Source organism: Ornithodoros turicata, chromosome 8, assembly GCF_037126465.1.
Source record: "Ornithodoros turicata isolate Travis chromosome 8, ASM3712646v1, whole genome shotgun sequence".
Classification (NCBI taxonomy): domain Eukaryota; kingdom Metazoa; phylum Arthropoda; class Arachnida; order Ixodida; family Argasidae; genus Ornithodoros; species Ornithodoros turicata.
The window spans coordinates 7,262,508-7,334,596 of NC_088208.1; the positions used below are offsets into that span (position 1 = coordinate 7,262,508).

Here is a 72,089-nt window from a genome sequence, read left to right on the forward strand (position 1 = left end):
TGGGTGAGGATTGCATAGTGCCGTTTAAGTCTGCGGTTTACGTCCGGGGCATAACCGTTGAAGCTAATAGTGAGGTTTACTGAAGAATTCTTATCGGCTCGGGGTAGAGCCCTGCACCATCCGCGGATGGAAGCGGATATCCGCGGATATCCGCAATATACTTGCGGATTCGGATGAAAATTTAGCACTTTCTGCGGTGTGCGGATCGGATGCGGATGGCTCGAGGTTGGATGCGGATCGGATGCGTATCGAAGGCAGCGGATCGGTAGCGGATCGGATGCGGATATACCGCGTGCTGTCATTTTTTCACCCGCAATTTATTTGTATTGCGCACCGACAGCGAGCGCATGCTCTGGTTCACCTTTGACCATGCACGGCGCCCAGACTTGTACGTATTTTGAGTATTGTATTTAAAATACTGTATTTTAAATACAATTTGCGGTATTTTGGTACTCTACTCAATACTTTTTGTTTTGTGTATTTGTACTCTATTTAAAATACATTTTATGGCATTTTCTACTCAATACTCTAATTACATATTTTGGATTTCCCTCTCAAACTTTCTGTGTCTCGTCTTTCCGTTATCTTTCTTGTTCAGTGGAAATTTCCTGAATCCCTCGGACTTGACCCGGATAGTGACTCTAGACCCGGACGTTGGCCCTTCCTGGAAGTCTCCATTTAGAGATCTTGGCCCGTGTGTAGTAATCCTTGGCCAGTGAGGGTTCTATTATGTGTGCCCTGACGCGGTGACGCCGGATTCTGACCTGGCCGAGCAGGGACATGCTAAAAGTTTGCTTTGTTCTGGGTCACATAAACTTAGTGAAGTTATGTGGTATCTCTTTGTCATCTTTTTGGGATTTGTGTTTAGATAACCACAGCGGCGGCTAGCGCAGTGCGCGGGGTTTAGGTGACCCATGTGCCATAACGTCGACTTGCCGCATTGACCAGTGACCGGTGACTTTTTGTGTTCAAGGATGAATAGTATCTTAATCGTATTTCAAATACTTTTTGAAGTATTTTGTACTCTATCTTAATTACTTTAATTTTCATGCATTTATACTCTATCTTAATTACATTCTAACGTTAGTATTTATTATCTTATCTTAAATACATTTTTGAGTGTCTTGTACATGTCTGACGGCGCCAAGACGGGAGAGGAGGCATTCAGGCGTCTCGAACCGCGCGAGCGCGGACGAGGTAGCGTTCCACGCGTTCCAGAAGTCGCTCCATATCGCATTTGTTGAAAGGTTTACCTTTGCTTGTCGTCATGACTGAGTCCTTCCGTGACAGCATGGAGGCATCCGAAATTATACCAACATGCTTCCGGCGGTCTTTACGCGTCTTTCGAAACGTGCGGATTTTTGCGGATCGGATGCGGATGGTGCGTTTTGCTCAGCGGATCGGATGCGGATGTAAACTGTTGTGTATGGTGCGGATGCGGATCGGATGCGGATAACGTGTGCGCGGATGCGGATCGGATGCGGATGCCAAAAACCTCATCCGCGCAGGGCTCTAGCTCGGGGCTGTGTTTGGAATAGGTTCTCTCGATCGGTTGATCTAGCACTGGCTATGGCATCTTTTACGACCTGATTAGGATATTTTCTATCTGCGAAAGTTTCTCCAAGGCTCTTAGGATGATTGTCTAGTTCATCATCGTTAGAACATATTCTCCGGTAATGCAGCGCTTGACTATAAGAGATAGCTACCTTAGTGTGTCTGGGGTGGCAACTCTGGAACGATAGATACTGTTGGGAGTCGGTAGGCTTTCGATACAGACTGGTGGTTATGATGCCATTATGTAGTTTAACTTCCACATCCAGAAAATTAACAGCTGAGGAACAGTAATTGAATGTAAATTTAATACTGGGATGTACTTGGTTAAAGTCGTTAACAAACAACTGAAGGTTGCATTCGGAGTGGGGCCAAATAATGAATATATCATCTAGGAATCGCTTATATAGGAGTGGCTTCAGTGCATAATTTCTGAGGAACGGTTCTTCCAAGGATGCCATGAAGATATTTGCATAGTTAGGGGCCATTTTTGTTCCCATTGCTGTACCATTGACCTGCATGTAGTGTTTGTCGTCGAATTCAAAGTTATTGCATGTTAGAATCAGATTCAGGAGTTCCGTGAGGACGGACGTATCATAACTTTGATCGGATTGATTCTTAAATGCACACTCTGCTGCTGCTATTCCATCTGAGTGAGGAATGTTAGTATACAGGGAAGTGACATCTAGGGTTGCTAACAGACAGTTAGGGGGAACGTTTATTTTACGTATATCTTGAAGGAAATGGTTGGTATCCTTAACGTATGAGTCGAATTTAGACGGGATGGGCTTGAGGAGATGATCCACGAATGATGAAAGATTCTCAGTGGCTGTACCATTACAGGAAACAATCGGCCTTCCGGGGTTACCCGGCTTATGTATCTTGGGGAGCATGTAAAATCTACCAGGCCTAGGGTCCTTTGGGAGTAAATACTGGTACAAGCTCTCGTCAATCTTTTTAGCGGTTTTTAACCCTGTTAGGGCTTTGGTTACATTGGCCCTAATGGACGAGTTCAGAAAATCCCAGTGCTCTTTACGCACGCATTGCATCCTGGGAGCTGACTGAGTGGGGGAACGAAGAATAATCCTTCACATTTCGCTTTCGCTGACCTTGACACGTCGTGGACAATGGACCGGTATAGGGGAGAAATCGGTACAGGTTGGAGGCCACCCATTTCTTTCGGATTAGTAAACTCCCACAGTTCAAAGTGACGTTAAGCACTCTGGGATTTTCTGAACTCGTCTATTTCGGGAGTAGGGTCAGTTTCGAGAGGTCTGTAAAATTCCGCGCACTGAAGTTGGCGGAGGCCTTCTGTAACGTATGATTGTTTATCCATTACAACTATCGCGCCTCCTTTATCTGCCCTCTTAACTACGATATCCTTGTCGTTCTCTAATGCCGACAAGCTTTCTTGCTCCTGCTTAGTGAGGTTATACCTGAGTTTGCGTTTGGCGCTGTCCTGATACGCACGGAAGATATCCTTCTGAACTGCTTTAATGTACAAATCAAGCGTTTTATCTCGGTTAGGTTCTGGAGTGAACTCTGATTTTATACGAAACGGATTACTGTTCGACTCTGTCTTTTCATGAAAATATTCTGCAAGCCGTAGCCTCCGGGCAAAGTTATCACGATCTAAATGTAACTGGTATGCATCATTAGGGCAGAACGATAATCCTTTACCAAGTAGGGAAAGATCGGAGTTCGTAAGTTCACGGGAAGAAAGGTCGATAACGTTACGATCTTTTGGTAGTCGGTCGGCATCACGCATTGGAGGGGAATTATTATTTAGATGGCGTTTCAGGGGCGTGCTGCAGATTAGGGTTTGAGGCTACGGCAGAAGGGGACAAGAAATTGGGCGCGTTTGAGGCTGTGTTATCGGCGGTACAATGTTGTATCTTATCCCGAGTGAGCTTTTTTTCTTTCTGTAGTTTTAGGCTCACTCGTTTCTTTTGAAAGAACTCGTCTAGTTCTGCTCTATGAGACTCAGATAAGGTGGTTGCGTTTGAGACGGTGTTTGCCTCCTCTGACAGGGAATTGATTGTATCTTGACACTGCATAATTAGTATTTTGGTTAGGGCTAGGGACGTATTGTGCAGAGTTGATAGCCACTCTTTTTCCAGGCTTTGGTTAAGAGGAAACGTAGATATTTATAGAGTAGAGATTTTTATATATAATATATATATAATTATATATATATATATTATATTTTTACTTATATATATTTATTATATTACGTGTGCTGCCACACAATCCGCGGTGCATGTCCACTAGTGATGTCACCAACTTGTCGCGAACCTAACGTTCACAGTCGAACCCGCTGGTTTGAACGTTTGAAATTCAAATACTCGCGGAGTTTAGCTTTCTAATCAAAGGTTAGAAATTACTGATATGGATATAAATTTTGTGATTCACAGAGGTCAGTGTGCGATCGAATGTTAGGAATGTACAGCACGCGCAGGAAAATTTAAAATACCTTTGTTCATGCAGGGTGTTCGTTCTTTCGCACCATGAGTGACCACTAGGTGGCGCCTATAATAATTATTGTTCTTGCTATCTTTGCCAACACAAGCCCAAATAAACACAAAGCATCATTAATAGGACTAATTACTTGAACTAGAATACTACTTACTAAATAGGACTCGTCATATTGCAGGCATATCAGACACCGATACGTGGCACCTACTCGAGGCCGAAAATGAGCGCCCCCAGATTCCGGAGAGACAGATGCTCTCTGTCGGTAGGCGAGAAAGCGTGCCTCTATCGTGATGTTTACGAATGCACCACGAGCGCTGTATACTATTCGCTCCGAGATCGAACGGTGTCGGCGCGCTGCGGAGAAACGATGAACTACCGTAGTGTGGGTAGCTTCCTCGCGTCGTCTGCTTTCATTCGTTTACTTTCCGCGTTCAGTACAGTAGGTGGAGCATAGCGGAACTGAACAGTACCATCGCGGAACAAGTGAACTTCCGATGAATATACACAAGAATTACAGAAAAGAACCATCAACTCCGAACATCGGCCGGCGTGTTATCCACGCTAGAAAGGTGACGGCGTCGCCCCCTAGAGGTCGATCTCGCAGCACTCTTGCGTGTGTCCCTTACCTTCCGCTACGCCCGTGTGTGAACCTGCGGAGGAACACGTGCGCTCGCAGCCGCCAATCACATGAGTTGTTTTGATGATTGTTTCCGATGATGGATGTCATTGCACGAAGGAGATACGAAGGAAAACTTGATGTGCGAGGCAGACACTGCCCTAACCTCACGTCACGAAACGCGAAAACCACGAAGTTACACGACGGCAACAACCACGTGTGCTTGCTGGGTGGTCTATTGGCTGCACAATGTACTGAAAGTCGAGTGCAATAGGGGTGGACGTAGAGTCACTAAATAGATGTACAGAGTATCGCATTCCTTTTCCGCGCCGGAGCAGCCATTCGGTGTCCGCGATTGGGCCGAGCGTGTCACGTGTTTTCTTCTTCCAAGAACGCGTCGTCCATGTTGAGTCCCCTACGTCCAAAACCGGTTCCTCTGTTGCGAGCTGGCTCGCCTGCGCGCTGTTCTCCGGCGGAGAAGGGGGAGATTGGCGTCCATTGCTAGGCGACGCAGCCGCGCCGGAACCAAGATGGCGGGCTCGCTCGCCGGCATGGCTCAGTTTCGCTCCCTATTTAGTGACTCCAGGTGGACGGTATGTGTTTTATCAATGTTCTTCAGTTTCAAGAGTCTGTTCAAGGTCTTCCACCTACCCGTCCACCCCTATTGTACTAGACTTTCAGTACATCGTTTGTTGTTTGGGGTCTATTGATAGCCGGATTGCTGCTCCGCGCAAGGAACGTGTAAACCGAAACCAATTGGTTACGCCTTCTCGTGGCCATTATCATATATCGAAACTGCCACATAAAGGCGTATGCATCGCCCCCCCCCCCCCCGCCCTCTTTCCCGAATCACAAGCGATAACCCTATCATTCCTGGCAATGGTTGGCGCACAGCGCTCTATCCGGTGAAGCTCTGTTTTTACAGCTTAGAGCGTCCTCGTGTAATATATCTTTAATAGTGACACAAAGAATGCAAGTGGAAAAAAATAGCTCTATCTACACCCTGTTTCTCTTTCAGTGTATATGTAAAGAAATTTTGAACGCGTGATTGATTTGCAAACTAATTGCAACAAAGACCTGTCGATAACGACAGGAGATACGTGTATCTACACCTATCCGGAAAGTCTGCTTCAACTTCTACTTCGTCCTCGGAGCAGTGGATCCGGAAAGTCTCCCCAGACAAAATTTCTTCTTTTTCTTTTTACTTTGTTTTCCTTGGCATCTTAATGGCGCTAGTTCGATTTGTTTCCAGCTTCAGATTTTTGGTACATTTTTACATTTTTGGTACATGGCTCTAGGTGATGCATACTGCCAAGGAGCCACAGTCGACGGGAAACGTCATGTGTAATGCATGCGCGCCATTCGACGAGCATCTGATGCTGAAATAAAAATGGAGTGACATCTTCGCACACGATTTGCCTTGTAGCGAGGTGGTCCGCTTTCTCGTTCCCTCAGATGCCACTGTAACTAGGCATCCACTGGAATACAACCTCATGACAACGCTGGACAATAGTCGCGGATGAAACAGGCGTATAGGCACCGAGCAACCGTATAGGTGGCGCTGCGGCTCCTTGCGTTCTGCGCCCTCTGCGGGATGTTTTTTTCGTCAGCGGTAGGACGCGGTGACGAGGTCAGCTGTGTGATGTACGAACGCGTGATATTGAGAATCATATATCGGTGCGCTTATTACATCAAACCTATCCAGTCTGTCAGAAGTGGAGGTATAGAAGCACCATTGTGTGGCGGAGAATAGTATTTTGGAAGAATTAGTTATTTTTGGAAGTAAGAAAAGAAGAATGTTGCGACTAGCTTTGATCGATCTATGACAAAATTATTACATGTTGAATACGGTTTTTGGTGCTTGAATTTTCTTATAAATATCTCATAAATGAAATCGTTGGTGCTTGAATTTTCTTATAAATCTCTCATAAATGAAATCGTTCCATTTTCTACGTTTTCAGTTCAATTGTTTCGGCAATTGTAGGCGCAATTGGTATACCACTCTTACTAAAAATCCTGTCAACCATGCTCAAGACATTGTCGCAGGCATTTTGGAAACACGATTACGAGACGATACCTCACTCACGTGGGAGCTGGCTTCGTCAACGTGCAACGTATCTTCAGCTCTCCTTTCAACGAACGTAAGAGGTGGAGGGAGGCAAATGGGAGCCGGTCCCTCACATACTGGAGAGGGATTCCTCGATGACGCGGTCCGCCCCCGGCTAGACCGGGTCTTTGAACGCGCGGCCTATCAAACGCGGTCGTCGGGGCAGCATAGCTTCCGGTGCTGTTTCCGGGAAGAACTGGGAGGATTCCGGGAAGATTTTTCCTAAAATCTGCAGAAGGTTGTTGGTGGTATTTCCACTACTACCACTGCCAACTAGAGGCAGGCGACCGTTCAGTGTACAGCTAGCCGATCCGGATTCCAATTCTATCTATTTATTTCCGCTGCTCGTATTCAGAACCCTTCTTTTACTAAACAATCCTCATAATGCATGTGTACCAAGGACAAGAAATAGGGTAGCCTATTGGATCAACAAGCGTTCAGTCACGTGGTTAAAATATTTTAAAGTATTTGTATTTTCACTGAGGGTCCGAAGTTGGGGAAGTCGGTACATGACAAGTTCACACCGCCGCAGCCAGAAACACAGACAAAAGGCACACACAAAACAGGACGAACTGCAACTCACGACTACTTTACTGTTGAACACACATACACTCTTAAATACCAGAGCAGGCACCTGTTCCCCTATGTATCTGACCTATTTTTTTAGATAACAAAATTCCTCCTGTATGAGGGCATGTGTGTAACACCAAACACAAAAACAGATGGGTTGATTGCCGCCAGTGTGTGGTTTATTGTATTCCGCTATCCTGTGGAAGGGTGTACATCGGCCAGACGGGCAGGTGTATCAATACTAGGTTACGTGAGCACGCGACGTTGTTGAAAGGGATGCCACCGTCGGGCCACTTGGCATTCCACTGCGATAGATGTGGATGCTCGCCTGCCTTTGATAAAACTTCAATAGAAATTAATCTCCGATCACAGCAGGATCGAGAGATATACGAAGCATTCTTGATTGAGGAAAAAGGTGAAAAATGTGTCAGCGCTCCCTCTATCGCCCTCATACAGGAGGAATTTTGTTATCTAAAAAAATAGGTCAGATACATAGGGGAACAGGTGCCTGCTCTGGTATTTAAGAGTGTATGTGTGTTCAACAGTAAAGTAGTCGTGAGTTGCAGTTCGTCCTGTTTTGTGTGTGCCTTTTGTCTGTGTTTCTGGCTGCGGCGGTGTGAACTTGTTATTTGTATTTTATCACGTCAATACTCATCCACATCAATGTTACCCGAAGAATGGATATCCCCTAGTGACATTAAGTTCGTGCTTTCCTGTATAGTCAATTCCACAGTTAAAGAATTCTAAGTTTTTTTTTTTTCTTATCTTTGGTCAGCCTTCGTGGTGACCGACAGCAACTATTTTGCAGCCGTATTCTGTATGTTGAAGACGTGATGTTATCTGATGTTACGAATCTACTAGAAATGTAGTTTTATTATTTCAAATACTGTTGTCATTACTGGCTGTGCGAGGGACGATGAAGTTGAGAGGCCGCGAGTCAGCGTCCAACAGTAATTCATTTTTATGTTATGCACTATACTATGCGTACGCAACAGACAGTTGGGAGGGGGACTATGCGCTTATTCGAAGAAAACGAGCAAAGATCGGTGAAACGCAAGGTGGACTCGATAATTGGGGAGGGGGGGAAGTACACGTATAGGGAAAAGAGAAATGAAGAGGAGTATGCAAAGAATATGCAAAACACAGCTCGAGACTTGCTGATATACTGCAGTCAGTGTAGGCTCGTTGGGGAAGAGCAAAGGATTTAGGCAGGGTGTCTCTGCTCGTCACACTTTGCACTAGAAACGAAATTTTTATTGGTCCCCTACAGCTATGAAACAGCCTGGTTGCCTAATCACAGTAAATGATGTGAAGAAATACGATGTAACCGCGTCACCTAGAGAATGAGTTGAGTCCCGCGTAGCGCTCCGCTTTTCGTTTTCTTTTTGCGAACTTTTTCACGAAAAACGGAAAAGTTTGCTCCATATAGGAGTTTCTACAATTGCATTCCACCCAACTATGTAGCACTTGACGTTGTTTGGTATCTAGCCGTTTGCACTACAAGCGCAATGCGAAGAAACCGCAGCCGCCAAAGTGTACTACGTGACCCGCTCTCCTACCACGGACGACGGGCGTTCCGCAAGGTGGCGCTTCGTTCGAAGAGAAACACGTTGACTCGGCCCCCATATATAATACTTACGAAGCGAAGACAAGAGCGACTTTGCTGTCGCAGTTGAGAGCCTAGCGATGATGTACCGTAGAGACTTGAGAGCAGACTTGTACGTATTTGGAGTATTGTATTTCAAGTACTGTATTTTCAATACAATGTGCGGTATTTTGGTACTCTACTCAATAATTTTTGTTTTGTGTCTATGTACTCTATTTAAAATACATTTTATGGTACTCAATGCTCTAATTACATATTTTGGATCTCCCTCTCAAACTTTGTGTCTCATCTTTCCATTATCTTGCTTGTTCAGTGGAAATTTCCTGGGTCCCTCGGACTTGACCCGGACATTGGCCCTTCTTGGAAGTCCCCATGTAGAGATCTTGCCCCGTGTGTACTAGCCCTTGGCCAATGAGGGTTCTATTATGTGCGCCCTGACGCGGTGACGCCGAATTCTGACCTCGCCGAGCAGGGACTCGCTAGAAGTTTGCTTTGTTCTGGGTCACATATACTTAGTGGAGTTATGTGATATCTCTTTGCCATCTTTTTTGGGACTTGTGTTTAGATGTCTCCTATCAGACAGCGGCGGCTAGCGCAGTGCGCGGGGCTTAGGTGATTCGTGTCACATAGCGGCGACTTGCCGCACTGACCAGTGACCGCTGACTTTTTGCGTTCAAGGATAAATAGCATCTTAATTGTATTTCAAATACTTTTTGAAGTATTTTGTACTCTATCTTAATTGCTTTAATTTTCATGTATTTACACTCTATCTTAATTACATTCGAACGTTAGTATTTATTATCTTATCTTAAATACATTTCTGAGTATCTTGTCTTGAGAGTTGCGTGGAGCATGTGGTGACGCAGTCTGGGGAACACGAATGGAATCGTCCCGTGACCCCTTCGTGACCTCGACCTAGGCTCTTTCCACTGGCCAGTTTCACCACGAGACCTGATTTGGCGCTTCAAAGTGGGTCAGCGGAAGGTGTCGTGGGATGGGACCCTTGGGAGGAAAAGGTCACTGATGGCCGGGAGTTTGAGGACGTTGCAGGAATATAGTCGTCAATGTAAGTCATTCCAAACCAGTGTCACAGTCATTCTTGGCTGGCGACAGGGAACGTACCGGTTATTTAGACCACAGCCCGGTGGGAAGACTGCCTGCAGGAGCATTTCCCACTAGCTGCACTGCAGCGCATCATCACAGTGGGATACCCATAAACGGTCTTCAATGCTGGCGTCGTGTATCACAAAAGAAGACGGAGGTGTGTCATGTGTACATGATCCATCCGTGCGGATATGAACGTGGTCTAAACGCTCCTAAACGGTAGCTAAACGCCCGTGGCCTAAACGTGACCGCTGTGGAACGCTGCCACCATGCAACTTTGGGACAAATATCGGCACAGTCGGCCAAGGTTCGCTTTCTGGGCACAGCGAGGTATACTACAGGGGAACGTAATACCTATGGCGCAACCGCCATAAGTAGCAGCATATAATGGAATCTACGATTTGCATCGAGCTTATGAAACGTGGAATTATGCCGGTTTCTAAGCGAACCAGCGGACCCGGACATGGACGGATGTGCCTATTGAAGGCCCCAGTCGACTAATCGCCATGATCGACTGTCGACGGCGTGCCTGACTGTTGACTAGGACGCCATGGAGTTCAGCAGGATTCAGTAGACTGATCCTCGACTGGAGCGCCACCCTCCTCTTTGAATTATAACCTTGAAATTTAGATGCGTTGCACACAACTTTGTCATCGCGTGAATTCTTTTACTTCTCGTGTTTCTTCGTGTGTTGTCTATAGTGTGTGCCTCACTTTCCAGCTTTAGATATCGGCGTTGTCATGCTCGGTTCTTCTTCTTCTTCTTCTCCCCCGGAAGATGGCCGCGATCCGCAAGGGAGATTGGCCAGGGTTCTTCTCTATTGCTTTTTTTGTTATTCTTTTTCTTTGTAGATATCCTGCCCATTGTCAGACAGCATCTGTTTCGTCTGCGTGACTCCGCACAATTCGAACTATATAGAAAATAAAATAAGGATAATTACTTTGATCGTTCCTCACACCACCTACAAAACTTCGTCTTGATGACGATGACTGGGGCGTTTTCATCGCGACAGGCGATACTTTATCCCGAAAAATCGATCCACGTTGAAACGTTGAATACGCTTTCGGGACGGTAAGCGACTATGTGTCGTTCTCAAAGTAAACCTCTTACTGGGTCGATGTGGTGGGTGTGATACTTGTACGCGTTTGTGTCCGGAAATCCGATGCAAGGTACATGCTACGACTGGCTTATAAGACCAGTTTGTGGTTAAGCGAAGACGTGCAGCGTTCCCGGCGCAAATCGACCCCGAATGCACACGTCGTCTTCCCACTGAGATGGCACGGTTCCCTGAGTGCACACTGTGATTCGCAATTCACAGTGTATATACAGGGTGTTGCACCTAAGGTGATAAAAAATTCTAACTGGCGACGTGCCGATTGCCACCGACGTGCCGACGTGCCACCAGAGGATTGTGGGACTTTGGGAAATTACCTTCTGGATACTTTTGCCGCCATTTAGGAAGGCTTTGGACAATTTTTTTTAATTGAGGGATTTTTTTTTTTTTCAATTGAACTTTGAAAATTGCCAAGCGAACCTCACTTTTTTTTTTTACAGAAATATGAAGTCCTTCATGGATAACCACTGACCCAACAAAAACTTTGCACAGTATCGCAACACAAATAGTCGACAAAAAGTAGTAAAAAATCGGCCCCGCCTGCTTGATTGTCGCAAAGAAGAGCGCAGTAGAGATGCGGGGAGAGGAGGAAGTGTACCTGCCTCTTGTTTTACCTTTCTTTCCCCCGCTTTGACCTTGACGCTGGTGACAGCCGTCTTATCACAGAAGAAACCAAAACAACCGTCTTATCACAAAGAAGGCAAAACAAGTGAAGGCGGGGACACTTCCTCCTCTCGATTCTATTTCGCGCGCACTTTGCGAAAATCAAGCAGGCGGGGCGAAAGGGCAATTTTTACTAATTGTTTTCGACTATTTCTGTTGCGATACTGCGCATAGTTTTTGTTGGGTCTGCGGTTATCCGTGGATGACTTCATATTTATATAAAAAACTGAGGTTCGCTTGGCAATTTTCAAAAAAATAAATTTGTCGTAATTAAAAATTTCCAAAGCCTTCCTCAATGGTGGCAAAAGTATCCAGAAGGTAATTGCCGAAAGTTCCACAATCCTCCGGCGACTACGTCTGCAGTTAGAATTTTTCATCACTTAAACACCCTGTATGTCCTGGTGCAGCGCATGTAAAGCAATTAGTGGGTGTTAGTAAACCAGTTTGCAACGTCCGAGTACTGTACACGATACGATAATTCGAAACGGCATCACGATACGCGAGACTGACGTGAGTTGAAGTTTTAGTACACCGTGGAAGGAGACGAGACGGTACGGTTCTTTACCGTCGTAGTCCTCCCGTATGGCAAATCCCGAACCGTGATCCGTGAAGCTTTTCGATGTTACGCTGCTGATGAGTTCTGTGATTGCAATCCATTTCGTAGCATCCACGAACTCGCAACCACCTTGCGCAGCATAAACACGCTACGGTAGGGTGCCTGAATAGTAGCTCCCTCTGTGGAGGGTGGAGTCTCCCTTTGTAGAAGCGAATGTCGCGAAGCCGCTATATTGAATCCCACGCTTACCACGCATGAATGTGGTGTACCGATTTCGCCAACCTTTTCAAACCTCATTTGCTACGAATTTACTCAGCTCTAAGACGCAGAGTGTCGCTAAGCGTATCCCTACACTTTTGCGAGCGTATCCGGAGCTGTGCGTTGAAGTCAATATGGCGGAAATTCGTAGCAGACGACACGGTTGTCTTCACCCTATGCAGAGGAAGCTAGTATTGAGGCACCTATGTTACGGGAATCCGCACCGCCATCTTGCTTGATGGACTAACGTTATGCCGCATGAATCTGTAAAGGTAGGGAGGGAGCTACTATTGAGCACGACCTATTAGATTATAACGACCATGTCGTAGGCACCCCTTCCCAGCGCCGCATTTGGAAGTTAGCGGTGGCGCCACTCACCGGCCCGGTTGTTGCTTCCTCAATTTCTGCAATACTTTGTACTTCGGCTTTCCTTAGTATTTTTGTACAAGCGGTGGATGCCCCACGAGAGATGCTTCTTTCTGAAGTTTATTACCATCATCATTCCACACGTTTTCATAACAGCCGTCGCTGTCGTCTGCTACAGTAGGCGTACGTGCGCTTCTGCGCGTTCAAAATTCAAATTTACATCGTCCAATCATGACGTAGATCTCGCGGGCCGATGAGTAGCGCCCCTAGCGGATCGTGCGGACCGGCTCCTCAGAGGGTTTGCCGATTATGACATGGTCGTTATAATCTAGTAGGTGGTGGTATTGAGGCATCATAACCAGAGTCTTCTTCCTCTTCTCGCGGGGCTCCACAACCCGCGTGACACCTCCGATATACTAGTCAAACGCGGTACGCTATTACTCGGAGAGATACGTACCGGCCATGCGCTAGGTGAGCTCCGATAGCGTCGCGCATGCGTCATGAGACCAACGCCGTACCGGGTATTGTATCGAAGATGCAAAGACGGTGTACTAAAGCTCTCTAATAGCGAGTTTTATTCGACCGTTTTTGCAGCTCCTTTCCGGTTTCCTGTTGACAGATTGATTGAACTTTACTTACCTATCCTCCTTACCTTTAACATTGAAACCTCGGGTTAGTACTAGAGAATGCATAGCTTTGATGTGCGTTAGTCAAGTATAGGCCTCTCCCTGTTTGTAAACAAATGACGTCATAGTGTTCGACAGCGCCACCAATTTGGTAGAGTTGAACTACGCTCGAAGCTAGGGGCGAACGGGGTCGCGCCCGAAAGCCACAGTTTTGAGGGGATTACGTTGGTCCCAGAAACGGACGCGACCTTCGGACCTACTTTTTCTTTACTTTTTTTCTTTACTTTTTACTTTTTTCTTTACTTTCTAGACAGCGAACAAGTGCCCATTCGTGGAACCCAGCCTTCCCCTTCCGATTTGTTTCCGTTTCAGTCTGTCTACCAACGTTATGATGACGTTTCTCGGGTAGAGGTCTATTGAATAGAATACCCCGCACGTTCGCTGCGCTTTCATTTCAGTTTCGCCAACAGCGTGCCGCATTCCAATGCACTTTCACCTTACCGGCTACGGCACGGGCTTCCGTTTATTTTCTTTGCCACGGGTAATGCGGGGCTGTGAACAAGAACGCGTGATTGCAACTTGAGCGGGCTGGCATCGATTGGTGTCTCCCGTCCTGTCAGTGTAGCGTAAATGGGAAGCGACAAAGGGTCAATTTGCCTGACCAGACACTCGGTCAGAGTTAAAAAGCTCAGGCGCGAATCGAGTTTGGCTCCACAATGCGCCACCTGATTCCCGGCGCGCCACGCACAATGGCGGCCAATCAGGGAACCCCGATCTGCGTCGCAACTCTGTACGTTCATAATACTTCTGCACATAGGTGGAGCTGAATGCCGCCCTCTGTTCACACTAATTCGACTCCAACTAAATAACTCTGGGAAACGAACACCATTTACACGGTGAGATTGGTGAAAGTGATTTCATTTTCGAGTCAAAGCGCAGCAAGCGTACCCTTCTTGTAGCTCCCGTGGTCGGGTGGTTATATGGGATAACCACATCGCTATGTGTCGTGTGTCTTGTTGGTGTGTCCCGTTTTCCCCTTTTTCTTGCTTTTTTGTCTTTCTCTCTCTCTCTGGCAACTTGCCGCCCGTCTCGGCAGGCCTTCTCCTTTCTTCTTTTTTTTTCTTTCTTTCCATAAACGATACCCCCCCCCCCCTCGCCCACACGCACACATACAAACACGCAGAGTTCTAATGTCGGCACTGGATCTGGTGTCTGATTGTTTTGATTGGGTTTGTTGACATGCTGTATGGGAAAGTTGGCGGAGCATTCGAGCTGTAACGTGGACTGTCGCACAAAATGAAAATTCCAAATACCGGTCTGTCTGCCAGGAGGGGGACAAGGTGTCCTTCGAAAAAAGATATAGATAGGGGAACAAAGGAACATCAAAACAAAACCACATACTGTTTTAACGAACCTCGATCCATGAATTTTCGTCTAATGAGCTTAGTGAACTTCCCCCTTTTGCCGTTAAAGGACATTATGAGTATCGATCGGTATGATTTTCATGCAAATGCATGTTTTTTTTTCTCGATATGGTTTCATGGACAATGAAAAAAAAAAACTTTTGGTCTTGGTTTGGGACCGCTCAGCAGATGGTGCATATAAGTGCATGAGTTGCACGTTGTGGCATATATACCGCGCGCGAAAGTGAATGAAAAGTGCATATTTTGCCGTATTTTCAGGTGCGAGGGTATACTTCTTCTCCTTTCATGAATCGTTTTGCCGGTGTCGGGACGGCGTTTGGTCGGCATCGAATATTTTCCATGTTTCGGTGGGGAGAGATTCGGTGTTCAGCCCGTCACCCTGGCTGCTCCATCCTGCACGGCGTGCATGCCCGATGAGCCGTATACTTCACCTTTGTCACATAACCGTTACGAAGACGGCAGGCGTTCGCAATTTTAGTCGGCACGATGTTGTTCTTTCGTTGTGGGTTTCGTCCACCATCTATAGCCTGCGTTTACGCTATCTTATCATTTGCGAACGCAAAGCCTTCGTCTTCGCGATTAAAATCTGTAGCGCAGGTATTCTTTGTTGTGCGCTGCAGAACGAAGGTAGCTTTGCTTTACCGTGTTATCCCTAATAAAATACTAAAGTCTTTATAAAAAATAGGCATTAATACCAAGAACACTGAACCACATAGTACCAAGAACAATGAAAAATATTGCATATATTGAGGATTTTTACAGCATATTTCGAAGATTTTCGGTGCATAGTTGCATGCATATTTCGGGAGTTTTTAGTACTTATTTATCCGCGCTCTACTCGTGAGGTTGCTTTGTCACTGATGATTTCTTTTTTTTTTTTTTTTTACGTCTCGGCGCTGTTCCGCTGCTTGAAATTAGTGAGTGCAGGAGGGGCCTTGATGGCCACAGGGCTCCGTAGACGAAAGCGTGCACTCTTAAAAATGAACTTCGCCGCACAGCACGCTCCTAGCCAACCATAATCTCGAATGATATCGTTATCTGCCCTGATTCGTTGAAAACGGGAGGCGTACGCCTTTTCTGTGACAATTATGAACAGCATAAGTGTCACAGAAAAGGCGTACGCCTCCCGTTTTCAACAAATCAGGGCAGATAACGATATCATTTGAGATGATGGTTGGCTACGGACGTGCTATGCGGTGAAGTTCATTTTTAAGAGTGTGCTGGGCGAACGCAATGCATTCTGGACAGGTCATGATCACACGTCACAGCAAACGTCACCGCACACGTGACCTTAAACATGGTCACGCCCTTGATCGGCGGCCAAAGCGTTTGCAAACAACGCGTTTGCTCTTTCCGTGCGCCGTTTCGGACGTTTTTCGATCCCGGCAATTATTTTTATCCCATATAATCTCGACAGCAAAACGTGCAGTTTAGTAGTTGAGGGCTCGTACTGCTGGCCACTTCCAAAGATGTGATGACGACCCCACGTTAAGACAGACTGAGCCGATGTGATGTGCTCAAACTAAGGAGAAATGGGGTACCCTGATGCGCCGCATAGTGTACGTTGGCAGAATACGTTCATCTCTCGACTTTATGCCAACTGGAATACGTCGGAGAGTGCTAAAACTTCACGTAGACAAAGTCACATGACCTCAAAATGACGTTGCAGGTGACGTGTGACAACAAGATGGCGGTTTTGCAAGAAGCACCCGCTTGAGGGTAGCTACAACAATAGCGTGCTTGTGTGTCACCCCTGCGTGGGCGGCTCAAGCTCTTAATGTTTTTCGCCACGTTCCACATGCAAGGAGGGAGAAGTGGTCCTTCTCAACTCAGCTTCACTGAAATTTTTGTTTCGGTCCAGCCGTTTGAGATGGACGCCAAAAGAGTGCCAGCGCAGCCTGGAGGGACCACGTCTTCCTCTTTACATAGGGACTTACACCCCGTACTTTTGTTGTTGTTGTTGTTGTTCCCGTGTTAGCGCCGCGAAGCAACTGTGGCTATGAGCGGCGTGCAGATGTACACAGATGGAGAGAGGACAGCAGGAAGGAGCGCGGGACAGGGGGTTAGTATGCGCCCTGGGCCGACTTCAGGGGGGAACTGTGCCGACATTCGTCTGGAAAGCTTCGGAAAACCCAGGGAAAACCTCGGACAGCACAGCCGGTGACAGGATTCAAACCCAATGTCACCTCCCAGACTCTGCGTGGAAGGCGATCATCCTTAACCACTACGCCATGGGAGCTGGTCCCCTCTTGTGTGACAGGAACATTTCAAATGAAAGAGAGAAAATGCCAACTGAACTCGGTGTGAAAAAAAAATTCGCAGTTTTCTTTCACCGTTGTTTCGGTCAAACACTGCCTCACAAATTTTAGTGCCAATGACAACAACTTCCACTTCGCGACACCGGAGCTGCCGTGGTGTGTTGCTTATAGCGCACCCGTCCACCCCTCCGGAGCAGTGACCTCGCCCGCTTCCGCCCGCCGCTAGGGTGTCGCGCCGCAGAGCCACCGAAGGAAAGTGCGCCGCTCGCGTGTTCCTTTTAAACTTTTCTCCAGACTTGTACCTTGTACAACACCAACAACTACATTGTTTGGCATTATACAACAAATGACTTGAGTATATCTCACATCTGGTTCATTCTGGTCTTTTTTGAAGGAAGAAAAATAGTCGCAATATTGTTGAATATGTTTTAAAAAGCGGAAAATCGCTCGGTGCGAAGCAGTCGGAGCCCTTTCGCCAGTTAGCAGATCCAATAATGTAGCGTCATCTACGAAGCAGACAACCGCTCACACTTCACGTATGTTACACACTATTGAAGATAATTGAAAAACGGTAATGACGGCTTCATTGGCGTTTTTTCAGTTGTCTGCTCTACTACTGGACCTGACTCTTCCCACTCTACCGGAGCATACCTCATATGTTACACACTCCAAGACCAGAACCTCCCCTTTTCACGCTGTGCGTCATCCATCCAGACGAATCATACCCAGGCTGTCACGCAGGCGGTCTTCAATTATCGTTGGAACCGATGGCCATTGAACATACGCGTAGCGCCATCTGGGGTTTAATGTGTCAACCTGTCAGGGAGCATTGGATCCAACGCTGTTTGAGAAGTTGACACGTTACACGCTTGGTGTCGCTACTCGCATGTTCCATGACCATTATTTCAAATCGTAATTGAAGACGGTTATAGTGCGTTCTTGTTTGAAGAGAGGGCGAGTCGTTCTTTCTTGTGACAGTTAGCGTAACACCGAAATTTCCAGAAAAGGGGCGTACGCCGTTCATTTTCAACAAATCAGAACAGAGAACGATATGATTCTCAGTGACCGGTTGGTTAAGAGTCTGTTCTCACGTGAACTTACCTGGGAGGTACCCGAGTTCGAATTCCGGTGCCGGCTGTGCCGTCTGGGGTTTTTCCTGAGTTTTCCTCAGACGCTGCTATCGGCACAGTTCCCATAGAAGTCTGCCCAGGACGCACATTCCCCCAGAACATTATTCGTGACGTTGCCCACCTCGGTGAGGCCGACAGCGGCGCGCTCTTTCGCTAGCGCCACCGTCACCAACCACCACCTTTGTTTTCTACACCGCAGTTGTGCCTTTGAGGCGCATTACATTGCAAACGAGAGTTACGGATAAATAGAACAGCCGAAAAAAAGAAATCACGGCGATGTTCAAAAGCGTTGCATCAGTAGAGCGTACGGAACGTTTTTGACCTTTATTTCATCTTATGAAGTTTCCCATAAACTGCATATAGCCTACTTAAATGGTGAAACAAAAAAGCGCGGAAAGAAAAAGTTTAAATGGACATTTCAGTGCATAATGAAAACAAACAAAAAGTTTTTGCTTTCTCTCTCTCCTTTTTGTCTTTGAGGCGACATCTTCTTGCGTTCCGTTTATAATTACACTTGTGGTGTTACGTATGGCCTGGAAGTATTTCCGTCAGCTATTGTGGCCTGGATCAGCTTTGTTTATGCATTGTGTCCCAAATAACATGCACCAACATAAAAAAGAAACATAGACAACGGGCCGCCCTAGGCGAATGAAACCGACTGAATGTTGTTAGCAGTATCGTATCGTAGTCGCCAGTATTTTTCATTGTGTCTTACCGATTAATGCTAAGGTAAGACTACTTTAACTGATTTTTAAAATATCGGCTTAAGGACCGGAGGTTGGTAATTCCAAAATGCGACGCTTTCTGCTGCTTTGTTTTCCTTTCATCTACGTAGTTTTCGTTTTGAATCGAATCTTTAAAAAAAAATCACGTAGGCACTGCAATAACTGCACGTGGTCCGCGCGCACGGTTTCACGTGGCGGTATCTGTATTTCGGGGTTTCTCTCTTGTACACTTATATATGAGCAATATGCATACAATTATGAAGCGAAAACTGCAAAATTATTACCTACGATTTTTTTCATCAACATCAACATCAAAACTGCAAAAATAAGAACATGCAGTGAAATATGCAGCATCAGCTTCGAAACACGTCAATTTTCGCGTGAGTGCGTCGTGTCCTCATGCTACTCGCCCTTCGACGCGAAAAAGAAATGGCTAGGAAATCTGAGGCGACACACTGTCAGTTCGTACTTGTGGTTCCGGATGGGATACGCCGCGTTATAGTGATTCGTGATCCCGTGACCGAAGCTTCGATGTTTGTCTGGCAGGCTAAGCTTGTAATCGGAGAAGCTCCTCTTAACATTGCTCGTGGTTACAGGAGCTTAGCGGAATTGCCACAACCCGCGGAGAAGACAACTACCATCCGTCCTGTAGAATTCGGCAATAACGGTCACATGGAAATGGCAGACTCACTTCTTAAGAAAGTGCATGGGGAATTTTCGTTCGCAGGGTTCTCGTAAACCTCGTCACATTTATAAACGAAACAGGTACAGGCATGTTCCCCTCGAGTTTATCGAGGGAATGACATATTTTTGAAGGCCTGACGCGATCGACTGATTTTTGGCGAATTAAAGTTTGTCAAATTTTCAATACATGGGAGTCTATGGGAGATGCAACAAAATCGCTTCTCTCGGCACGCCCGCGCGCGATATTTGGGCCAAAATGATGTCACTCCCTAGAGTAACAGTCGGGGAATTGATTGCAATCAACAAATTCGACAAGCTTACTGCAGTTTTTCAGATCTCTGCGAATGAAAAATAATGTCTTTGTCGTTTTCTAGCATGTCCTGCACGCTGGCACCGATTACATTACTTCCTTAAAGTGCAGGAGGAAAGCAAAGCGAATATTTTGACGCTGCAGCCAACTGTCTCCGGATGCGAACTTTAACTGGACCGCATGAATCCCCCTTAACTCACGCGTATCTCATTTACATTTGTATCCGGACGTACCCAGAGCACGCATGCCTGCCCGAGGTTTCGATCAGTCCCTGTGATCTCGCTGTGGTGCACATAGTCTCCGGCGTAGATCAACTGATTTCGTGAGGGCGGGGTGCTGCAATTTCCTACGGCCACCTCCACGGAAATACGTCACGATGCGTTAAAGCTGTCCCACTCTCTCCGAATACTGTCTCCGTATTTCAGTCCTCATCTGTGTAGTGTTGTGTACTCAGTGGTCTGTTGATTTATGTGCTCTGTGGTTCCGTTTACTGTGCCTGTGGTCGCTGTCCTCTTTCTGTATACCACCCGTCACAATACGTGAGCCTCAGATAAACCGCCGGACTAACAAGTACAGTTTTTGTAAAACTTTTCGTGCGTCTTGGCATTCGAAGTACGCATTCATGCTGAACATGCAACACAACACCAAACATGCAATAAAGCGAAAACGCAAAGTGGCGTTTTTTCCCCCTTTGTTTTGTTTCTTTTTTTCTTCGGGGGGGGGGGGGTTCCCTGGGGAGGTTTTCCCTGGGTTTTCCGAAGACTTTCCGGACGAATGTCGGCACAGTTCTCCTTGGACTCGGTCCAGGACGCATACTAACCCCCCTGTCCCCAACTCCTTCCTGCTGTCCTCTCTCCATCTGTCCACATCTGTACGCCGCTCATAGCCACAGTTGCTTCGCGGCGCTAACACGGAATTTAATTTTTAAAAAACCTATAAACGTTTACTCATGCCGGCGCGCCGTACTCACCAATTATTCAATGCGGGTGGAAAATTCCCGTGTCCGCGGGGAACTCTAATTGGTACGTTCTATCGTGGTATATTTCAAAATCATTCCAACATCGCAATCAACAGACGTGTGTGCTCTCATGATCTTCGTTCTGACTTCAGTTAGACTTCACATCTGAATCCTTTGCTTGCGGCGAACACACTAGGGCGAGTACGACACGAGGAATACACCGCTACTTTCATACAAAGTTGCAGTTCCAATTCTGCGAATAGCCTCGTTGTAGAATTGTAGAATAGAATTGTAATTAGTGGGTCTAATTTAATTACAATAACACTTCTGCTACATAGAGGCTTCTATACGCCTGTTGAGCTTTGGAGACGTTATGCGCCTCCAACTGTCTACGTGGCTGTTACGCATTATAGTGTAAACCTAAATGCCATATTCACATAGAAGCAACACTCATGGACTTCCCTACACCTCGCGACTACCAATGCATATACTCACCAATACTGTAAACGTATTTTTATGCGTGATGTATTAATTTTCGCGAATTCCGCGACCGCTAAAACATCGCGAAAAATTGTACTCGCGAACACAGCATGATGTTTATCCCGCGATAGGAAACCGCCCTGGAATCGCGAAATTAAGCACTCGCGAATAACTTCCCAAATGACTGAATGCGCGATTTGCGAATACGTTTACATACGTATCCATAAACATATACCCCCGCCCTAGACGTTGGGGAAATTACTGCCAATACTTATATCGTCTTTTGCACTTATCCAACGTAACTAGGTTCAAACTGTAGCGACTGTATCAACTGTGTGACACAGAACCTTCAACACTATCAACAGCTTCAACTGTTTCAACTGTGTGACACAAACGATTCGCGAACGGTATCGTGGAGGGCCAATGAGAAGAGGGAATGACTGAAATCGATTCACTAATATTCACGAAGTTCACAGTAACGCTGTCCATATTGTCCAATATTCATTTCATTGTCATATTGTCATCATATTGTATTTCATTGTCATCTGTCATTGTCATATTCAGGTATCGTAGAACTCCAGTGAAGGGAATGTCTCCGGCTGGACCCGAAGTCTCCCTACCCTCGGCGGGCGGACGTGAGCCTCTGTGTCGTGTCTGCGGAGACAGGGCATCGGGACGCCACTATGGGGTAGCGTCGTGCGACGGATGTCGGGGCTTCTTCAAGCGGAGCGTGCGAAGGAACCTCCAGTACGTGTGCAAGGAAGGTGGCGCGTGCATCGTGGATGTTGCTCGGAGGAACCAATGCCAAGCGTGTCGGCTGGCCAAGTGTCTCAGGGCGTCCATGAGACCCGAAGGTAAGCTTTCAACAGGAAATAGCTCTCATTGACAATGCTCGCCGTAATGTACTTCCGTTATGTTTCCTTTAAAAAAAAGAAAAGAAAAGCTAATGCAGTACTGTAAGGGGCTTCGGAAGGGGAGAGCAAGAAGGCGGGTTCCCCTTCAACTGACGCAGAGGGTATCCACCCATTCATGCGTGCAGCTCTAGCAATATGTTTGTTATTCTGTGTTACATGGCAGAGTATCAAATAATTTATATATTATTTTGTATGAATTTTGTGTACCTTACTCTCTCAGGAAAAAAAAAAGATTATTTTTTTGCGTTTTTTTTCAGCGTTGGAACCACAAGTGTAAGGATAGAACCTTTCTACTCACACAGATAGAACAATTTTGCTGCAACAGCTGAAAATCTATACTGTATCGGGTGTAAGGTGGAGGTGGCGCAATGACGTAACCGGAGTGGGTATCTCGGGTGTTCAAACCTTTGAAATCGTACCTTTGGTATTGCGTTTGGGAGAGGTACACGAGGGGAATCCCTGTCCCCCACGTCAAGTCCCCATAAAACCCCTCCCAAAATATTTTTCTGGCTTCGCCACTCTGGTGGCGTATAAGGTAGTGTAAATGTAGAAAAGTTGTACCATTTGCTGCTTCAATGTGCTGCCAAGCTCAACCGGTTCCACTCCACACAGTACAAAAAAAAAATACCACAAACCCAGTACATCAGGTAAGGTATTGTATGTAGAGGACATGGTGTTCCTCTGCATGAATCCAGCACCATAATGGGCTGGACAAGTGCACTGCGAGCCGTAGGAGGAGATGAAACTGAAACACTGAGGAGGTGAAACGGAGTGGTCTCCAGGAAGAGAGGGCGACAGTACCGCGACCGGCGCATCAGCGGCGAGCTCCAAGGGTTATCGCCAAAGAGGTGCCACTGAGGACCATCGCGAAGTAGGTGGACGACGGAACTGGGGTTCATGCATTGCTATCTTCATGCGAGTTCCCGGTGGAACAATGGTCCCGGTGCACATTGTCTGCCAATGGGTGGATGGCTGCTGACTTTGCTGAAGATGAGGACCTTTGGGGAAAGCCAAGCGGGGAGGTTGCGCACGCTTAGTTCGTTGACCGTGTGTGTGATATCATGCTCTCGATAGCGGCTTACCGCAACCGGTACTGGTGCGTGTGGTTTGAAAAGGTGCCGCCTGTGGGTGCCCGATTGGTGGGTGACCGTCGCGAAGCATGAGGCGGCGTGACGCAGTGAAGGAGATCATGGCGCGCGGAAAATCGTGCGATGCGGGAGCGGAGCTGCGAAATGCCAGGTTATTGATTAAGCCGGTTAGCGACTCCGCCGAGGAAAGTGGCACCGTACCTCGAGCGGTGGTTTTCAGGGTGGTCCTTCGATGATCTTGAAGCCGTTGTAAAACTTGACATGGTAAAGAGCCGAACTGATCACCGTGTTGAGGTGCTCATCACGTTCGGGCCACGGAATGTAATAATAATAATTATTAATAATGATAATTGTCACCAAATGTAGAGGAGATGGTGTTCCCCTAGAATCCACGAGGGCGCGGAAGGAATATGCCGCCGAGGGCCGGATATGTTGGGGAGCTTCTCAACCCGTGGCTTCACTCCAATACTTTGTTGTTCTACCAATCAAGAGATGGCCGTGAGCCACTAAGGAACACTGGCCAGTACAAAAGGGCGTAATTACGTTAGTGTGGCAGTGATGAGATGTAAGACCAGGTTAGGCGCGGTTGTTAACTTACATATATATGATGTATGACGACTATGCATGGACAAGTGAGTATGTATGTAGGAATGTGCGTACGTGAAAATGTGGCATGTTGCTCGTTTTGATAATGCCAGGGATAGTGGTGCATGCTGGAGCTGGCACCGGCTCTCTCCAAGGAGGCGTGTATGGCTGCCTGTCTTTCTCGTATCCAGTTGGGATGTGTTGCTGGAGGTTTCTGACTACTGTGCCGAAGCCAGAGTTAGGTCGGCTTACATTTAAGTATGCCAGGGGGTGAGCCGTGTGACGCGCTTGGTGATGCAGGTGTACTTTGATGACCTCCTTTGTTTGGAGCACATGCAGTGTAGGTTGATTGCCTTCCTCTAGTGCAGCAGCTTCCGGAGTACTCCTTGGGACGCCGAGTATGATTTTAATCGCGCGGGCGTGAAGGCATTCCAGCTTGTTTCTGTTAGTGTTGCAGAGGTTGTGGAGGACCGGGAGGCTGTACAGGATATGTGGTAGTACCAAAGACGTGTAGAGTTGCTTCAGGATCTTGGTCTGGGGCCCCCAGGTAAGTCCGGCCGATGCACGCATTGCATTGACAAGCAAACATACCTTTCGTACGATAGCTTCCACCTGCTTGGACCAAGTCAACTGCCTGTCCAGGTGCACACCCAGGAACTCGTGGTCGCGCAAAATAGGAACTGGTTGGTCGTTAATCAGGAGAGCAAAGTTCTCGTAAGACCGTCTGATGAACGGGAGAAACACCGTCTTTGTTGGGGAGAGGGACAAGCCACGCTCGCGGAGTTAGTCTGCGATTGTGGTCACAGCAGTCTGGAGGCCCCACATCCAATGTGACGCACGCTCTTCACAACTTTTCCTACTGTCTTCAATAGTAGAAGGAGGAAACCTACCCGTGACACTACCCGGAGCAAGTGTCACGGAGAACGCTAAAGGTCGGCTAGCCGTAAGTCAGAGGCGGCTCAACTGCCGACGGTATACGCATTACAGGCCTCACATTGTAAGGCCGCACTAAGAAAACACACAGGAAATGAACACGAACAAACGAATACTTACCCAAGCAAAGCAAAGAGTACACAAAATTACCGGTCAAGGCAGGAACGAGCCGAGACCACGTCGTCTTCAGTCGTCGTCGTCGTTGTTGTATTGTTGACTGGTTCTTCTTCCCACGAAGAATGGCCATTAGCCACAAGGGAGATCGGCTAGGGCTATGAGACTGTCAACCTGCACTATGACTTGACGATGACAGTCTGGATGGAGAATGTGAGGACAGAAGCGGTGGTGGTGAGGAATGTCGACTAAAGTTCGCTTGACTTGGTTCTATGCAACAAGGGCAATCATTGTCCATGCCCCGATTATTTGCTTAATTCACATGTAGAGTCATTGTAGATATATGTCTGTGGGTTTGATCGAAGCTTTATATTCTAGAGCTAAGTAAGAGCTCGCGGAGTTGGATATTCTACGATGAGTCACAAACTTAGTGAGCCCATCTTCCTCATCGTTTTAGCCTACCACTCGCTATATCCTTAATTTACTGATGTACTTTATATCGTCGTTGTCCCAACCTGTCCCAATCCTGTACAGAAAGATCTTTAGAAAAAATCTTCCCGGAAACAACACCGCAAGCGATGTTGCCCCGACGACCGTTTTACGGGCCGCGCATTCCAAGACACGGCCCACCCGGGGGCGGACCGCGTTATCAAGGGGCCCTTCTCGAAATATGAAGGACCGGCTCCCTTTCGCCTCCCTCCAGGTACAGAAAGATATTTACAAAAAATCTTCCCGGAAACAACACCGCAAGCGATGCTGCCCCGACGACCGTTTTACGGGCCGCGCATTCCAAGACACGGCCCACCCGGGGGCGGACCGCGTTATCAAGGGGCCCTTCTCGAAATATGAAGGACCGGCTCCCTTTCGCCTCCCTCCACCGCGAAAGATCGAAAGATCAATACGCGGATTTGAAGGGAGACCAGAGCATACAGAAAGAATGAATCGATTGCTTAACGCCAGCATGCGACCTACGCACTTGATCTGCAAGAGGGCCTTGGCTGCTTGTAGAGTGCCAACTGTGATGGTGAGACCACCGTCTCTAGAAAAGCGGTGGTCTTTTATTTTTTCCTGTGTAGCGCGCACCACTTCAGCGGCGACAATGTCTGGGTGGACGTTTACCAGGGTCTCGTCGGGATTCACGGGTTGCAGAATCGCAGGAATATCCGCTTCGCGTGACGTTTTGTAGATGACTGTGATGAAGCGTCGTCGTCAGCGTCCTTCATTTGTTGCTCGGTATTTTGCAGTTCGAATGGCTGGGTGGGCAAAACCGTCGTTGGTTCGTTGAAATGGTGACACACTTCGGTCTCACTGGTCGAGACCAGGGTCTCGTCTCTTTGGGGGACAGGACAGTTGTCTGTGGACAGTTGGCACAACTCGGTCTCGCTAGTCGAGCCAAAGGTCTCAACCCTATGGACAGGAGGGCTTCGGGGGCTCCGTGAGCGTTCTCGCATTGATGAGAAATCGCGCACATCTTCGTCGGAGGAAAATCTTCCTACGCGAACAGCGTCCTGGCCATTTGTTTGCCATCGCTGGGACCACAACAGCAGAGCCAGCTGAGCAGCCGTACCGGCTGGTGGAATTACCCAGCCAGAAAGGCACTCAGCTACAAGAGGATCGTAGAAAAACGTCACCTAAATGTAGAAAATAAGTGATAATCTTAGAGCGATAGTATTCCACGTCTGGAACGTCTGTATATATCGCCCGGTGGGAAAAGTATGAACTGGGCTTGACATTTATTGGTGTCATCCATTAAAATCACCATAATAATGATGCGTTGCCGAATATAATATAGTAAAATGTAAGTTTTAGGGTTTCAGCGAAAGTGCTTATTCAAAAACAAAATCATTCGCTTATAAAGCGTTGGAGCATTTCGTTACTGGTTATGGTTCAATCCTGCGGTTTCCCGAAGCAATCATCAGAGTGAAGGAAACAGAAGTGGAGCAGGTAAAAGCAATCTGCTCTGGTCCTCCGTTTCAGGTGTTGGAATTCTCGAAAATGATTTACTCGAAACCGTAACAGGTCGCCATTGTCTCTTTGGCGTTATTTTCCAAAACGAGGGCCGCTAATTTAGAAACTCCGAGAATGAGCTTCGCACTACTGAGAACTACCCACATGAGAACTACCCACCACAGAAAACATACAGGCATCCCTCAGTAGTCCATTGGGATGCTCCCTGCATCACGGTAACCACCAGGATTATTTCCTATTACCACTGATGAACATGAACTACGCCCAGGGACACTATGATTATGGCGAGCTAGAAGGAGCGTAGATGGTGAGCTAGCTCTTTAGAAAAAATCTTCCCGGAAACAACACCGCAAGCGATGTTGCCCCGACGACCGTTTTACGGGCCGCGCATTCCAAGACACGGCCCACCCGTGGGCGGACCGCGTTATCAAGGGGCCCTTCTCGAAATATGAAGGACCGGCTCCCTTTCGCCTCCCTCCACCGCGATAGATCGAAAGATCAATACGCGGATTTGAAGGGAGACCAGAGCACCATACTACGATGCATGCAGCGATGACGACAACGATGTGATGACACGTGTAACATGTCACGTGTGGCATAACGACAGTGTATAGAGATGACGTAGCGACACCAGAGAATGCATTCTGCATACGAATAGTTTGGTCCGTAAGACCATTTTCACATCATGCAACACCATACAAGTTCCGTTGTGCAGGTAGCTTACGATTCGTGTAGCAGGCCTCTATAGCCTGACGGATGTTGAGTGGGGCACAGTTCGTGGTCTGTATCCCCTCCCTGTCTCGCAGCGGGATAGGCGGCATTTTGTGCTCTTGGTGGTCGAAATCAACTACCAAGTGTGGATTTCACGCTGTCGACGAGTGCACACGCAGGAGAGCCGCAGTGTGCAGGAGGTGATTCGGCTAGTTAAGGCCGGTATTCGCAAAGTTCTTTGCAGGGAGCGTGCGGTGCTTGGAGCAGTTGAGTTTCACCATCGCTGGATGACCTCTGACATCCTCTTCAGGGTGGACAATGGCAAGTTCCATGTTAACCTATGAGGTGTCCACATCAGGGTGTCGAACCGAACCCAAACCCGAACCGAAAACCGTACCCGAACCGTTATTTTTGCCGGAACCGAACCCGAACCCGAACCGAAATTTTCATAACACTGCTGAACCCGAACCGGAGCAGAACCATAAAAAATAATAGCGGTAACCGGTTCGCAACAAAACGGTTCGGACATAGAAGTCAGCACAAGAGTTCCTCTCTATCCACGAACGAAGACACGTCGGTATCATCATCACGCGCCTATCTCATGGATTTCAGAAATTTTCACCTAGCAGTCAGACGACGACGTATAGTAAGTATACTTTCAGCATCTTTTTAACATGTTGAAGCGCAGTTGTCCTTGTGAGCGCCGCGGCTGGCGCCCCACGCACGCAGTGATGCGGCGTCTACTCTTCAGAGACGAGGTGCCACGAGGTGGACGAATGCAACAGGAATGGAGTAGGCCAGTTATGTAGCTCTACACGACGAATAAGTGTTCATATAAGCGCCCAAGATTTCTTTTTACACGTGAGCAGTAAAAATTAAACAAGTCAGAAACATGAGAAGTGGAGAAGGAGCGTACGCAGAACGGTGCCTGTTTGATTGGTCGTGGTTTGAAAAGTAAATGTGGTTGTGCTTTTTGGTAGTGCAGTTGTGTCGTGATACATTGCCTTTGTGAGGTGGATTAACTAGTACACTGCTGTGAGCTCGGACAGAGTAAGGCTGGCAGGCTTATTTACGACATGGTTCAGTACAGTTTCAGATCGATTCACGCTGCGAAGGCGGTGTGCCGGCAAGTACTGTCGTCTATCTTACGCTGCCCACCCTATTAGGCTTCCTTTAAGTTTATCTTGCTGGCACTGTGCGTGTGAAAAAGAGATTTTGGGAACAGAAAGTAGCGGGACAACACCGCTTCATCAGCGTGGACTCTATTTGCAATAAGTGTTCATCCATTTTTTATTTCTGTCGCTAAAGAGCTACCTCACCGCTAAAGACGTCAATGCAGACAACAGCAGTAAACTATTAGCCACGCATTTCCTCATAAAAGCAGTTTTATGGAACATATAAAACGGACGCGTTGAACCGGTTTGCGAACCGGTTCCGTTTTTGTCGTGGCCGAACCGGAACTGAACCGGAACGAAATCAAAACAACGCGAACCCGAACCCGAACCGAACCCGTATTTTTTGCGGTTCGACACCCTGGTCCACATCCTCGTGTTGTTCTCCCACTTGCAGCTTTCCAGTCTCATGGACTGTTGCATGGCGAAACGGACACGTATAGCAATCTCTGAACAGCCTTAGTCGCTGGGCGAGAGTTGGTATTCAGAATGTTGTTTGAGTCTATTTGAGATGTTCCAGGAAGCCTGCCCCTGTGGCCGGCCTTCCATTTGATGCCAATACACTCTCTCTACGATTGTCCCTTTGGAGCGTTGTTATCTGGTATGTAAGATAGAGTTTGTGTAAAAGAGGCTACCTCCATAGGTAGTTATCTTGCTTGATGACAATACACACGATTGTCCCTGCTCTCCTGCTTGATGACAATACACACGATTGTCCCATCCTACAGTTGGTAATACAAAAAGGTAATAGAAATGCCATGAACCCTTGCATGCCATAGGTGGCGCTTTATTTTTGAAGCGTGGTGTGGGCATGCCTACGCTTCTCCCATGCTACAGTCAGCAATGCAATACATGGTAGCTCTCCTGCCTGATAACAATACAAGGTAGTCTACCTCTATAGGTAGATCTCCTGCTTGATGAGAGTACACACGTTTGTGTCGTTCTGTTGCGGTTTCACCTCTTTTGGAGAAGGTGTTACATCCTTGCAAAGCATGTTCTATCCACGGCAGGTCCCTTGATTAACAGTGGCCATGCCCCCGCTGTACTGGCATCCTTCGATCAATCCAAGGCATTTGATCGTGTGCAACACGCATTCCTGTTCTCTCGGCTGGGGGCATATACGGGTTCGCCATTGTTTGGGTCAGGAATGTAGAAACGTTGTATAGGGCGCTAGAAGCGTTGTCTCTGTCGCTGGCAGTATGTCGTCCCCCTTTGATGTCACTTGTGGGGTCCGTCAAGGATGTCCTCTCTCTCCCGCCTTGTACGCCATCGCCATCAAACCTCTACTCGAGAGACTGCGCTCGCTTCCTGTTACATTGACACTGCCCAATGGATGCCCTCCACCTGTTTTTGCGTTCGCGGACGACATCTCAGTGATCTTTTCTCGCGAGTGTTCCCTAGGGCCTGTTTTGAAGGCGTTTGAAGGGGGAAGACTGAATAGATCAAAAAGTGCAGCACGGTTTTTGAACCTCCAGCCTTCCTGCGGGGCCCTTTTCCGTGTTCCACTGAGGCCAGACGTCAAAATTCCATGTGTGACTTTTGATTGCACTGGCATATCTATCGTATATTGGCCACGTGTGTTTAATCGTTGCAGAGCTGTCCTGCGGCAGCTTAAGTTCGTTGATTTGCCCATCACTTTTCGCGCGCATCTGCTAGTTGCCTGGTACTACAGTCGCTTGTGGTTCCTAGGAGTCGTTGCCACGTCGCCACCACTCATTCGTACTGTCATCACTAGACACGTACGCCTTCCGTTTTCCCTGGGGTGGTTCGGTGCATTGGTTCGCGAGGTCCCGCTTGCACCGTACACGTGACCAGGGCGACTTAGCCTTGCCGGTGGTGCTCGACAAGTGCCTTGCACTTCAGTCGCGCGTTTATTTCGAGGCACTGCACACTCCCGAACACTCTCGGCTGACTCCTGGGCCACCGTACGGTTCCTAGAGCTTTGCCGGTTCCGCGAACTCAGCGCAACAATTGGCTTTGTTAATTACGAGGATAAACTTTCAAATCTGGATCCGTCTTTGCCGGCTGGCTTTCGGTTGCCCAGACTTCGGAGACGCAGCTATAGTTCAGGCTGTCAGGGCAGGTCTTCATAGCCGCATCGCCCGTGAGGAAGCACTGTACGGCCTTCTGGAGTGCTCTCGTCGCTGGCTGACGTCTACTCGACTTTTCCGTCACGCTCAAGGTGAGTGACAAGTCATGTTCTAGCCAGCTTGCTAGGGCTGTACTGTCCTCCGTAGCAACTTTCCCGTGTTTGGATTGTTCGGATGGCATGGGGGGTGTCGTTTATTGAAAGAAAGGAAAAGAAAGAGTGCGGTCTGCCTGCTGAGACGGGCGGCAAGTTGCCACAGGGAGAGAGAGGAAAAAAAAGCAAACTCTCCTAGAGGGTGTTGTTATCTAGCTTGATTGTAACGGGCGCACTTAGTGTCACTGCAAAGGGGGCTACCTCCATAGGTAGTTGACCTGCTTGATGACAATACACACGTTTGTGTGAGTTTCTTTCCTTCTCTTTGATGTGCCTCCCCCTTTCGATGGTCTGTTTGACATCTGAGTGGTATGAGTGGTCTGGGTGCTGGGTTCACCTACCCCAACCAAACCATGGCTAGCAGGCCGCTAGATTTTTCGGTCACACTGCTCTCTAATGTGTCCCATGTCGGCTTCCTGATCCCGTTAGCGAAGAAAGTCGACAAGGTCGTGAAAAGTATGCGTCATTTGTTAGGCGGCGCATGCACCGTTCGGTCACTGTGAAAGGGCAGGAGATTGAGATGGTTTCCATGGAATCTAACTTAATCACATTGACGGTAGTGTCCGTACCGGATCCGGTCCCAGATCAGGTTGTGGGGGCGCCGCTTTCTGGTTTTGGGTCTGTTACTAAGGTCACAAGGGAAACCTTACCGCAGAAAGAGTTAGAGGGCATTGAAACGGGCAACCGTCGAGTTTTGATGGAAATGAAACGCCCCGTTCCCAATTTCACCTACCTCCGCGGAAAGCGGGTTGCGTACAGCCATGATGGCCTCATGCGCGTGTGCCTACGCTGCAATCGCGAAGGGCATGTTGCACTAGTGTATGCCCGTTGTTCCGAGATTGGTCATGAGTCTTGTGATGCTCTGTGCAAGTGCTGCGGCGATGACCACGCCATAGCTCCTTGCACAGTCAAGACATGGGCTTCACGTGTAGTCGGTCATAATGTGTAGCAGGACGTTCCCCTGGTGCCTGTTCCGGCGGTTGTGGGGGAGCCTGTGTGCTCCATAGAGTTGGAGTGTACCTCTGTAGCTGGAACCGCTGGAGCTAATGGAGCAGACGCAGCAACTCTCGGTGTGGCAGTTCAGGAGGGTCCCAGCGGTTGTTCCGCAGCAGCTGCTCTTGCATCTGTTCGGGGTACGGAGTGCAGCAATTGTGATACCGCCCCCGTAGATGATTCCTTCGCTCCTATTGTTGAGCACACACTAAGAATATTTACCCCCATTTAGGTGTTGAAGGGGTGTATTTTGCAATTTACACTCTAGAGCCAAAAGCAGAACACCTATCCAGGTGCAAAGATGGTGTACTGTACAGTTTACACCCCACAGTCAAAATAGCAACATCTATCTTTGTGTAAAAATGGTGTACCGGCTGAGACAAAAGTTTGGGAAACGCACGAGCGGCGTCAACCCTCTACTCTACGGAGCGACATCCCGCGAAACAGGGACGTCCACTTGATCAGAGGGGGGCCAGTGGCTGTTATCACTTGCGATAAGGCTGTATATGCAAACTGCAATGCGGCATATCAACCGAACTGTGTTTAGCATATGCGTAACTGCACTTGCTGTTTTCCGTTTTATCAAGTGGATTTCTTTATCATATCCCAGCTGACTGCTGCGTTTAACTTTTAGCTCATGCAAAGTGATTTTTGATGAGAAAATCACCCATGGTTCCTGTACAAGCTGTGTCTAGTCAGATACTCAGTGTGATGTCTAGTCAGAAAGTATGTTCAAACTTTGTGTCCATGCCTGAATAGTCACGAATAAATTAATATATTCAAAATGCATGCCAGCATTTTACTTCCACCACACGCATGGTTGTGGGTCCTCTGGTGGATGCACGCATAATAATAGCCTGCCATGCAACACAGCTTCCTCTGATAGCTCTTGATTGTACCCATCCTTGCAGTTGAAGCACAGATCACCATCGGCCTATGCATCTAAAGGGTGTAATTTCATACACCCCACTGCTTTTACACCAGGACTTGTTTAAGTTATCAAACACCAACTTTACGCCACAAGGGGTGTAAGAAATATTTCAATTTACGCTCTTCTAAAGGGTGTAGATTCTTACACCCTACTGACTTTACACCGAATTTGGTGTGAGTTATCAAACTCCAACTCCACTCAAAAAGGTGTGAGATGTTTTAGTGTGCAGGCAAACACTGTAGATGACGACAACGTTAGTGTCGCGCCTTCCGAGTCCGATAGGTTGGTAATCGACCTGGAGGCGGGTGCTGTGATGCCTGGCACGCCTGGCTGCAAGCGGAAGCATGACTTCTCGGACGAGTCTCCCGATGTAGTGGAGGACGCCGCCATCGTTGCTGATGAGGTGCCGGCTCCTGATTCCAAGCGCAACCCCGATGATCCCGACGTCCCTTGACAGATTAATGTCTATTAATTACATGTTTGTGTTCATATTATTTCTCTTTTTATGTCCCAGATTCGTATCGCCACTTTAAATATGCGTGGGTTTTGCAAACAGGCCAAACAGTTGGAAGTTGTCAGCTGGGCGAAATTGGCTCACGTCGATATTCTATACTGCCGCAAGAAACTAGATCATTATCCGGAAGCTCCATTCAAATTCTAGAAACCTCACACGGGGCCAAGGCATTCTTCAGTAGTGGCTCGCCTCAGCGAGCAGGCACCGGCATTTTAAGTTTTCCGTCTTTTCAGGGCGCCGTCCGGTGGTTTGACATCGATACGGATGGGAGGGTGGTATCTTTGGAGCTTCACCTTGACGGCAAATCACTTCGGCAAATGTTTATGCACCAGTGCGTCGTAGTAAGCCATCGGACTTCTTCCGTCGACTGGACATTTTTCCTTTTGCCAGCGAAAACTTTATATTTGCCAGTGATTCTAATTGCACGATCGACCGCCAACCCGGTAAGCAGGCATGCAGAGAACTCGAACGCCTTGTAAGCGCCGTTGGCTTATCTGACGCCTGGTCTCAAGTTCATAGCGACAGATACGAATTCACTTGGGTCAACTCTCGTGGCCATCACCGTCGGCTGGGTCGCTTCTATGTGTCTCCGGGAATGCTGAATTCTGTCTCTGGATGCAACACGAAACTGAACACCATGGAGTCGTTTTATCTTTCTCATGGCTGAGGAATTTTCGCACCAGTCGCTGTCTTTGGCGATTGAACGTGCCTTTGCTGGACGCCCATGAAATTAAAGAAGACATACAACATTGGCTCTCGGAACAATCTTCCGTACCCAATTTTGGGCCTGATCACTGGGAGGCCTTGAAGCTGGGAGCCGCTGATCGCATTGGATGTTCGGGTAGACGACGCGCGCGTGAACACCGGGAGTGTAGAGACGCACTCAAGGAGGTCTTAGCTCTAGTTCTACGCCACCCTGGCTCTGGCAGCCATGACACTGCATCTCATATAGCGGATGTACAGAGGAGCCTGATGGCCATGAGAATGCGCTCCTGGCGCAATTTCACAGCGCAGCGAAACGTCGAACGCGGTGTCGGGAGGCATACTGCTCCCGCTTACTCCTCCGGCGCTATGTGGCAAGAAACCGTGCTTCGGATATCGCCGTTGCCCGGTCAGCTGACGGCTCACTTCTCACACAACCTGATGACATTCGAACTGCAATGTGTGAGCATTGCGCGTCCCTTTATCAAGACTCATAGGCCTCATCATCAGAATTCTGATGATGAGGCCTATGATAATGTGTGTGTTGTTGTTGTTTTATAATGTGTGTGTGTCCGTGCGCGCGCGCGCGTGTGCGTGTGTGCGTGTTTTTTTTTTCTACGTTCTAGGTGGTCTAAGCATTTAATCTAATTCGTTTAGGAAGAAAGACATTGTACAAGCACGGCGTTTGGAACGGAGGACTGTTCTTTTCCGACAGAAATAGATAGTGACACGCTCGCGCAGAAAACATATCCAATCTGCAGTGCTAATATACAGGTTTTTTGAAATATATATATCCTTTACAGATATTTCATAAAAAGTTTATGAGAGCAGCATAGATGACGTTTTGTCGTTTTTGCAGCTGAGTTATACGATCAGGAGGACATCTTCGCGAAGAGAGTATGTAACTAGAAGATGATTAACTAGGGGAATTTATTAATTCATTCATTACTACGAAAATGTATTAATTTAGGCGTACTCATGCGATCTAGTTAACGTTCACTTCCGGAGAGAGTAGGCAGCACCGTCGCAAAATTGTTTTCTTCTCTTTGCTTTCCTCGCGCACTTTAAGAAGGCAATGCAATCGGCGCGAGCGTGCAGAACATGCTTGCAAGCGACAAAGCCATTATTTTCATTCGCAAGGATCTGGAAAACTGCAGTAAGCTTGTCGAGTTTCTCGATTGCAAACAACTCCTGGACTGCTACTATAGGGAATGAAATCATTTTGCCACAAATATCGCGGGCGGGTGTGCCGAGAGAAGCGATTTTGTTGCATATCCCATAGACTCCCATGTATTGAAAATCTGACAAACTTTAATTCGCCAAAAATCAGTGGATCGCTTCGGGCCTTGGAAAATATGTCATTCCCTAGATAAACTCAAGGGGAACACGCCTGTACCTGTTCCGTGCAGAAATTTAGCGAAGTTTACGAGACCCCTGCGAACAAAAGTCCCCCATAGACTCGCTTAAGAAGTGAGTCCCCCTTAACTCTCCAATTTGTGCATTTAGGGCAAAAGCGAGATAACAGGACGGATGACAATCAACTTTCGTGTTTTTTTTTTTTTTCTTATCCTGAGCACAAGCGCTGAAATATCCATCGCTGAATTTTGTATGACAATGAGCCGAAACCGAAACCACGCCGATCAGGACCGCAGGGAGGACAGCGCTCGTTCCACGTCAGAGGGCCACGTGTCTTTCAGCATTGGAAATCATTTGAGTGGGTGCTGATATTCTTCCCAGATCAACCGCTTTGCGGCTCAGATAAGCCTCACTGTCGGCGATGGTCGCGCGCTTCTCACAGCTTCGGTTCTGACTCATTTGCATATCGAAGTTCAGCTATGAATATTTCACGGTATGTGATCGTTTCAGCACTATTAAAAGATAGAATAGACGAGTTCAGAAAATCCCAGTGCTCTTTGCGCACGCATTGCATCCTGGGCGCTTGCTGGGCGGGCGAAGGAAGAATAGTCCTTTAACGAAAGGAAAGTTAGGTAGCAAGCGAGCTGGTGGTGACGATCCATGACTTGAAAACCCGAGACGAGGTAGGGACGATAACAGACAAACACAAACACGGTCTCAAACTCTGCTGCTGAGTTAGAGATCGTGTTTGTGTTTGTCTGTTATCGTCCCTACCTCGTCTCGGGTTTTCAAGTCATGGAGTCCTTTAAAGTAGCACAGAAGTCATTTTTAACACCCAGTTCTCTTCCTATAAAACTGTTAAGTTTGCCAGTAAGATGCACCATGCGAAGTAATTTACACCACAGACTCATAATTTTCGCAGAAATTGAATTTAAAATACGCTGCAAAAAGCGACCGTGCGCAACGGTGGTGAAGAGCAGTACCAGCCTGTGATCTGCCTGGAACCTCGCGCTGACGCTATAAGGAGAACGCTTACTGATTGGCCTAGAGAAATGTTGTCTGCTACTCCGCTGTCGTCTGCTACTCGGCTGTTCGGGGTTCTGATAAAGCCTTTCTGCTTGCTCGGTAATGCTTCGGCCGCTCCTTCTATCCCCAATTATCCGGGAGAACTGGCAAAACAGGGTTACGGCGGCAAAGGGACAATGCGCTGACCCCGACTGACCGGCAAACCAGAACGAGTCTCCTTATACCGTCATTGGTGACGTGCCATCATACCTCCTCATCCTCGTTATAGCTGGAGTGGCGAGTTAAGGGTGAAGGCGCGGAGCTACGTTTATGTGAGTTTTTTTCTGGGAAACAAATTGCACACATCAAAACCTTTCGCGCTATTCGGTATAATGACACGCACACTTTCATAAGAAGTCTTAATCTGAAATTTTTTTGGATGGCCCTCTGTACTCCTTTAACATTTCGCTTTCGCTGACCTTGACACGTCGTGGACAATGGACCGGTAGGGGAGAAATCGGAACAGTTTGGAGGTCACCCGTTTCTTTCGTATTAGTAAGCTCCCATAGTTCAAAGCGACGCTAAGCACTCTGGGATTTTCTGAAGTCGTCTATTGCTTTTGAACGAGGATTGTCTCACATTCTGCTACCTCGTTTTTGCCCGAAATCCCCTAATAGAGCTCTCCCTGTTCGTAAACAAGTGACGTCATAGTGTTCGACAGCGCTACCAATTTGGTAGATTTGAACTACAGTCGAAGCTAGTGGACGAACAAGGTCGTGCCCGAAAGCCACGGTCTTCATGGGATTACGATGGCCCCTGAAAGCGACGCGACCTTCGGTCCTACTTTTCTTTTAATAGGAGGCAGCGAAGAAGTGCCCATTCCTGGAACCCAGCCCTCCCATTGCGATTTGTTTCGGTTTCAGTGTGTCTACCAACGTCTCGATGACATTTCTCGTGTATTGGTCTATTGAAGAGTTAGCTAATGAAATTTTTAGTAATTAGTCATCTAGTGACTTGATACTCTCTTCGATATGACGTGCGCATCGCTAATAACTCAACTGCCAAAATGGCATTAATGCTGCACTCATAGTTTTTTATTTTAAAAAAATATATATTTTAAGAATAAAAAATATCCCGCATACGTACAAGCTTCTACGTATCCACATACATAATCTACATCGACCTTCGTTGAAAACAATCCCGGTGACGCAATAACAATGGTAAGAGCTATGAGCTAACAAATCATTCAAGAAGGCAGGCCGGTGCTAAAATATATCGGGTGAACCAGCGGCATCAAAGTTCGCATCGGAATTGGAAATGGTGCCGCCGCTGAGATGGGATATGAAGATTTGTCGCCGTATTACTTTATCTCCAGCTCGTACCCACGTGGACATAAATTATGTCGCCACTGCGTCCGTCGCCGCATGGCACTGGAGAGCGCGCGATGTTGGAGAGGCTCGGGGTGTGTTATCAATTAAACACGTTAAGCAGAGGCTCCGGAGCGAGAGAGACAGAATGGACGATCAACGATTAATCCTTAATCTTAATCGTTAATTTTAAGAATTAATCTTAATCGTTAATCGTTTATACGTCCAACGAGCTAACGAGGGACGGTTATTCGTTAAGATGCGCACGTGACGTATGATGCGCCCTTCACGTATCACGCAAACGATGCTGTGCGCGTGCGGTATCACGTGCCTTCCATGACGAGTTCCCCGCAGCTCGTTCGTTACACGTGTAATACGCCTGATTTGGGGAGAGAGCTGACCGTACGCCCTTTTCGCGGAGTTAAAGAGACTATTGCATCCATAAACATGTGCTTGGAGACCGACACGATAATGTTTGGCATAGCCTCACAGTATACTTGGCCAAATTTCTCTTCCGAAAACAGCTTTCATATTACATAAACGAGTTTTAAAGGTTCGCACTCCCTCTGCTGCTAAGGAAGCCCCCCTTATGAAAATGGGTGTTTAGTTTGTTTACTTTCTACAGACCAAGGTCAACATGGAAAACAAACATTCTTCAGAGTTTGTGTTGCTTTCATGTTTACATCATATGTTTACTTCTTGTTGACTTATGGCCCTCAACTTTCTGTAGACATTTGGCTACAGAATAGCTGTGGAATTTTTTGTTCTCTTTCTGTGTACTGTCAACATAATTCTGGTAACACCATCCCGCGTATGATGTGAAGACTTTTGGTAGACTTCCTGTGACTCCACTCTCTTAGAAATGAACTTCACCGCATAGCACACTCCTGGCCAATCATCATCTCGAATATCGTTATCTGCCTGAAAACGGGAGGTGTACGCCATTTTTGTGACAATTATGAACAGCGGAAGTATCACAAAAAAGCCGTGCGCCTACCGTTTTGAACAAATCAGGTCACATAGCGATATCATTCGAGTTGATGGTCGGCTAGGAGCATGCTATGCGGTGAAGTTCATTTTTAAGAGTGCATATGTTCACTTACTCGCAACACGCATAAAATACACGAAATGAAGTACTGCAAAATTATATATGTATCTACTTTATTCCGAAAATGCATACCTTGAAAGTGGTATCCAGTGTCGACACAATCATACAAAACATCCCGCGCACACAGTAGTTACGTATATTTCACACGTACACATCCTTCGTGCCACATAGTGCCGCGTCGCACAATTGACAGTCAATGATCTGCTGTTCTTCTGGCGACCCACGGTGAAACAGCTAGAATTTCGGCGCCAGCGACGTCTCTGAAGCGCTGGAGAGATATGTGTCTGAAATAGGGCGTGCAATCGCAAATTAGTAACGTTCAAACACAAGTGAGTAAAACTGAGTAATACGGTCATAGCAACAACAAAGTTGGTTCACCCAGCTTAGTGTTCAACAAAGTAGAGCCTGCAAGAAGGAAAATGAAATTAGGAGAATCAACACCAGCCACGAAGTGTACACTTACCTGACGGGACGCAACACTGCAGCCGCTGCTCCGAACAAACAACAAGAACCTACAGCACAACAGTCATGGTGTGAATACATGCGAAGCTTAATCACACACTTCGATCACACAGCTTACCCATTACGACGCAAAATCATATCCTCCTTCCTTCTTTCATGGCCTGCAACAACGAGAATGAAATTAGCAGAAGCAACACCGGCCACGAACTGATACTTGTACACTTACCTGACGGGACGCAACACTGCAGCCGCTGCTCCAAACAAACAACAAAAGCCAACAGTCATGGTGTGAATACAAGTGAAGCTTAATCACACACTTCGATCACACAGCTTACCCCATACGACGCAAAATCACGGCCTCCTTTGTTCACAAATGGACGAGCGAGCGCGGAGACCGTTCAAACGTCTTGCAACGGTTCCAATGACATTCCGATGATGCTAATGGCGATGACTCCTTCGTGACGAGGCGAGGGGCGAGGGTGAAGCACGGCGGCGCAGAGTCAAAATGTGGAGCAAACTTGTCGCATGCGCATGATCCTCATGTGGTCGTATAAGTTGGAAATATATTGCATAATAAACTGAAATATAAATAATACGAGGAAGCGCTTTCCCAAAGCCAACGAAAATGTATTTAGAGCTTTAGTGTGCAGCTAAAATGTGGCAAAGTGTAATTTAAGCTACATTTGATCATAAGTTCAGATTCAAATACCGCTTTGTTTAGTGGAAAGACGGTAACACTGATCTGTCTACCTCCCGGGAGTTTTTTTTTTTTTTGAACTCACCCTGAAATTGCTAATATTACCCATACAGCCTGTCTCCCAATGAATAGATTCACAAATATGCCTCTATACATATATACCGCCACCCCCCCACCCCGTTAGGAAATGCTCGGTACCCCCAGAGGTCGACCTCTGGGACATTACTGGCCGATAATGCAGTAATTAATAATACAAAATACATCTATAAAATAAAACGGTCGAAATAAATACTCATTACACAGGTGCACAGAAAGTCCACAAAGCGTCAACAACGACACCTATGTACATTGTCCACACAAGGTACACATAAGGTATTTCAAAAGACTGTCAACATGATGTCAACAGCAATTCCTGTTGACTTGATCAACAAGAAGTCGAAGTCAACACACTGTCAAGACAGGAAACAAGAAGTCCACAAGAAGTCTGCAGAAAGACAAAATGCATTTTCATAAGGGCCTAGCGATAGTAACATCGACATGACGTCATGCGGGCACACGTATGGGAGCGCAGCGCACATGATTATATCCGACTTCGTCTGATTCACGTTTATACTAAGTGAAAAGTCATCGGCAAATGCGCCAATTGTCGCTTATGAGTGTGAGTAGTGAGGCAATCACGTTGCGTTCCTGGCTGTACGAACACTTCCGGCGCTATCCCAGAAGTGACACTCCGTCACGTGATCAGAGCATAGACTCGCCGCAACCTGCAGACTCCCGCTCACCCGCCGTTCGCCAAAGGGTGCTTCCTGATTTGACTTGTTCGTGTGACGTCTTCTCCGAATTTCAGAGAGGCAATTCCGGCATACTCTCAGCATCCGGCGTCTGATCTTGCGATGCATTACATGAAATTGCGCAGAAACTACTCCGCCAATTCGCATGGGATTTTCGGCGTTATTGTCGATGATGAACGCCTTTTATTTTTTATTGAAGCCTTTATTTTCCATCCACAGACGGGTGGGGTCTGGGAAAAAGGCGGCAAACAGCAGCCTTACCAGTCCACCGACCCCTAAAAAAAAGAAGACAACAGCAGCATCGACCCAACAGTACACATTCACAATGCATGTGTTAGGCCATATACGAGGGCTGTACCGAAAGCAACTCAAAAGTAATCATAACTTGTTTACTAACTGATGTAGATCGTTCAAATTGCCCATCTAGTCTGAGTGACACTTCCTGTATACAGGTGTTACAGACGTATTTTCTTCCTTGCGGCTGAACAATGAATTCCAGGCAGAAGCAACCTGCTGTCATTGAGTTCTTCACGAAGGAGGGGGTTCAAGGCTGTCTGACATCCACAGAAGGCTGTGTACGGAGATGACACCAATGACGAGACAAATATGCACCGCCGAATCAAGAAGTTTGGAGATGGGGAAATCACAATTAAGACAAACCGCGCATTGGCAGACCATCAACTGCGACCACTGCCAGGATCATCAGCAAGTGGTCTTCGTCAAGACCTCAATGCAGAGTTGTACACTTTACTCGAAAAAAGTAATTCATTACAGTTACTGTTACTGCTGCACGAAAAGTAATTCTTTACCGTTACAAATTACTTCATCAAAAATGTAATACGTTACCGATTAAAAATATAACGCGTTAGTTTTCCCGTTACTTTTAAATTGTGGGCCATAGCAAAGCCTACAAGCCTGAAGTGAATCCAACCATGTAGCTCTTGTTGCACATTCTAATATGAGACACCAACATACATGATAAGTGAAATTCACAAATACATTTGAAAGCAACGTACAAAACACAGACATGCGTTTATTACAGAATTATACATACATTTAAAACAACATCGAAACTTCGGCTTCGTTTTGTTACTGTTGTTATGTTCAGCCCCCACAATTTATCAATACAGTCACCTATTTTACTGTTGCTCTAGTAGGTCACGGTTGTAATATTATCATATCATCATATTATCGCAGTTGTATCATATTACTGTGGTAATAACGCGTGTGTATAACACGTGTGGACTACAGACGGCCGTCACAGTGGCCTCTGCGTCATTGCTTCAGTCGAACTGGTGGTGGAACAGAAGAACAGATTGGCTTGCTGAAAAGTGTTGCCATCGTTGACAGATGGTTAAAGAAGTAATCAATTACTCAGTAATTGATTACCGAAAATTGTAATCGGATTACTTGGAAAATTACTTGATCACAAAATTAATTGATTACGTTAAAAAATTACCGAAAAAAGTAATTGATTACTAGTACCGCAATTACTAGTAACGCGTTACGTACAACTCTGCCTCAATGACAGCAGGTTGCTTCTGCATGGCATCCATTACTCATCTACAAGGGAAAAAAAAGATTCGGTAACACCTGTATAGAGTCAATCCAACTACACACATGTGCAATTTCAACTATCTATATCAGTTAATAAAGAAGTTATGCCCACTTTTGCATTACTTTCTGTACAGCCCTTGCACATTAACGTACCACTACAATACAAAATTCTACACACAACAACTCTTGCACACTGTAAGAAAACATAACACCTTGTTACTTGTTAACCCAGCGCAACTAGTTGTACACGTCACAGAGCACAGCACTGCACTAAACAGCCCGCCGAACATTTTTCAATAACGACGCCCCATGAAAGAACCTGGTGGACAATATCCAAACATGTAATTCCTTTATTTGGAGCGAGCGTATTTACCGAATAAACCATGCCATTCAAGGAGCATAATCCGGGTGCGTCTCTCTTTCCTTCTCGGAGAGCAACTACGTCACACGTCTCGCACGTGTAGCAAAGATGCATTCGCCAGTCACTAGAGATGAGGGAGATTTCGGACTTCTCGACAGTAAACTTTTTTACACTTTTTTGGTATAAATGGCTTGTCCCATGGCGCACACCTTTTTGGTGCTGCCCGAATGAATGGTGTTTTCTAAAACACCCTTAAATTATGTGTATTTCCGATAAAACACTCTTATAATTGGCGTTTAAAAATAAAAACACCCTTAAAAGGGGAGTATTCTATAGAAAACACCTCTTAGGATGGAGTTGTTTTCTGGCAAATACTGGCTCTCAAATAGCTAGTGTAGCTCCCGCGGCAGCGTGCCGAGGCATACAGTTTGACGCCGCCACCCTGAACACTGCATATTTCCAGCCGTGATTCCATCGTGTAACTTAAACCAGGGCACAAGGCGTCACAGGCACGCCTAGTTAGCTTGGTAACACTGTGGGATCAGCGTGAGTGCCCAAGTGTGAAGAGACCAGGGCACCCTCGATAGCCTATATTAGCGTATCGGACAGATCATATACTGAAACACAATTTGTTGCGGCACGTTCGTTAAGAGTAGTAGGATGGAAAACGCTGGTAACGGTGGCGGAAATGCGTTTCTGCAACTAACACGTACGCATGCAACGAATCAAATATACCAGCTAAATTCCTAACATCCTTCCCTGTCACATACTGTGGGGGGGCGCTATGTTCAATGCAAAGTAACAAAAAATGGAAGGGCACCTTAACCTTACTTTCAACACCTACTTTCAACACCTTACTTTACACCCTAAATGATCGACGTTGGATAAAATGTGGTGTATGGCGCTATTATACACCATTAGTAATGCTCTTCTTGTACCTCTGTGTGATAGAAAATTGTGTTTTTATAAAAATACACCTGTCTTGAGCGAATAAAGGTGTAAAATGATTTACTGTGATACTCATAGCAATGACGGCCCCGTCGCGTTCAACGTTCGTTGTACCCAAAAATTTTCCACGGGCCACAATGAATAACCTAGTATTGCATAAATTTCCTTAAATTTCTCTTTCCTTCATGGACACCCGCTCCAAAATGTTTGGCGACACGGCCCTAACTTTTTGAAGTGAGAACGTCTGTAAGTTCGGTTTGGTAACCAGGTCAAAAATTTACGATGCCACGAAATTACGCCGAATTTCACGACACGATAACCCGGCGAATAATAAACCGATAGCAACCAATCGGCTAAATCTAGATAGCTTACACGTGTAAAATTCTAGCTGACGAGGTCACTGCAGCGGCTGACGCAATCTCTGGGTGCGAGAGAGACGGAAATATAGGGGTACGCGTACCTTGCGGGCAGTCTATCTCGCGAACACGTGAAGCTAGGATGCCGACCGATGTGTCGTTGGAAAGCGCTTGAGAGGTTCAACCTGGACCTGAAGCGATATCATCTACAACAACACTAACTAAAATTTTATATATTTTATATATATATAAAATTTGGAATATCAAAATTTTGCCGGAATGCCGGCATATATGAAACTAAAATATGACGGGAATAGAAAGAAACAGCAATCAGAAGAAAGGGAGGGCTAGAGAGGAACCTAAAAACACACAAAGCATCGGGCAATCGAGAGAGCTAAGCGCCGAAGATAAGCGTCGGGGCAAATTCGACTGCCGGCGCACACAGCGAGCCCTTATCATCTAAAGATAAATGACGAACGAATTGAATGAATAAATTAATAGTCTCGCATTGCTTTCACTAAAATCCCGCGAAAAGGAAATTGATATCGTGACGTTTTCACGTAAAGCACTACACTCTTAAAAATGAACTTCACCACATAGCACGCTCCTAGCCAACCATTATCTCGAATGATATCGCTATGTTCCCTGATTCGTTCGAAACGGGGGGCGTATGCCTTTTTTGTGACACTTATGCTGTTCATAATTGTCACAAAAAAGGCGTACGCCTACCGTTTTCAACAAACCAGGGAAGATAACGATATCATTCGAGATGATGGTTGGCTAGGAGCGTGCTATGCGGTGAAGTTCATTTCTAAGAGTGTACGGCCCGGACACGACCGAGCCCTCCTATACACTCTTAAAAATGAACTTCAGCGCATAGCACGCTCCAAGCCAACTATCATATCGAATGATATCGTTATCTGCCCTGATTTGTTGAAAACGGTAGCGGTACGCCTTTTTATGACAATTATGAACAGCATAAGTGTCACAAAAAAGGCGTACGCCTCCAGTTTTCAACAAATCAGGTCATCAATGTGTCAATCAAACGACGTCATTCGGGACAATGGTTGGCTAGCTGCATGCTATATGGTGAAGTCCATTTTTAAGGGTGTACAGGGGGGGGTCATCTTGCTATATCAACCTGACAGACAGTAATGTTCAGCCCGACAGACAGCCTATAGACACCTGACAGTAATGATATGTCAAGCTGTGATGACGTAACTGTAAGGATGACCCCTATTCTTTGCTATCCCCTCCCCTCGTGCTTGGGATTCTGCGTGCCTTGATGATGATGGTGATGATGGTGACGCGCTCTTCGGTTGTCCAATTATGTTACAGCTTTCCGCTGTTACTGGCGGCAGTTGCCGAATGTATACCTATTTGCATGCAGGGCGGATGAAATCTGGTATACCAAAAGTGGACACGTTAAATCTCCGTGAATCGTCGCTCATACTAAGGTATTTTGCAGTGTTGTACATATCGCCGTTACAAGTAACGCCGTTACTGTAATTGATACTTTTTCGGTATCGGAGTGCGTATCGCGATACGTTTTAAAATTGGTATCGGAAGAGTATTTCCGTTACAAATTTATGGTAACGCGATCTCCGTATCGTTACCGATACCGATACTTTTTAGTGTCCCACCCTTTCTTCACCGACGACATTTCTCACTCTTGTTCATTGTCAATGGTTCGCCTAGCCCTCGACAAGAAGCCTGTGGACATGTCCAAGTGCTCCGTAACCGGAATTATAGAATTACTATACCAAACACATGTTCACTGCTTTTCTTAGAAACTGGACAAAATAACCACAACGAAAGAGTTGAGGTCAACGAACAGAGGTCAAGTCATTGACAGTACGCTCTGGATTCCACTGCTTAGCTGCCGTATCGCACTGAGTCACGCTCACGCTCACATATACTGTGGGATTGTTAACTTCGGATAGGATTCCTTGGTAATCGGACTCCAGGGTGTGTGGGCCTGACACTAACGTAATTGTCATACTGGTCTCTGCCAACTGCCGGAGAGACCACGGCCTGAAAGGATGGCAGAAGACGAGTTCCAGAACGAGCTATTGATAAAAGTCTGCTGTCTTTTTACTGCAAAACTGTTTACGTAAGCGATACAGTATTTCTATGTTGCATCATCTTCGTGTTTCAAACAAAAGTATCGGGCAAAGTATCGCGTTACTTTTTTTTAGTAATGGTAGCGGTATTCGTTACTTTAAAAAAGAAGTATCGTTATCCGTATTTCGATACTTTTTACTCAAGTAACGAGTATCGGTATCGCGATACCATATTTCGGTAACGGGTACAACACTGGTATTTTGTGAGGAAAGAAGTGACGTTTGAAGCATGAGACGGTGATCGTCGTGTGGCGTCAAGATCTCGTGGCGTGAGCGAAAATGGGGGATCCGCCTTCTGGAAACATGTGGTGAAAATATACGCTCGTAGTCGCTATAGTAACCGGTGAACATATAGCGCCGAAGATCGCGCTGTCCCTGTGTGATATACGGTCGATCGAAGGGTCTGTTATTCGACCACGAGATCACGCGAACCTGTCAGCTTTGGCGCGTACAAAAAGTACGAGAGACATGCAAATGATGCATCACGAACAATCGATACCAAGCCCGCGAGAGTCGAGTCATAAATAAGGCTCAAAATCGACATTACCACTGGATGACCGCACACACCGCACGCGCGGGGGAAAAAGGCCCACTGCCGCTCTGGCGCGAAATTCGTTCGCGTGACAAATTCGCTTGTTGATTTTCTGGCGGAGAGCACGCCAGACAAATATGACGGAAAACGGCGGGACGAGTTTGCCTAGAACTGATACCACTTCCAACCTTATTAGCATTCAGTTTTTGTTATTACACGATAAGGACAGAAATTGTGCAGCAACTGCTATACTGGTTCAAAATAAAAAGTAAAAATACTAGGTCACTACTCCCTAGCAGTTCAAGGGTCAAGTGTATATATTATCAAATAGGACATCTAATGAACACGTATTAATCACCTAATCATCTAATGAACACAAGTTGAACATGTATACAGGGTGTCCGGTGAGAAAGTGTCATTAAATTTCTAAAAATAGGTTTAACTTCAGAAAATTATGAAACTGCTTGGAATACACACACACACACACAGACTTTTGCCACAGATTCAGGCCGTTTGCATTCGCGTCACAGATTAATTAAGCTAATTTTGCTAATTGAACTCGAAAATTAGCCAAGTAAAGGTAACGTTTTTCTTGATGAATTCGGAAGCCAATGGCCATAGCACACTATTCCAACCGAAATCACAGGTTTTTTTCAGAAGATTTGTACAAAAATTTGGCATCCGCAAAACCGTCACTTGGCAAGGCGTGCTCCTGAAATTTGCGTTTGCGTAAATGCAGGCTCTGCCTTTATCGAGAGAAAGTGGAAACAGCCACACCCGATCGAGGGCATTACAGCGGTAACCGACGTTATCAGTGGCTGGGGACTGACGGTATGCACGTTGATAAGGGCGGAAGGCGTGATTATGTCCTTGTTCGCATAGGAGGGAGGACATTTGGATGGAACGAAAAGTTCCGCAAACGTAAATATCAGCAAGCGCACCTCGCACGGGGACGGTTTTGCGGCTGTCAAATTTTTGTACAAATATTCTGAAAAAACTGTGATTTTGGTTGGAATAGTGTGCTATGGCCGTTGGCTTCCGAATTCATCAAGAAAAACGTTAGCTTTGCTTGGCTAATTTTCGAGTTCAATTGGCAAAATTAGCCTAATTAATCTGTGACGCGAATGCAAATGGCCTGAATCTGTGGCAAAAGTCTCTGTGTGTGTGTGTGTATATATTCCAAGTATAGTTTCATAATTTTTTGAAGTTAAACCTATTTTTAGAAATTTAATGACACTTTCTCACCGGACACCCTGTATATCCTTGACAGAGGAGGGGGTGGTTAATGTCGATATTGGATCGCCGCTGTTGGCCAGTATATAGGCATCGCCACGACAATATAGCAAGAAATGGAGGATGGGGAGGGGAGGTAAGTAAAGGATGAATTAGTGCGATGTGCACTGTGGATGTGGTAACATTAGAACAGTTTTTTTATTCCGTGTGAGCACTGCGAAGCAACAGTGGCTTTGAGCGGCGCACGGGTGTGGACACACTCTAAGAAAAAAAGGAGTACTTTTACTCCTTTTGGGGAGTAATTGCATTGCCACAAAAATAGTCCCTTTCGGGAGTAAATGCACGGGAGTAAATGAATGTCACAGAGTGAAGACCGCATTTCACGCACTGTTGTAAGAGTCCCATATACATAATTGGTGCGCATGCATGAAAATACTTTGAAGCAAACCGTCAACGGTGATATATCGAGTGATATAAAATCTTGCGCCATACTAGCGCACAATTTGCGAGGAAAGATGCGCTAACTGTTTCTTACTCTGTGTGGCTGGAAAATTGCTACGTTGTCTGAGTTATACAGCCTTATGTCGTTCAAATTGACCAAGGGCACATATTTACGTAGACTGTTGCATTCAGGAGACCATTCGCGAAGTTTAGTGACAATTTGCATTCCTGGGGAGTAAATGTCGGGACTAAATGTTGGGTTAGGGGACTAAAATTGGGAGTAATTGCAGACTAGGGGAGTGGAAGCTGCAGTTACTCCCCGTTTTACTCCTTTTTTTCTTAGAGTGCAGATGTAGAGAGGAGAGCAGAAATGAGTGGGGGACAGGGGAGTTATTATGCGTCCTGGGCCGACTTCAGGGGGAACTGTGCCGACATTCGTCTGCAGGGTCTGCCGGAAAATCCACGAAGAACATCAGACAGCACAGCAGGTGCGGGGATTCCAACCCGCGCGTCACCTTCAGTCTCGCCGTACAGACAAAAAAAAGAGTACTTTTACTCCTTTTGGGGACTAAATGCATTGCCACAAAAAATAGTTCCTTTGGGGAGCAAATGCGCGGGGTAAATGAATGTCACGGAGTGGAGACTGCATTTCACGCGCTGTTGTAAGAGTACCAGGTATATATACATGATTCGTGTGCATGCATGAAAATACTTTGAAGCAAACCGTAAACCGTGATATATCGAGTGATATAAAATCTTGCGCCATACATAGGGCACAATTTGCGAAGAAAGATGCCCTGACTGTTTCTTACTACTTTCTTCTACTCTGTGTGGATGGAAAATGGCTGCGTTGTCCGAGTTATACAGCCTTATGCCTCTCAAATTGACCAAAGGGAACATATTTACGTAGGCTGTTGCATTCAGAACACCATTCGCGAAGTTCAGTGACAATTTGCAGTTCTGGGGAGTAAATGTCGGGACTAAATGTCGGGTTAGGGGACTAAAATGGGGAGTAATTGCAGACTAGGGGAGTATAAGCTGCAACTGGTCCCCGTTTTACTCCTTTTTTTCTTAGAGTGTAGAAAGCGATCATCCTAACCGTTATGCCAACGGGGGGTGGTGAACAGATGTTCACAGCGTGACACGCTACTAGCGAATCATCATCTCGAATAGCATCGTTCGCTCCCCTGATTTCTTGCAAACCGGAGTCATAAGCCTTTTTGTGACGCTTATACAGCTATCTCAATTTTCACACAAAAAAAGGAGTACAGCCCCCGTTTTCTGCAAACCACTAGTGACAACGTCATCATTCTGTGCTATGGTTGGCCCTCAGCCAACCATTCTGTTCTAATAGACCTCTCCATGTTTGGAAACAAATGACGTTATAATGTTCGACAGCGCCGCCAATTTGGTAGAATTGAACTGCGCTCGAAGCTAGAGGCGAACAAGGTCGCGTCCGAAAGCCACGGTCTTGAGGGGATTACGATGGTCCCTGAGGGGGACGCGACCTTCGGTCCTACTTTTCTTTCAATAGGAGGCAGCGAACAAGTTCCTATTCGTGGAACCCAGCCCTCCCCTTCCGATTTGTTTCGGTTTCAGTCTGTGACTCAACGTCATGATGACGTTTCTCCGACAGGGGCCTATTCCAAGTTCTGTTGATCATGGCGAGACTGAGTGGTGACCCCGGTTCGAATCCGGGCGCAGGATGTGATGTCAGGGTGTTCTCCCGGGTACTATCTGTGAATAATCTAGCATGGGATCTTTGGTACCATGGTGAGTGACCAAGTATAGGAATAAAATGCCTCCATTGTTTCGGAATCGATGGGGACGAAGTCGATCGTGGCTTTAAATATTGCGGCTGTCCTCATTTTTTATTCAGGCTCTCCAAGTTATGTTACAGACTACTACTTATGTCAGATATTATTGTCATTTGAGTACCCGTGGAGACTCCTCGTTTTCGGCATACGGCCTGAAGACACACTCTTAGAAAATAGGGTGGAGAAGCTCCACCTTTTAGGATATAATAATTTGTGCCTAAAAGGTTGTAAAGTTCTAAGTGCTACCAACGAAACATAGGGCCGACGCTGCCGCTGCACACCAACAACGGCCTTCTATGCCCATTATACTGTCGAGAGGAGACATAAGATCATTCCTCAGGCATTTGTCCCATTCCTGGTCTACCCTACAGTGGCAACACGACATTCCAACTAGGTCCTCTTTGGGAAGTGTAGACCCAACGCTGTCATACCGGCTGCCTGCAAAGCTTCCTCGTCCTCTGAAGTCGCTCATCCACAGGCTACGTCTGAATGTGGCCTTCACTCCGTCCTATCGATACCATCGGCTGTGAGGCTAGCCCTATGTGCAACGAGTGTGGTGTACTTGCCAACGTTGAGCACATACTCCTCCGCTGCCGGACCTATATCAACGAGAGGCGTACACTGCAGTCGCAGCTTGCCACCCTTGGATGCCGCCCCTTCAACTTGTCGACCATCCTCGGCCCTTGGGACACCGCGGCCGACTCCAGGGCGGCCTTACGTCATGTGGTTGACTTCTTTGAGGCGACAGGCCTAAAGGACTCATTATGACCCCAGCAGCGCCCCCGGACATTCCCACCATCACGATCACGTTCAGCATCGCCATCGCCACTTCGATCATTCCCGTCATCTCTCATCGTCATTACTCATCATTGTTACCACTCATATTAGACCCTAGCTATGGGGTAGCGTTCCACTCCTAGAGTGGAAAACCTCCCCACTTCATCATCACAACATATATGTTGTTATTGTTGTTGTTCGGTGAGCGAGGGGGCCGTACGCCTTTTTGCAGCAATTTGGATATATGATAATTGAGTTTATCCCCATTTTACACCCCTTATCAGGCGCTATGTTGACCTAGATGGTGAGTATACAAGTTACCACCTTTTCACACCTTTTTTCGTTAGAGTGCAGTGCAGTATTATAACACGCAGCTGGTTCAGCAGCGCTTGGAAGACTTGGGGCAATTGCATCAGAAATGGCGTGACGGAGTCTTCTTCTTTTTAAGTGTTGAGAGAGGTCAGCCATATTTGACTTGCTACTTTTAAAACAAAAATCTTAGTCTTAGTTAACATACCTTGCGGATGTCACGGAAAGACCCCGAAAAATGTACCTGACATCGGACCTCTTTCATGATTGCATGTGAGTATATGCATGGCTCCTCGAAGGCGTCACGCAACATCCTCAACGCACTCAAGAGCTGGCGTTTTGTGCATCCGATTCAGGCAATGCGAGACACGGCACCTAAGCAGCAGGTTTAGCCAAGCTCCAAGAACCGTTTTGTGATTGGGTGCTATGCACGTCGGTTTAGTTTTTGCGCGCGAGAGGAGTGGTTCTCCGAAGGGCCGCTAGGCTGCGACGCGGTTAGGAAAGAGCGGAGCCGTATAGCTGCTCAGGGAAACAGGTGCAATGCACGGAATGCAAACTCATGTATTTCGTTCCCGGATTCAATTAGCACAAACCGGAAGTGTCTGTGTGTGTGTCTAAATTCGTGTCTGTTTTTCTTATTAGGCTATTGGTGAAGGAACACTGAAGCCTGAGATAGCCATTATTTCGACATGTTACCACTACGCTCTCGCAACACTACATCCCAGAGGCTCTTTCTCGGAAAGACACTCCAAAATCCGCAGCCTAGTCTGCTTTCTCCAGGAGTCTGGCCTCGCTCAAAGGCTATGAGTACTGCTCGGACGCCAACTCTTCAGTGACTACCCTATATCTTAACTTTCGGCCGTCGTCATTCCTTCATCTGTTATCACACCATCTCATCTCATCCTGGCTACAGTCGTGACGCAGCCCACATACGTGAGGCCAACAATGGCAAGCCGCGGTTTTCGTCACCACCACCGCCGCCAATATTTCCAACAGGCACTTATTTACCTAACATTTGTGGTTCGTGGCTCTGTTAACTTGTGCTCTGCCTTGTGATTTGGCGACAGAGCTATTCAAGTAAAGCAATGCCAGAAGCATTTCGTGCAAGATGATAACGCAACGAAACTCACAAGAAATCTGTGAATCGCTAGCGGCGTGCTAGTTGCCCAGTTGAAGGATACCCTGCGTTGTTCTCAACAAACAGCTGCCACACAGAAAAGGAAAATTACTGCTTGCTAACATTTGCACTTAGGGAGATACTTAAAACGTCTGACCCACTCTAAGGACTACGAGTGGCTTACAAACAAGTTGGATAATGCTTACTTTATTTTCTACCCGGGTTCGAATCCAGGTGCCGGCTGTGCTGTCTGGGGTTTTTCCTGGGTTTTCCTCAGACGCTTTCAGACATATGTCGGCACAGTTCCCTTAGAAGTCGGCCCAGGACGCACATTCCCCCAGGGCGTCAGTCGTGACGTTGCCCACATACGTGAGGCCGACAACGGCAAGCCCTATCGTCATCACCACCACCACCACCACCACCACTTTATTTTCTGTTAACGCTTTAGAACGACTTAATGTTCGTGTGTTGCACCTGTACAGTTGACGCATGAACTACATATTAAAAGCGGTTGCGAAATTTGGCTCTGGAAACTACACTTCAGGCCTCTTCCCATCGTCATACATGTACACTCTTAAAAATGAACTTCACCGCATAGCACGCTTCTAGCCAACCATCATCTCGAATGATATCGTTATCTGCCCTGATTTGTTGAAAACGGGAGGCGTACGCCATTTTTGTGACAATTATGAACCGCATAAGTGTCACAGAAAAGGCGTACGCCTACCACTTTGAACAAATCAGGACACATAGCGATATCATTCGACATGATGGTTGGCTAAGAGCGTGCTATGCGGTGAAGTTCATTTTTAAGAGTGTAGTTGTTGTTGGAAGCTACGCAGTGCTAACGACGCACAAAAAGTACGGAAATGGGTGTAGCCAGAAAGTTCATTTTCAAGGGGACAAATGCATATCTCTGTTTGGCGATTGCATAAGTTGAATTTTTACGCCGGAAACAGCCACAATGACTTCTGATGTCTTAAGGCGGACTCATGCGATCTGGTTAACGTTCGCTTTCGGAGTGGGGGGGATAGGAAGGAAAGGTCAGTCAGACGAAGGTCGGCTTGCTATTCCAAACACACACAAAAGAAGGGAAGAAGGAAAGAAAAGGGGGACGAAAAGAAAAGGAAAAGAAGAAAAGGAGAAAAGGGAAAGAAAAGAAAACTAAGAAAAGAAAAGGGAAGAGAAAGGAGAAAATGGGAGTAAAGAAAAGGGAAGAAAAGGAAAAGAAGAAAGGAAAAGGAAAGGAAAAGAAGAAAAGAAAGGGAAAGAAAAGAAAAAGACGAAGAGAAAAAGAGAGGGTTGGCTGCACCATCCCAACAGTGTTTACTTCGCTTTGCTTTTCTCGCGCGCTCTAAGGAAGTAATACAATCGGCGCCAGCGTGCGGAACATGCTAGAAAACGACAAAGTCATTTATTTTCATTCGCAAGGATCTGGAAAACTGCAGTAAGCTTGTCGACTTTGTTCATTGCAATCAATTCCCAGGCTGCTACTCTAGGGAATGACATCAATTTGGCCCAACACGGGTGGGCGGGCCGAGAGAAGCGATTTTGTTGCATCTCCCATAGACTCCCATGTATGTAAAATTTGAGAAACATTCATCCACCAAAATTCAGTGGATCGCGTAAGGCCTTCTTCAAAAATGTGTCATTCCCTTGATAAACTCGAGGACAGCACGCCTGTACTCGTTTCGTGTAGAAATTTAGCGAGGTCTACGGGAACCCTGCGAACGAAAATTTCCCATAGACTTTCGTCCGCCCATCTACGAATACGTGAGGTTTCAAATGTGGTAGCGTGTCTTTAACGCACTTTTCAGCCTTCGGTGTAGCCGCGTCGCGTCACGCCGCTCTGAGACGGAGAAAGGCTTTCTCATTTCTCGCGATGCGCCCTCTCTGGTTGTTTGTTTCTTTATCGCGCCGCCACGACTCAGAAGAAACGTTTCTTCGGACGCCCTGGTTCAGTAGGGAGGTTTAGCATGTCTTTACCATAACGGTACCGAAAACGTGATAACGTGAAAACTGATTCTTTCCAAGTGGCTCACATCACGTTGCTCACTTTTGACTTGACAGCCTCCTCTGTCGTATATTAAAGGAGTACAGAGGGCCATCCAAAAAAATTTCAGATCAAGACATCTGGTGAAAGTGTGTGTGTCATTATACCGAATAGCGCGAAAGGTTTTGATGTGTGCAATTTGTTTCCCAGAAAAAAACACATAAACATAGCTCCGCGCGTTCACCCTTAACTCGCCACTCCAGCTATAACGAGGATGAGGAGGTATGATGCCACGTCACCGATGACGGTATAAGGAGAACTCGTTCTGGTTCGCCGGTCAGTGGGGGTCAGCGCCTTGTCCCTTTGCCGCCGTAAACCTGTTTTGCCAGTTCTCCGGGAGAATTGGGGATAGAAGGAGCGGCCGAAGCGTTACCGAGCCAGGAGAAAGGCTTTATCAGAACACCGAACAGCCGAGTAGCAGACGACAGCGGAGTAGCAGACAACATTTCTCTCGGCCAATCAGCGAGCGTTCTCCTTATAGCGTCAGCGCGAGGTCCCAGGCAGATCACAGGCTGGTACTGCTCTTCACCACCGTTGCGCACGGTCGCTTTTTGCGGCGTATTTTAAATTCAATTTCTGCGATAATTATGACTCTGTGGTGTAAATTACTTCGCACGGTGCATCTTACTGGCCTACTTAACAATTTTATAGGAAGAAAACTGGGTGTTAAAAATGACTTCTGTGCTACTTTAATGGGTTTTACTGCATCGCACCCAATCGCCTTTGCGTGCGTAAGGGATAGCATTGGTTGTTCTGCGCACGCGCAAAACATAAAGAGCGCAGTGCGCAGAACCACCACGCTATCCCTTACGTGCGCAAATGCGATAGCGTACGATGCACTCAAAACGCGCTATTATTTGTGGAGCGCTTCCGATGTGTCAAAGCTCCCTCGTGTCTGCACAGCGCGTTCCGCCTAATGTCGTCAATGTCGTACCGCGTGACAGGTGTCGTGGTGTTACAACGTTAGGCGACGTGCTGCGAAGCGTTCGCGCGAGTAGTGACCTCACAGGTGTGCCACTATATTGTTACGGGAGATGCAGACCTGATGGTCGAAAATGAAGAACGTAAACGGCCGGTAATGCCAGGAAGCGGCGAGCGACAAGCATGCTGCCATTACGCTTGACCAGATGTTCAGAAGCACTCACCGAAGAGTTTGCACCCCTGTTTCCGCACAAGGTCCTTGGCAACCTATTTTCGGGATTCGGGTTGCGGCGCACGCAAATCACGTACGGTCACAGCGCAGGCATGTACCGTCCTTCGTCTGCTGTAATGCTATCGCATTTCGTACGCCACTGCGCCAACGAGTACCGTGATTTTCCTGCGACAAAATGTCTCTTTTGCAGCGAGAAGTGCAAGAACAACACTATTTTAGAATTTTAAGTGCTTGAGCTGTTCATTATTCGTAACTAATGCTTTAATATGCATATTTGTAGGACAGTGCGTGGTGTCGACACCATGCTGATAAGTTACTACCAGGAGTAGAAAAGTAACCTCGCGAGTGACAGCCCATGTAATAACCGAAATAGCTGCTGCACTCAAGTATCACGACTTTTCATTAAGTTTGCTGCAGATTCCGCTGTGTGCTATTGTTCAGTGCTTAGGTGTTCATTAAGCACGAGGTTGCCCAGCGACACTTTTCGATGTCCATTAACTCCCTCAATGACGTTTCACGAACCTCCATCGAGTCAATGGCAATCGAAAAGCACTGTGTAGCAGCGGTCAATGATCGTTCCAGTTCAACAGTCAGTTATTTTAATGAACGTTGAATGTCAGTGCGGCAGCGGTATAAGGGGATTACGAAGAAGCAGAAGCGACAGAGGCGGCAACTAGTGGGCGAAAAGCGAAAAGGCATAGTTCAGACTATGGTTCAGCCATCGTTACCTCAATGGCCAAGAAAAAATCGGTCTCCGAAAGACCGCGAAGAAATTTTCAGGCTCGACGCTTCTCCTCTCACAACGCGAGGCCCGCTGGTCTAGTTCTACCGTCTGCAAGCGAGATCGCGTTGGGCGTCATCAGGCGGGAACGGGACATAACTGGACCAGAGAAGAACATTGCGTGACACGCGGGAGTATTGAAGCTGTTTTTTTCTTTTTTCGTCCCAATATATACGTACATCCACCTACCTGTAGCCGTCGTCAGTGGCATGACACTGGAAGGCCCCGAAAACCAACAGAGCAACGCCCGGCGACTGTACTCTGATACATTGATCGCATCACCACTCCCTGTTGTGTACATCTTGTGGCGTCACGCACAGCTCTTCCATGTGACAGTGAAGTCGCTTTATTTATTTTTTTATTTTTTTTTCTATCGGGGCCGTGAGGGTATACTGAATAAACTGTACGACTGGGGCGCTTTCTACGCCGTTTAGAACTCTTCAGTTCGCGTAACGAAATCGCTAAATTCGAGAAACGTAGAATAAGTGTCATGTTCAAGGGCTACGCTATAGTTGACGGGCAAAAACACCGACACGCACGCGGCACAGTATTTATTGATCCTGCTTCCAGTTCAGGTGTGTTGCTCTTCCTTGTCGTTGATTATGCATTTTGAATGAAGACGTACAGCTTGGAACAAAAGTTCATGGAACACAGCACTGGCACATTTCTTCATCGGAGCGGCCCCCAGCTAGATATTTGGAAGAGATCAAATATGAAACGGGTGACCGGCTATTTTGTCCATCTCTCAGTGTGTGTATCCGCTCCTGTTTGCTGCTAGGGTGTCGCCCCAACAGGGAAATGCGACACCCCCGGTGTTCCGTAAACTTTTGTCCCAAGCTGTTCACACGTTCAACAGCAATCCTTCGACAATGAAACTCCCCAAGCGAAGTTGTTGTTGTTGAAGAAAGATGAAAGTCACTGAAAAGGTTAGCCAGCTGTAGGACTCGAACCCACATCTTCTGGTTTAAGATGTGGGTTCGAGTCCTATAGCTGGCTAACCTTTTCAGTGACTTTCATCTTTCATCGTTAATTTCTTAGGCAACTTGAGGCCTTGTATGTGATTGTCCCTTCTATGTTGTTCCAGCCTCAGAACATCAGTTCTCTCTTGTTGTTGTTGTTTTTCGACAATTTAACATCTGGAGGGTAATTCACGTTTCAAGGACTCCACAATGACGTGTTGCTCCCTCATCGGCCGGCAGTGCCCTTTCTACGTGACTCTTTCACCTGTCTGTTGCACCATGACAATGTTCTTGTCTACCCCACCCTGAAAGACAGAACATCCTTTGTCTCGAAACACGTGCCGCAGTGTCCATATTCTTGAGGTATATAGTTCCACGACTTTTTTTTTTTTTTTTTCCGCTACTGGACATGACTTTCAATTCAGGCTCAAGAGGACGTTTTGTCATGGTGCATAATACATCCATGTCCAGAGATAGAAGAAAAGATAGAATGAAGTAGAAAAAAGTTGATTTGCTGCGGGTTTCGACCAGTCCTCAAAAATCTTCTCTACCGGGTCGATCGAATCTTCTTTCTACGTCACAGTTGCCAGACATAGGCTAAATTTTACGTTGCGATCACAATATGGACTGAATAACTGTACGAAATAGAAGATCGTATGCAAGATAGAAGACAATGCCAACGTGTAGATCGGGATCTAGGAGCCTCGGTGTACCCTTACAGAGGTACCATCTATACCCGCTACTCTATAGGTACTCTAATAGAGGTACTCTATAGGTCGGTGTACCCTTACACCGCACAACACGGGGAATACCAACCATTGTCCGGGATGACATCATTATCCAACCTTGGGAAGTAACCTAATTCCAAGTGATCATCTACTCGGCAGTTAAACGGTAACCGTAATTATTAGCCGCCTTCCTCTTTTCTTTTCTTTCTATTAAACACATCCTCCCCACAGGGTCCTTTAAGTTATAGTTGTAAATAAATAAATATGAGCTCTTTCTCTTAGAACAATATTCATACTAAACGTACTGTAAATCAGGGTGACAAGCAAGTAAGAAATAGCAATCGTTATAAGTGCGACGAGACACTTACTTGCGACAAGTTACTTGGAAGTAAGAAATGTGGCAAGGAACGCCTAATATTTTTAATTTTCTAGCGAAATTGCTGTAAAATAGGGAGCCGCGTTCTCCTCGTCCGTCGTCGTTGACAGGGTGGGGACTTCGCGGGACCGCGCCGGCGCCCTGGGCAGCTGCCATTTTAGGTCATATATTCCGTCTTTCGTTCGTTTGGCTCATGGCAGTGTAAAGCTCTTGTCGTCATGACTTCTCCTTGATTTTGGAACATTTTTGCAACAATATATAGACCGCAACAACAATTGAAAACGGTAGTGTGAAAACGCACATACGGTGCCATGCAGGAATGTATGCATGAAACACAAAGTAACGGTGGCTGTACCGGTACAACAAAATTAAAATGTATGTTTTTTTTTCAACGCAAATTCGGATCCTCGATGTTTCTCAAGGTTTTTCCGTAGAACAGTCCCGTGTGCTGCCACAGCTTCCGTACAGAAGAAAAAGGTTATATCTCCTTCAGAACGAGCTACCATATCGCACAACAAAAAGGTGCGGCAAAAGGAATCCAAACTGAGAGGTCCGCCAGACAGAGGTCGGCTTGTTATTATAACAACAAAAAATGAAGGAAAGAAAGAAGAAGAAAAATAAAGCTGGAAAACCACACACACGGTCACACGACCACGATATATGGCTTCGATGCTTTCATGCACGAAGCGGCACACTGGCACATAAATTGCAGCCAGACGATACCAAATTGTATCTGGGGGCACAGCTCACAGCTAGTCACATACACAAAAAGAAAATGCCGCACATACTGACTACATTAAATGAATACAAATATGTTGACTCTGAAAGATCACGTGAAGCACACCAACCCTTTGCGTCCATCAACAATGATTCGGTCAACAATGTAAAACCTCATATTAAGTAGCTCCTATAGATATCAGCATTGTGATGTTTTCAGAAAATATTCTTATGGGTGTCCAAAATATGCTGTTTTTTGAAAGTATGATATACTCTGGATATCTTGTGGGCATGTTAAAATGACATCAGACATTTGGACCATTTCTGGACATCCTCAGAAGATCCTGCTGTACTGGACATAGATGGCATACTGTACTGACATACGTGACATTGTGCCGACTATGACCGTACACATTGCAGGAGGTGAAGACGACATATTTATGACACAGTCACCATGGCGACAGAAGCGTGTTATCCTACTCTATGCGTTTCTGTCCTTTCGTAGCCATTTTAAAGAGAAATGCGTCGCGTTAGCTGTAGCATAGTGGCCTTCGATTTAACTTCAGCGCTGCTAAAACTAAACTCGAGGCCGTATATTTATTAGAAGACAAAAGAAAAGGGAGAAAAGGGAAGGAAAGGTCAACCAAACGGTGTGTCGGCTTGCTATCCACAAGTAAGTATTTAGAACACAAAAGAAAAAAAAAGATAAAAGTAATGCGCATGAGGGCTTTCAAAGTGCAAAGTCGGCTTCCGTACCTCGCTGCTATTCTATCCTTACTTGAGGATAAGTCAACTTAATCGGGATTTTCCCCGCCTCTTCCCATTAGAGCTGGGGACAGAGATGGGGAGTCGTACCCCTCTGCATTCTCAATAAGCGAGTTCTGAGTGACACTATACGATTTACGGATCGGAGCTACCTCCCGATATTGTCACGTTTTACCCAGAATATGTCAAATCCCTACTGTCAAATGTTACTATGTCAAATCCGACAGCATTTCTTTAAAGGTGCTATGAACTCTACCAAGCTAACCCGCCGACTATGTCGGCTCCAAACGGCGATTTTAACTCGTTGGCTGTGACTTTGACTCGTTTGTATAGATTAATCTGATAGGTCCGTATCTTCGCCACCTGCTAGCCAACCAAAATGTCCAATGACTATGTTTTTGCTCCTGATTTGTCCGTTTTTGCTCCTGAGAGGGGCCGCCTCACTCTCGCGATGCAACCTCTCCCCCTCATTTATTTCTTTATCACGGCGCCGCCGGTTTAGTAGATTCAGCAGATAGAAAAATCTTTGCGGTAACGGTTCCGAAAATGTGATACGCCAAGCACCCGACCCCTCTGAGGTGCATTCTAAAAACGGAGCTTCATCGCAAAGCACGCTTCTATACTCTAAAAACTGAACTTCACCGCACAGCACGCTATGCTCCAACCATCGCCACGAATGATAGGGTTGTCGCTTCTCATTCGAAGAGAGGGAGGGCGTACGCCTCTTTGTGGCAATTTGGATATATGACAAGTGACACTAAAAGGCGTACGCCCCTCTTTCTTTTCGAATCGGAAGCGATAAAATTATCATCCCTGGCAATGGTTGGAGAACAGCGTGCTGGTGAAGTTCTCTTTTTAGAGTGTAGCCAACATTCATCCCGAATGACAACGTTCTCTCCCTTGATTTGATGAAAACGAGGGGCGTACGCCATTTTCGTGGCCATTACGAAATGCAGAATGGCACAAAAAAGGCGTACGCTACCCGTTTTCAGCAAATCAAGGGAAAGAACGATGTCACTAGGGGTGATGGTTGGCTAGCAGCGTGCTATGTGGTGAAGTTCACTTTTAAGAGTTCCTATACCCCGATGGTTCTTCTGCAGAACGTTCCGCTAAAGCAAGAAAGCTTATTCTTTTTCTGCAGAAGGCAGGTCTTGCTCAACGATCCGTCTAACACTTTGCTCTCCCCGACGAACTCAAACACCCTCTGCGCTATCCTCCATCCGTCTTTCCTTCCCTTTTTGTTTTTTCGCTATATAATCGTGACGACGTCCACTTCTGTGTGGCCAACAACTTTGACTTGATAGTTTCCTTTCTCGTATAATTTTCGTAGAGGGCTTCCGATGTGCTAAAACTCCCTAATGTGTATTTTCTTTTTTTACTCATATTCACCATACTTACCCATTTCTTAATACTGCTATGAACTGTGTGACATCATTGGCATGATACAGACTAAATATATTGATATACATGACATTCTCGGGTAAAAATAAACAAGCCCACGCCACAACTTCCGGTGCCACGAAAGACTTCGTGTCCTTCCGCGACTAAGGATGCTCGGAACCAGTCGCCATACAGAACTATATCCTTCGCTTTCCTGGTTTGTTGAGAGGCGTACGCCTTTTTGTGGAACTTTGAATTGCCACAGAAAGGCGTATACGACCCTCTCTCTCCTCAAATCAGAAACGGTAACTGTATATCGGCGGGGGATATGTTTATTAAGAAAAAAAGAAAGAAAAGGAATAACTGTATCAATCGGCACAGTGATAGGCCCAGAGCGTGTTTGCTGTGAAACTGTATGTCACGTCGAGACTGGAGGTACCCGGGTTCGAATCCCGGTGCCGGCTGTGCTGTCTGGGGTTTTTCCTGGGTTTTCCTCAGACGCTTTAAGACATATGTCGGCACAGTTCCCTTAGAAGTCGGCCCAGGACGCACATTCCCCCAGGGCGTCAGTCGTGACGTTGCCCACATACGTGAGGCCGACAACGGCAAGCCCTATCGCCATCACCACCACCACCACCGTATGTCGTTTTGGCACAAAACCGGAAGCGGTGAAAACGGCACGTATAATATTACATTATTATTATATGAATCTGTCACAAAGTAAACCGATCTTCCGCACGACGTGGCGACTATACTTCCCTCCCGCGCCGCTTTATGTAAACGCTCTTCAATGGCATCACCCATCGGTGACGTCCTCTTCTCTGAAGAGTCCGACCCAGCCCGTGGGAAGCAGCGAACCTGTCGGCCTTTATTTTCTTTTTCACGGGTAACCCGAGCATCTTTACCCTCCACTTAAAATCGTGCTGGCGTCACTTCCAGATGTGCCCACAGTCAACGCACCAGACTTAACACCTAGACGCTTTCACAGTTTTTCCAGTTCAGTAAAAGGAAACAAAAAATGAATTATAAATGTTCTTCGGTGCATAGAGCAGGAGATCCCACTTGACGTCAGACGCAGGAATCTGCTCGAGATTCGGGTAGAGCTCTTAGCAGCGTAGCCTGTTCAACAAAATTTTGTCACATTTTGTGGCGTTTGCTCAGGTAATTGCTTCGATGTACCGTGTCGTTTTCTTTTTTTGTTTTCACACGTTGTTGGGTCTCCTGCGCGAGCCAGTCGTCCCGTGTTGGCTGAGGATCGCCATTGATTGTTTATCGTTCTCTGTCCCCCGCCTCCTCCTCCCGACCCAGCTATTGTGGAAGGTCTCCCCACTGGAAAGGGAAGACAGAACAAGGAGCAGCAGGCGCGGTCGAAATACGAGGGGTTCGATGAAATCCGTTTTGTGCCTGTTCAGAATTCAATTAGAGGGTCATCTGAACAGAGTAAAAACGCTTTTCCTGCTCGATCCTGATGCTGTTCCTTCTCCACATCGTACACTATGGTCTATGAGCTGTGAATATTGAAAAACTGAACCATCAGAGTTCAGTTATGAAAGAAAAAAAATGGCCGATGACAAGTGCCACTTAGGAATTGTTATACACTTTCGTAGCCATATTGCATAGTCATAGCCATTGGTATAGTCATAGCTGCTTCGCGGCGCTAGGACGGAATTTCAAAAAAGGACAAGTCTGCACTGCCAGTGGAAAGGGGATCCTTCGTCCGTGCACCTACAAACTGTCAAGACAAGAACGCCTCCTAAAAAGACATTGTAATGTAAGGGCTATAAAAGAGCTTGCGCTTATTCAAACAAGTATATATGGGCAGTACATGTACGTGTTGATTGGAACAGGTTTCGCAAAGCCCAGTTTTACGTAACGCAAACTGACATTGTAGCACATCACTTTTTTTGGCAATCTCAACACATGACAACTCCCCAATCGTAATCATAAAATAAAGTTGTTGTTTGCAACACATGACCAACACATTGATCCAACACACAACACGTCCACTACAGAGAACAGCCGGTCAAGCAGGGACTGAAACTGGAGCGGAACCGACAACCTCTTGGAACCCAAATTCCTTCCAGAACCGTAACCGGAACGTAACCGCAATTCACCATCGGCAGTTCACGGAAACCGTAACCTGAACCGAAAAATTTGATTTCGGTTACCGGTTCTTATGAATCGGTTCAAGCATGAACGCGAACAATTTTGGATGCGATATTTGTATCGCTTCACAACTCTGACTAGTGGTGTTGTATGTTCCTCTGTTGAAGTAGATCCCTTCGTCGTGTGTTTTTCATTCACAAGTTGTGCAGACAACATACGATCTTATGCGTTGAACCCATAATCGGATGGGCATACGCATACGCATCGTATGACATGTATTGCGTACGTCCCTTATGAGTTATGAACAGTATTATTGTGATCATTTAAGATACCAAGCGTTGTTTGTTTCCACATTTGTTTGCTTAACCGCTGAACGCACGCCGTTTTTCTTGCCTACACTCTTAGAAATGAACTTCACCGCATAGCACGCTCCTAGCCAACCATAATCTCGAATGATATCGCTACCTTCCCTGATTTGCTGAAAACGGGACGCGTACGCCTTTTTTGTGACAATTATGAACAGCATAAGTGTCACAAAATAGGCTCCGCCCCACGTTTTCGACAAATCACGGACGAGAACTTTGTCATTCGGAATGTTGGTTGGCTCGGGGCGTGCTATGTGGTGAAACTCATTTTTAAGAGTGTAGCTTGTTAAAAGCTCATCAATCCGGAACTTTATCAACTTGTCAGCATTGTCCTGCACTCTAAAAACAGAACTTCACCGCATAGCACAATGTGCGCGCCAACCATTACTACGAATGATAGGGTTATCGCTTCTGACTCGAGGAGAGAGAGGAGGGAGTACGCCTTTTTTTGTGGCAATTATCATATATCCAAATTGCCCCAAAAAGGCGTACGCCCCCTTCTCTCCTGGAATCACAAGCGATAACCCTATCATTCGCGGCAGTGGTTGGGGCACAGAGTGCTATGCGGTGAAGTTCTGTTTTTAGAGTGTATAGCAGTGCTGACAACGCAAGTGCACTCTTAAAAATGAACTTCACCACATAGCACGCTCCTAGCCAACCACCATCCCGAATGACAACGTTCTCGCCCCTGATTTGTTGAAAACGGGAGGAGGAGCCTATTTTATGCCGTGCATAATCGTACAAAATGTTCTGAGGCTGAAACACAGAAGAAAGGACAAACACACAAGCCTCAAGTGCCTAAAAACAACGAAGAAAGAAGGAAGTCACTGAAAAGGTTAGCCAGCTGCAGGACTGGAACCAACATCTTCTGAATAAATATGTTCATTTTTACCGAGGAGGAGGAGGAGTGTCGTTGGGAGGAACCGAGAGGTCTGCCTGCCTGATTAGGCGGCATGTTTCTCGGGAAGGGAAAGGTGGTGGAGAGGAGGAGAGGAAAGGGTGAAGTGGAAGACCGAGCGGAATCCGCTCGGGGGGAGGATAGCTGCGTCCATGGGCCGACTTCAGGGGAACTGTGCCGGCATACGCCTATTACACATCTGAGGGAAACCCAGGAAAAACCCCAGACGGCACAGCCGGCCCGCGGATTCGAACCGCGGACCTCCCAGTCTCCAAGCGCACGCGTTACCGCTGCGCCACCGGAGCTGGTTCATTTTTACCCGTTTGCACTTTGTAGCTCATTTTGCGACATCAACGCAGCCTGCAAATACCTCCTAGAGAAAAACCGAAAAAAATACCAGTTCAACTGTTTGGTTACCAGTAACAGCAAAAATTAAAACGGCGAATCCCGTAACCGAAACCGAAAGCGCTTCCAGAGTTCTGACACTGAACCGTAACCGAACCGATATTCGTGCCTGTTTCAGTCCCTGCCGTCTAGTAACATTAAAACAACTATTGGCATACCTCCTTCCATTCGGCCCAAGTTAGATTTTGCAAGCTGCATTTGGCGCCCTCATCCATCATTCCTTTCTATTATACCATTGAATCAATTCAAAACCGCGCTGTGCGATTCATCTCCCATCTCGTGTCACCACTAGTGTCACCGCTCTCAAATCGGCTTTCGACCTGGAACCATGATGTCACCGCCAAACTCTCCAAACACTCCATCTGTTGCACAAGCTTTTTCACTCGCCGCCTCTTATTCTTCCATACATTCGCCAGCGCTTTACGTTATCCAGCGGCTCGATAACGCTCACAAATGCGGACTGTGCATCTCCTACAGAAACTCTTTTCATTTTTCCTTCTTTCCACGTGCCATTAGACTATGGAATTGTTTAACCCTCATCCATCAACTCAGTTGTAAATCTACACTTCATTTAAAATTGTTCTCCGTTCTTGGAAAACGTGCGCGTTATACATAGGGTTCCGAGTTTCCGGAGTTTTCATTTTGAAAAATTCGGAGGGTGTTTATCGGAGTTTTCAACTTTTCCGAAATTCGGAGTTTCTCGGAGGATTAAAAAGTCTGAAAAATGAAGGGCGCCGATTTCGGAGTATTTCGGAGCAGTCATCGCAGAAACAATGAAAGGAAAGAAGTGCAAAAGTAACTGAGAGCGCACGATATAGCGCACTGACGTTTTACTATGGTGAGCTAGCTCACCATAGTTTTACTACCCAGAGCTATTGAAGTACAAACGAGCGTATTTGCACAAATTGTGAATGGTGCCTTGGCTCAAAATGAGTAGCAGCTGCGACGAACACAGAACTGTTCTGTTCCAAGCTAGCCCAGTGCCCGGGGTCAAGTAGAGTCACTAGGATCGAGGATGCATAGAAAAGAAGAGACGAAAAAGAGAAGAAGAGAAGAAAAATCGGAGTTCATCGGATAAACCTTATTTTTTGCAAAAAATATCGGAGGGAGTTTATCGGAGTTTATCGGATAAATCCGAAAAGTCGGAAGCCTACAGTAAAAAAGTGTCCTGAAGAGGTCCTGCGCGTTATCTAACGGTGCGCGTTATACACGGAAATATTTTCCTGTAGAGTTCCTTTTCAGGTCGGTGACGTACAAATTCTAGCCTCTTCCAGAGTGTGCTGTGGCTTTCTTCAATATCTCTTAGGATCAGTTGACAAAACCGGTGAAAGGGCACTGAACTTCATAAAAGGTTAATGATGCTGCTTAAGGATGCTATTCAGCAGTCAATAATCTTGAATTCATGAATCTAGAATGGCGTGATTGAGAAGGGACGCGAAACGGAAAGCAGAAAGGAGACTGAAGTATACTATGACAGCGACGCTGTTGCATCGGAGTTTAACGGATTTGACTAAATGTGTTTCAAATATAGAATATGCATACGTATATGATACACCGCTTTGGTTTATTGTGTATACTGGTGGCAGTACAGAAGCCTGTAGCACCGTTACGGTGCGCGTTATACATCGAACATTTTTTTCAAATTCGGCCCGTTTCTAGGGGTGCGCGTTATACACTGAAAAATATGGTACATAAATCCCCTAAGAAAAAGCAAGAAATCTTCATATGTTTGAGGCTAGATAAACAATTGTAGATGGCACTCTTTTCATGGTCTTGCGAATATGTTCATTGATATGGCACGTATCACGCTCGACGTTAATGAGCTACTAAGGATGCCCACTGTTTTTGGCCGATAGTATGCTGGTAGCTTTAGTACACTGCCGAAAATCGTTTCCATAGAACAGGAGTACATCTACAACATGCTCATGCTGGGTAAACAGCTCCACCGAGAGGTCTGCTCATAGACACCAGTACCTAACGTATAAACATAGAAAATTACTCAGAGGCCCGTCCACATGGCTTCGTCGTACAGACCGGGCACTACAAGCCAGACATCAGGAAGTTACTCGGCAAAAGAGACACGCTACAAGTTAAGTTACTATGTGTGAAATATAATTAAGTTACTATACCAAAGTGATCAGTTACGATAATGGACTTCAAGTTCCAAAGTTACCTTGTAAAAGTAACGAGTGAATTTCAAATATCTTCCTTCGTAATATACAGGGTTTTTTTTTTTTTTTTTACTCGTTACAAATGGTTTATAAAAAGATATGAGATCGGCAGGAATGCCGTTTTTGCAGTTGAGTTATACGGCCAGGAAGACGTCCTGCCGCGGTCAGTATGTAACTTCTAGATGTCTCATTACCTAAGATTCACTAATTAACTCTTTAATGACCGGATTTAGGGTAAAGGCGATCGTTCATTGTCAGAGACAATTCTCGATGAAAGCCATTCCACCTTCTAAAAACTCTGAAGTGAGCGCGTGCGTTAAAATATCGATCGTCCAATACCCCCCATTATTTATTATCAATCGTCGAACATCGCCATCCAAATGAGGAGAAAGGGAAACTGCTCGCCTGAGCAGTGCGTGTCCTTGGCCCTCGCAGCCATATCTGCGCCACAAAGCGGTTGACCTCGCCAGCAGATCAGGACCTGCTCCAATCATCTCCATCGCTCCAAAGCACGTGGTCCTCTGACGTGGATTGAACCCTCTTTCCCCCGCGCATCTGGTTTGCGCGCTTTCGCTTTCGCCTCATTTGCATCGCGATATTCGGCAATGAATATTTCAACGCACGCGCACACTTCAGGGTTTTTAGAAGGTGGAACGACTTTCATCAAGGGTTGTCTCTCACCCTGAACACTCGCTTTTACCCTAAGTCCCCTAATTAAAGAGTTAGTTGGCGAATTTTAGGTAATTAGTCATTTAGTAGTTATACATACTGTCTTCGGGAGGACGTTTCACTTGACGTGTAACTCAATTGCAAAAAACGGCATCTCTGCCGATCTAACAGCTTTTTTATTAAAAAAATCTGTAACAAATTAAAAAAAAAAACACCCTGTATACTCATTACTTCTTTTAACTTTTTAGTCAGTCTTTAACTGTAATCAGTCCGTGTCTTGATGGCGGAATGGGTGGTCTAAGGCGCTTTATAATCCTCTCCGTTTTATAATAAGGCGTTATATAAAAGGCGTTATATCTAAGGCGTTTTATAATCCCGTCTTCGCGGCAAACGCCGCGGAGGCGTCAAAAGCCGTGACACAACACACAAACACAGAGGAATTGCGGAGAGAGACAGAGGAATGACGGATAAGAGAAACGATACGCGGTGACACACGGATGCCATTATCAGCAACAACGGCTAGTGTGACACTGAGAGGGGAGCTAAAGGGGTGGGGCAAGACTCCCATTCACAGCGCTTCATGACTACGAAATGAGGGTGCCCGGCACTTTGCGCGTCTGAGGACGACGAATTTTGGAATATGAATATTCTTTTCAGCTGTTGGCAGTGGAACAGGCAGTGAACGTGTCTTTGAGTGGGTTGGGGTGTTTCCTGCATGGGATGTCTTTTTCCAAAAAAAAAAAAAAAACAAGAAACGTTGCCTTCACTCTCTGGCCGGCTCTCGTAATGAGTGCCTATTTCTTCATTTTGTTCTTATCAACTCAACTCAGCTCGACTCGACGAAGAAACGTCATGTAGAACGCTCCCCATCGTCATGCATGTAGCTCTTGTTGTTATTCTTACGTGAGCACGCACGCGCCGGAGAGCGTAATAAAATATGTTTTCTGTGTTAGGATGCAACCAAATAAGAATGCGTAGGCCTATTCGTACATTTTCTAGATTTTTTCTTTTCTTTTTTCACATCCAGAAACGTGCTACATTCCTGCAACATGTGTCTTCTGGTCCCCTTTCGCCCTTTTCAAGACAGGTCCCTCGATCACGTAGAACGACTTGTCGATTTATTGGGATTCTTACACGTCTGCGTGTGACGAGAAAAAATGTTGTTCTCGAGAAATAACGGCCCTAATAGCTAAACAACCGTACGGAGTACATTGGCCAAACAACACTTATCAGATAGAGGGATCTCGGAGGTAACTCTAGCAATCTAGAGGTAACTCGGCAATACCTGAGGGAGCCTAACATATTGCTCCCCAAAAGAACAAAATGCGCAATATAGTAATTTCACGACTGATCCCCTTTCGTGTGTCACTCCGATCATTTGCGTAAAAGGACTATATTAGGTATTTTACGTAACAGTGGATCGTCTAGTGTATCTTATCCACACTTAATAGAGAGTTTTCGTATATCGCACGGCTATCACCTTTGCGTACGTATAGGGGTAGCGTTGATGATTCTGCGCAGAACGCAGTGCGCAGAACCAGCAACGCTATATCCCTTACGTACGATATACGTACTACAACTGTCTAATCTCACGGGTAGTCGCACTATTCTTCCCGAAAACAGGTTTTTCTAGGCCAAGGCACCCGAGTTAAGCCTAATCGTTCGATTTCCCGCCCTGTCTTCTCCGTTGTACAGTGATTTCGCGAAAAGCAAGTATATGCATAAGTTACTTCTCTAACAAGAGGATATTTCCAATGTATAGGGAGGTTTCACGTACGTCACATTGTGACGTGGCATGCTCGTAAGCTCCTCCCACTGGTGGTCGCTTTTCGCGCTAGCGGCATTGAAAGATGCCAAACTGCGCTGTTTTTCGATGCAACAACCATAGTTTTCATAAAAGAAAATGTGAGAACGACAATGACGAAGTGTCTTCGGGATAAAAGAAGGGAACGGACGCGAGCGGATTTTAGAACACCATTCGAGGCTTCGTTTTCGAGCAAATGCTAGATATCTCGGCAGCTGCGCCGAAAAAAGTGACCGCCACCATGGCGGCCAAACGCGTTCGTTTCACGTCATGTGAAAACACCCTATAATTGCTGTCTTGGGCGCAAACGAATCGGCACAGTGAAATCGAGACCGTCTGCCTCTGCCGCGGAGTAGTATTGGTCACCGAACTCTGCTAGAGAATGCGACCGCCGAGAATGGACCTTTTTCAGACTCGCGTCGTATCCTGTCCAGCGCGCGTGCCAAAGCACAACCGGAGCCGTAGTGGCGCCATCTATCGAATATGTATGGAACCCTCTTCGGCGCCGGCAGGGTCACACCGCATGCGCAGAAGCGTTGTTGAAAAAAGGTCCATTGCAGCTCTGCTTACATGTGTCAAATATTGTGCGTGGGGTGTGTAATGTCAGAGGGGTGTAGGTGGGTTACGGATAAATCACCGATCGAAAAGTGCGAACGAAGCGTTATAAAATAAGCCGCGCGTAGAGAGCCAGCGATATGTTTCGCACTGTGCACGTCGTAGTAATACATGTGTTATCAAATCAAATCAAAATTTATAACAGGAAGGTGGCCGACAAGCGGCGATGCAGCATAAGGTAGAAAGGAAAAGTGACAATGGTCTCATGAACTTTCACTAAGGACAATTTACTTAACGACATGACATTTAATGAGATTTTATTTATGCCAATTTATATAATGACGTGACATTTAGTCAGATTGCATTAATGATAGTTAACGACTAAGCCGATATTTCGAACAGAGACTGCTTTTCTTCCAACACAATTTATTTCCAATAGAGCCTCAGCAAGCCGTTGTATACTTCGTGCGCTGCTGTGCATGTCGATCCCTCTTGACTTTGTGTAAAAACTTAATATTTATACTATGGGATTTGTATCTACCTGTTCGTATTTGAAATTGTTCATTCGTGTCACACGGTTGCCATCCTGCATTCATCGTTATGATTTTACTTGGATCCGTTATCTCATTTACGTGGAAGCAAACGTTTACGTTGCCCACAGTGATTTATCTCTTATAAATTGATAATCCTTGAATTCCCCGCTTTCATGGTTTTGCCTGGATGAACTCTTTTACAGCTGCCTAAAATGATTTTATTCGTCGGAAGAGGAAAGCAACCAAAAACAAAATACTCTAAAGAAGCCTGCGATGAGGGAATCAGAAACGTAATGTTAAGCCGTATAATGTTTGGAGAACCTAAAAAAAAAGTACACGGAAGTCTCGTTTCTAATAAAAGCTAGTTGCTACCAACCACTTAACATTGCATTTCTAAAAAAAAAAAAAACTTGTCAGAAGTGGGATTCGAACCCACGCCCGGAGAACCGGACTGCGACCTGAACGCAGCGCCTTAGACCGCTCGGCCATCCTGACACCTTCTCTTCGCTACCTTTTTATTCAAAGGGACAGAAACGCCAAAATAAAAAAAAACAATTTCAATTACAGATATGAGCAACGATTAACTGTCTACCGAATGCTCATGAATACCGGTAAGGGGGCGTCGATTGTATTCCTCCCGCGTTTTCTGTGAGGGCGCTGTCCAATGGGGATGCCAGAGGATGCAAGCGTTTGTTGGCACGCTCGTCTGGCAGGACAGATTTAGAAAAAAACTTTCCAGGAGCAGCACTGCAAGCCAGAGCTATTTATGGGGATACTTTGGCTATTCAGTGATCTCCTCCCGTGGGAGTACTCATCGCTAGCTCAGTCTGTAACGTGTTGGCCTGCTGACCTCAAGATCGCGGGCT

At 46.4% G+C, this 72,089-nt stretch overlaps 2 long non-coding RNA genes and 1 other non-coding gene across 5 annotated transcripts; all 3 read right to left on the reverse strand.

Annotated features, from left to right (window-relative positions):
• Positions 1-22,069: 22,069 nt before the first annotated feature.
• On the reverse strand, positions 22,070-25,311 carry LOC135366435 (uncharacterized). The gene is made up of 2 exons (XR_010414160.1): positions 25,222-25,311; positions 22,070-22,501 (listed from the first exon to the last, which is right to left on the reverse strand). It is a non-coding gene; the product is annotated as an uncharacterized LOC135366435 (long non-coding RNA).
• Positions 25,312-38,802: 13,491 nt separating this feature from the next.
• On the reverse strand, positions 38,803-40,953 carry LOC135366434 (uncharacterized). Of its 3 annotated transcripts, XR_010414159.1 has the most exons (5): positions 40,082-40,953; positions 39,973-39,997; positions 39,865-39,907; positions 39,748-39,796; positions 38,803-39,689 (listed from the first exon to the last, which is right to left on the reverse strand). It is a non-coding gene; the product is annotated as an uncharacterized LOC135366434 (long non-coding RNA). The 3 variants fall into 3 exon arrangements; XR_010414158.1 differs by having other exon boundaries at positions 38,803-39,568; positions 39,663-39,689; positions 39,865-40,953; XR_010414157.1 differs by having other exon boundaries at positions 39,865-40,953.
• A 30,681-nt stretch (positions 40,954-71,634) lies between these two features.
• Positions 71,635-71,718, reverse strand: Trnal-cag (transfer RNA leucine (anticodon CAG)). The gene has a single exon. It is a non-coding gene; the product is annotated as a tRNA-Leu (tRNA).
• Positions 71,719-72,089: the final 371 nt, after the last annotated feature.